The sequence below is a fragment of the Ornithodoros turicata genome, chromosome 5, assembly GCF_037126465.1.
Source record: "Ornithodoros turicata isolate Travis chromosome 5, ASM3712646v1, whole genome shotgun sequence".
Taxonomy (NCBI): domain Eukaryota; kingdom Metazoa; phylum Arthropoda; class Arachnida; order Ixodida; family Argasidae; genus Ornithodoros; species Ornithodoros turicata.
In genome coordinates this window covers 42,732,957-42,805,045 of record NC_088205.1, presented here as the reverse complement: position 1 = coordinate 42,805,045, position 72,089 = coordinate 42,732,957, and the positions used below count along the sequence as shown (strand labels likewise).

Sequence of the window (72,089 nt, the reverse complement as noted above, 5' to 3'; positions counted from 1 at the left end):
TACAGTCCAGACCTCGCCCCCAGCGATTTCCATCCCTTCGGGCCACTGAAGGCGTTCCTTGGGGGCCGTCACTTCAGCTGCGACGACGAGGTCAAGAATGCGGTCGGATCATGGCTGCTATACGCGTCGGTAAGGATTTCTATGCTGCTGACATCTAAGCCCTCGTGAAACGCTGGGACAAGTGCATTAGTGCAGCTGGAGATTACGCTGAAAAATAAAACTAGTTTCTCGCCTGTGGGTTCATTTTACTTTTGCGGAAAATGAAAAGTCCCGGTTTGACTTGAACACCCCTCGTATATAGCGATGGCAATATTACCTGTGTTGTACTGCCAGACCATCTGCTATTGGAGTTCCATGTCCTAGTTATTATATGTAATAGCTGTTTGAGGCTATTACATATTTATTATGCAAGTTTTGTGCCTGTGAGTTCCTGCAAATGTGCTCTGCGGTGATCATACTGGACAGAAAGCTATGCCTGTATAATAACAGTAACTAATGTTCTCCTGCCCATAAACCTATTCCTAGGGTACATCCGCACCCTTGGAAGTCACTGGAGAGGCGTGTTAGCTTAGCTGAATTGGTAAGAGCCCTGGATCGGTAATACAGAAGATGTGGGTTCAAGCCCTACTACTTGCTAACCTTTCCAGTGACTGCCTTCTTTCATCATTCATTTCTTAGGCACTTGATGCTTTGTATGTATTTGTCCTTTCTATGTGTTCGTCTCAGACCAACTGCCATGTTCAAAAGAACTAGAATATGCCTCTGCAATCTGGAACCCATCCCAACATCTCTTAATCGACAAAGTAGAATTTGTACAGAACACGGTTTGTTGCTCGTGATTATCATCCTTTTTCCAGTGTCTCAGCCATTAAAGCCCAACTCTTTCTTACTCCTTTGATTACCAGATGAAAGGTATCAAGCCCGGCATTCTTTCATAAGTTATATTACGGTCACCCTCCTCCCCACCCCGCTTACTGTCAATACCCTCACAAGTTACTTCCAAGACTTGATGACCCGTACAAAGTACTTGCTCCACCTACACAAACCAAACAATTCCTCTACTCTCCGCACCAGCTGATGGTGTCAAACTGGAATGACCTTCCTGCCCACATAGCATCAGAACAAAATATATCGTCATTTATTTCCAAGTGCTATGATCATTTTCAGATCGAATGAACTTCTTTGAGGTGAGTGAACAAATTTTGTGTATTTTTGTGTACATCATTTTGGTATTTCTTTTTTGGATACAAACCTCCCTTTTATGTAAATTCCTTCACAAAGGTTTTTAAAGTAAACAAATGAAGTGAAGAACTTCGTGATACTTTCATAGGAGCATTTTTAATGTATATTTTAAAACAATGGCTGCTAAAAATGTGTCGGACACCATTACAAAGGCTGCCGTCTGTATCAGGTGGATCGTATTTTTCCCAGAAGCCCAATAATGAGTGACGCTGCATCACATATGCTATTTGCTATTTTGGAACAATCTCTGCAGACATATTATGAAAATATTATCTGAGTGCCACAATAAACTATATGAACCACATTTCATGTTACATCATCTTTGACTACAACATGCCTATTTGAGCAGCCCAAGATACAAAGCTTGGTTCCTCAAGGTCTACATCCTACTCGAACTGGGTGCGCACTTTGAACACAAAAGGAAAATTGAGGTTTTCTATAGTCAACTTGTGTAATGAGCACTTCTGGAGGACTGAGAGCAGGAACCGGAGGTCACACATAGGGTAACCTGCGTAACAGTCTGATTTACTTCCACATAACGATCATTAAAATACTTGAAGGGAGTAGCCTCAAGACAGGAGCTGCCGATATTTTGAACAGAGACTGTTCTTCTTCTGGGCACCGTCCTCATCATTGGCATGATATTTAAAGGGTTAGGTGTGACGTGTTAAAGTTTCATGCGAATTGTGGGTCAACAGCCCGGGTCCGTATGGGCTTCTACGGCCTGAGTGAATAACCGCTTTGTTAGAGTGTGGAGGGGATTATGTGAAAGAAGTGAAATAGGCTCCAGATCGGTTACAGAAATGGGAGGTTCACGTACACGGGGACGAAACTGGACAACAGGCAGGAATTGGCAAGCATTCCGAAAGGTATGGAGGTTAGTGGTTACGTGTGGAAAAATTCCAGAGCGAGCAAAGCATTTTTTTTAAAGATATATATTCTAAAATACAAAGTTGTGGCATGCAATAAAGGAAGCAAAAAGCAGTGGCCATGCAGAACATAACAGATCATAAAGGAGATAGAAGGGAAAGGTCTGAGCATATTTTATTTGTGAAGTGTTTCTAGGGTGCCTTGTGATTTGTTGATACCGAACGGGTGAAGAGCGTTGAACTAAGACTCCCTATCACGTCTGCCACGTGTGAATCTGAACCCAGTTTCTAGAATATACAGTTTAATGCTGTCCAAGTTGTGACCAGGAACGTTAAAGTGTTCGGCGACTGCTTTGAGGAGTTTGTTGGACGTGTCGGTTCTGTGTCCGGTGAGGCGGTTGTTCATTTGTTGGCCGGTTTCACCAATGTATTGCATAGAGCAGTTGCCGCATTCAATGCAGTATATGACATTGGAGCTTGTGCATGTGAATGCGTGGTTAACGGGGTGGGTGTAATTACTCGCAGTGCTTTTGATGGAGTTAGCGTGTTGAACGTGCTTGCATGTTTTGCAGCGCGGGAGGTTGCAGGGGTGTGTTCCAGTGTACTGGGTGTTCGTTTTGCTGATTTTGGCATTGACCAAGGAGTCTGCTAGGTTGTTTGCGCGTCAGTATGTCGCCTGTATTGGACGAGTGAATATATTGCTAAGTATATATAGGTCACTGCTTTGGAGGAGGGGCTCGTGCTTCCGTAGAATGGCTTTGACGTTTGGAAGTGCGTTGGAATATCTTGTGATGAAGCTTATTTGGCACGCTCAGGATCTTTTTGGTGTTCCAGAGCCTCGTTTCGATCGAGTGTGAGTGCCTTGCGACGAAATTCGGTTAAAAGGGAGTCTGTATAGTTCCTTTGGGCAAGTGTGCTGCGGAGTTCGTCAAGCTTCTCGGCATAATCTGTGTCGTATGAACAAATTCTGCACCGTCTTACACTCCGCCCATTAGGAATTACAACCTTACAATGACGCAGGTGGTGGCCTTTGAAGTTAAGGTATTGTTGTTTGCCAGTTGGCTTTTTGTACAGGGTTGTGGTGAGGTTGCCGCTGTCTAGTGATATTGTGGTGTCGAGAAAGTTGATTGAGTGAGTTGAGTGTTGTTTTATAGTGCTATGTGCGGTGTTCAGTAGATCTACAAATTTTTCAAATTCATGTTCCCCGTGTTCCCATATTATAAGTATATCATCAATGTATCGAAGGTACATAGTGGGTTTTAATGCGAGGGCACTAAGAAGTTTGTTCTCTAGGAACCCCATGAAGATATTTGCGTACGTGGGTGCAACAGGTGTGTCCATACTTGTACCGTGTACTTGTAGGTAGTATTCCTCATTGAAGTAGTTTAGTTTAAGGACCAAGTCCATTAGATCGAGGATGGTTTCCGTATCTTTTCTGGTGTCTGTTGTAGAAAGGGTATTGGCAGAGGGCTGTGATTCCGTCGTTGTGTAGGATATTAGTATACAGTGATGTCACATCTAGCGTGGCGAGTATTGTGTCCCTACCACGCGTACGCGTGTTGTTTATATCTGATTATTCTGAGGAGGTGTGGTGTGTCTTGTGGTATTTCTACCCGTCTACATTAAAATACTTGAGGTGCTTAAACAATACTACAGTCGACCCCCGTTTATCCGGACTTCATTTATCCGGATCCCGCGGTATCCGGACAAAAGGCGCGGGAATGGATTTTCCTCCATGTCTTTTGTTCTCGTTTATCCGGACTTCAGCTTCCGGACTCGGACAAGAATTCCAGGGAACGAAAGTCGAAAATTCTTGTAATCCAGCTTCAGATATCCGGACTACCGTGAGTAAAAGGAGACGCTGACCCCGCTTCGTCACCCTTTTCGCCGTGTTGGGGTTATTCCCGCCACACGTCAGGGACCTACATTCCTCCGTAGGGGAGACAACCGTGCACGATGACCCCCTTTTCTATTTGTGTGCGTTGGGTCACGTTGACCAGTCGAGTCATTTGGAAGTATATCTCGACCACTGTGCGGTTCTAGAGGGGAAAACTCCAACCCGAGGGCCTGCTGCTTACGGCCCGTTGGCCGATGAAGACATTCCCTAGCTGAGCTGCGATCCCTGATGCTGAGGCTCACTGCGACTGCCGTAGATGAAGCTGCGGTTTCTGACTACGTTGACGATGATAAGGATGATGACGCGTGTGCAGCTATGACCGATGACGCCAGTGAGAAACAAGGCTCCGACATTGACACTTTGCGTCCGCGCTGATATTCTTCGAGCAGCGCAACAGCGTGGCTCAACTCTATGCAATTAGTAAAAGTTTGCAGGAATCGAGTGCCTACACTACTATGTAACAGCTGTCATTGACGAGATCTCTGTGTTTTAATTAAACCTTGCTCTGTAGGACGTTTCTATTCGGTCGTTTCATTTATCCGGATGCCCCGGTATCCGGACGATTTCGCCGGGAACGGCACCGTCCGGATAAACGGGGGTCGACTGTATTTGGGTGCTATCAGACAGAGTTCGAACAACACTTACGACATACTGACTGAATGGGTGGACAAAAGGATGCGTCAGAGCAGGATTGGACTTGTGTCAGCGGTGGAATTGAGAGCCCAATGTAATTCTTACCAGGCGGAGCAGGCTGATGAGATGGTGCTTTGTGCCACGGATGAGCACAGTGGTTTATCCAGAATCCCAAGCATGGAGGGGTGTTGAAAAAAGTTGGGGGGAGGGGTGTCATTATTATAACCATTACCGACATGTGTCTACAGCTGAAATTGCAAGAGCACCCCCTGTATGGGGTACTTACACCTAGTATCTTGGGTATTTAAAGCATGTAGTAGTTACTATGTGAAAGGCTTTGCGTATCCTGTTCACCGCGCAGACTGGTACCAGTGAACCCTCGTTAATATGACTCTCGATAATCTGACATACGCGCTTTACGACCATACTCCTGGGGAACAATGCACTCAAACATCTGCAAATCTCCTCCGGTAATATGACAATTCCGCATTATGACCAAAATTTTCGGGAACGACCATGGTCATAATAACGAGGGTTCACTGTATAACGATTCTCTTGTTTTTTTTTTTTTTCAAGTTTGTGCAACACCTATCTCACGAACTCTTGGTCTGTAGTGTATCTATTTCCTGTATGAGACACGCAAGCTTTGAACAAAGCTAAAGCTAGTAGGACGCAGAGTATTAATTCAGCTGCACTCTTTCTGAATAAGTGACGAACAATAGCGAAAAGTTCAGAATAATTATTCTGTATTGAAACCAACCAGCATGATTGTGCATGAGACACGCTTCTTACTTGTGAATATGAGCGCTAGGTTCGTGCTGCCCTCGAAGTTCTAAATATACTACTTTAACAGCAGCTCCTTGCAACATAAGCACTCGACTTCTTTCGGCATTATTATGCATGTACCACACTCCGGCCCCTTTACATGGCGCCGTCAAATACGATATTCACACAAACTGTTCATGTGCTCCATCATGATGGATGCTGATCTAACAGTCTGTCGTTGGAACTTCCCGTTCATGCTGAAGCCGATTCGCGGCCCAACATTTCGAAAAGCAAGGCGTCGAAACACTGCTGCATGCAGTAAGTCCCTCTCAGCTGAAAAGCTGACTTGTTGACTCCGCTGTGCTCCACGTCCATATTGAAAAAGCACCCATCAATACGGAAGTTGCGGAAACCGCCCGAACTTCCGGTGTGGACTTTCCAGCAATAAACGTCGCGGGCGTTTGACGTCATACACATGGGAAAACCACCCCTAGTAAAAATGCCAGCTGGAAATGCAGTGGGAATTCCAGCTGGATTATTTATTGGACTGGTTCCAGCCTGGAATATGATTGGATCTAGCCTGGAAACAGGCTGGTTCCGGCCTGGGATTTAACTGGATCTAGCCGGTAAACGGGCTTGTACCAGGCTAGAAACAGGCTGCATCCAGCCGGAGAAAGACTGGTATAGGTGGCATGCATATGACGTCACACCATAGCTTTACCCGTGCTTTTTCCCTCTTTCTGAACCGGCGCACCTCGACCATACGCATGCTTCTGTAGCGGCACCGCTACCGTCATCAGCTCATCGTCACCTGCCCAGAGCATCTCATGCCGCGACCGTTCCGCTGGCCAAACAATAAAGCAGTCCAGACGTAGCCTCTGGCTGGAACGGACCTAGCTTGCTGTCTCGTCATATTGGTGACCCGAACACTTTTGGAACACTGCCGTCTCGCGCCGGTTTCCTCAAACCATGTCCCACGGCGATCCACAGGCCCCGGCTCAGCCCCAACCACCATCTCTGGCAAGCGTCACCGTCAAACTTCCGCCTTACTTCGACCGTAACCCGGCAGTCTGGTTTCTTCAAGCGGAGGCCCAGTTCAACCTTGCCGGCGTGAGCTCACAGCAAACCAGATACTACCATGTCATATCAGCCCTTACACCTGCTGCTGCAGAAGAGGTGTATGACATTCTTGCGGCCCCTTCACCCACAACTCCTTACGATCAGCTGAAGAAAGCGCTGTTCCAGCGAACCACGGCTTCCGACCGATCTCGCATCCAGCAACTTCTATCTGCTGAGGAGCTGGGGATCGTCGTCCAACACAGCTTTTAAGGCGCATGCGTCAGCTGTTGGGTTCCCAGCCGACAGCGACCGAAGACACCTTCTTCCGTGAACTATTCTTGCAGCGCTTGCCGCAGAATGTGCAGATGGTTTTAGCCACTGCCTCTGACATGTCCCTCGACAAACTTGCTACCCTGGCTGACGCTGTGTTTGCCAACCCCGCGGTTTCTCAAGTCATCCCCGCCACCTCTGCACAGCCGTCGCCATCACCACCGACGCAGCCGCCGCGTTCCTCTGACGTTGCGGAGCTTTGCCGCGAGGTCAAGAACTTAACGGCACTTATTGGCGCCTCCCATGTCTCGCCGCACGTCCGCGATTTCTCTCGCCGCCGTACAAGTCGCAGTCCTCGTCGTTTCCGGCACCGTTCACCGACTCCACGCGATTCCAGCCCAGCTCATACAGTCTGCTGGTACCACCGGAAATTCGGGGCCGATGCACGGCATTGCTTCCTCCCATGTTCGTGGCAGCCGGGAAACCCTGCCGTGGACCATTGATGGCGACCGATGGCCCACATCCTTCGTCCAGTCGCCTTTTCTACATACGGGACATCACTTCGGCACGACGTTTCCTGATCGACACAGGTGCCGAGGTGAGCGTTATTCCCGCTACCAAAGGAGACCAACGGAGCCCTGTCATGTGCCATCTCACAGCGGTTAATGGCTCACAAATACCTGTTTTTGCACAACGTTCTCTAACGCTAAGCCTTGGCTTGCGCCGCACATTTCGCTGGGTGTTCCTGGTGGCCAGTGTCTCCCATCCAATCTTGGGCGCCGATTTTCTGAACCACCATCACCTCTTAGTGGATATGCGTTATCGCCGCCTCATCGATTCCAGTACCAATCTTGCTGTGCCCGGAATATCGTCTTCACTTTCTTCTTCGGGAATATCATTCTTCCATGACGAGACTAATCCCTTCCATGCAATCTTGAAGGAGTACCCGGAGCTAACTCGCCCACCCGATTGGACCAGCCCGGTGAAGCACTCGGTCGTCCACCACATTGGCACCAAGGGGCCGCCAGTTTTCGTTCGCCCACGTCGTCTCGCACCGGAAAAACTGAAGATAGCCCGTGACGAGTTCAGCCACGTGCTGGACATGGGTGTCATACTGCCTTCGTCTAGCAGTTGGGCTTCCGCTCTTCATATGGTGCCCAAGAAGACAGGCGACTGGCGCCCCTGCGGCGATTGTCGTGCCCTGAATCGTGCCACAATCCCAGACCGTTACCCTATCCCGCATGTGCACGATTTTACGGCTTTTCTGCACGGAACCACCATCTACTCGAAGCTTGACTTGGTACGAGCCTACCATCAGATTCCGGTTGCCGAAGAGGACATTCCGAAGACAGCCATTACTACACCTTTTGGCTTATTCGAGTTTCTTCGTATGCCCTTCGGCCTCCGCAACGCCGCCCAGTCGTTTCAACGCTTTATTGACGCCGTCACACGTGGCCTCTCATTTAGATTCGCGTATGTCGACGACATTCTTGTTGCGAGTTCCTCCTACGAAGAACACCTCGACCATCTCCGGCAGCTTTTCGCCCGCCTTTCCGACCACGGCATTATTATCAACGCCCTCAAGAGCGAATTCGGGGTCAGCTCTCTGGAGTTTCTGGGGCATAAGATCTCTCCAGAAGGCATAGCTCCCCTCCCGAGCAAAGTCCACGCCATCTCCGACTACCCGCGTCCAACATCTGTCAACGCACTCCGACGGTTTTTAGGACTCACGAACTTCTACCGCCGATTCGTCCCTCATTGTGCAGAGATCCTCCGCCCTCTTGAAGCACTTCTTACCTCTCCTGCAAAGTCCTCCCGTCCCTTGGTCTGGCCCCCAGACGCCGAGGCGGCCTTTGGTCGAATCAAGCAAGCTCTTGCGTCTGTCACGCTCCTATTCCATCCGCGACCCGATGCGGCTACATCTCTCATGGTGGATGCCTCCGATACAGCGGTCGGTGCAGTTCTACAGCAAGAGCCGGCGAATACCTCAAGCCCTTGCCAGCCCATCGGTTTCTTTTCTCACAAATTACGTCATCCCGAAACCCGATACAGCAACTTTGGCAGAGAGCTGTTGGCGATTTACCTAAGTGTGAGGCACTTCCGCCACTTTCTGGAGGGCCGCCAATTCGTCATCTACACAGACCACAAGCCACTTGTCTACGCCTTCCAATCTGCCGGTCAACGTTACTCGACTAGGGAACAACGGCGTCTTGCCTGCGTCTCCGAATTTTCGACTGATGTCCGTCACGTCCCTGGCCGTCAGAACCCAGTGGCGGACGCTCTGAGCCGTGCCGCGATCGCTGCTCTCTCGACATCAACTACCCCCCTCTCGCTCGAAACCATAGCAGACCTGCAGTCCGGCGATGACGAGCTCCTGTCCCAGCGCGACTCGAACCCCACCAGCTTGACGCTGCAAGATATTACGTTTCCCGGCATCCCGTGCGCCGTTTGCTGCGACGTCTCGTCCGGCCAGCCCCGTCCCTTCCTGCCAGTTGCCGCTAGGCGTCACGTTTTTGACCACCTCCACGGTATGGCGCATCCTGGCATACGAGCGCCCCAGAAGTTGCTGTCGTCCCGCTACGTATGGCCACGAATGCGTTCCGACATTAAGCGCTGGGTACGGTCATGCATCTCCTGCCAGAAGTCGAAAATTCTGCGTGACACCCGCACTCCATCGTCGCGATTCCCGCTGCCGGACTCTCGCTTCAGCCACATTCACCTAGACTTGGTCGGACCTCTCCCTCCCGTACAAGGCTTCCGGTATCTCTTGACGGTCGTTGACCGCTTTACCCGTTGACCACTCCCACACCTGACATTACCGCTGCAACCGTGGCCTCTGCCTTCCTCAATTCATGGGTGGCCCACTTCGGGGTTCCGGCAACCATCACAACTGACCAGGGACGCCAGTTTGAGTCCCGCCTATTCGCCAACCTCACTCGCCTCTTTGGCTCGCATCGGACCCGAACTACCGTCTACCACCCGCAGGCCAATGGTATGGTTGAGCGGCTCCATCGTGACCTCAAGGCGGCGCTCAAGGCCGTTTCTCCCACGCCTTGGGTAGAAGCACTTCCTATCGTCCTCCTTTCTCTGCGGGCTACTGTAGGGCAAGACATCGAATGCGCACCGGCAGAGCTGGTGTATGGGACGACACTCCGCCTTCCGGGTGACCTCTTCTCATCGTCCTCTACTGCCGCGACACCCGATTTCGCATCCCACGCCGATCGCCTGCGTGCCACCATGCAAGACCTGCGTCCGACGCCACCCCGACCTCCGTCTGCTCGGCATGCCTACCGACATCCAGACCTAGAAATCAGCCCCCATGTGTTTGTCCGCCACGACGGCTCTCGTACGTGCCTGCAGCACCCTTACGACGGCCCATACCGAGTCATCAGCCGCTCGTCCAAACACTTCACCGTGGACGTCGCCGGCCGCCACCAGGTGGTCTCCGCGGACCACGTCAAGCCCGCGTTCATCGAAGATGTTTCTACTGTTTCCGCCGCCCAACCTCTTCACCACTCCCGCCTGGGCGCACGCGTCCACTGGGCCTCTCCTCTCCGCACCCTTCACTTCTACAACCGTTCAACCGGGGCCTGTGGTGTTTAACTACAAACGCTACGCTAGGAGGGGGGGGAACCCTGTAGCGGCACCGCTACCGTCATCAGCTCATCGTCACCTGCCCAGATCATCTCGTGCCGCGACCGTTCCGCTGGCCAAACTATAAAGCAGTCCAGACGTAGCCTCTGGCTGGAACGGATCGAGCTTGCTGTCTCGTCATACTTCTTTTCCCTCTTTCTGGTGAACAAACGCACGTCAATGCACCCCACCTATAGAACTTGTTCCACAGTGGACGCAGGCTGGAACAAGGCTGGATATGCAGCATGTCTCCAGCCGGACTATCGGATCCCGATGTAGGAGTGCTTCCGCTTCAGACTACCTTCTGCTGGAACCCATGTTCCAAGGCAGGAGGTTCCGCTCAAGTAAAAGCAACTTATACAAGATAAATTGCTGCACGAAGCAGAAACAGAAACAGAAACAGAAACACGCTAACAAATGTATAAAGTGACAATCGGCAATAAATTCGAATATTTATTTTAACAAGAATAACTAACACCCTATAACAGGTATGATAACAGATATACTACAAATAGTGTAGATGCAGCAACAGTGGCAACACTATGAGACGATAATGTGATATCACCAGTGGCGTAGCCACGGGGGGGGCTCAAGCCCCCCCTACCTGCCACGGACCGACCCACGGAAATCGTGCAAATCCGAGGAGAAAATAATATATGGGGGGGGGGGGGGGTGACAGTGTGACGATCGCGGAAGTTCTTACAGTTCATGGCGTCTTAGCAGCACTCTTGAATGGTTTTCAAAGTATGAGCTTTTCAAAATCCTTCCAATCTCGTGACACCCCCTCAATTGGACATGACAGCCTATACATGTAATCGTATTGTGCACGTCCAAATCAATTAATTTCGTTCTGTTTTTGTGAACTGCATTTACGGCGTGCACGAGTATGTGTATGTTGTCGCGCCCAGGATCAGCGGGGGAGGGGGAGTGGGTGAGTTTTCGTATCGAGCCCCCCCTACCTTGGAGGTCTGGCTGCGTCATGGATATCACACAATTTGATGCAAAGTTTGGTACATGCATGTGCGAAATCACAAAGGTCAGTTCTCTCAGTCGCTCGTTCTCATTTAACTGTCCGACAAAGTAAGCCCGTCCCATGCAAGCGGGACAATGACACATCATGAAGGCAGTTCAGATAACTATAGATAAGTATCTGATCACTACTGCACCTCTTGGTTCAGATTTAGGACTTGAGGATCAACCGTACTACACATGCCGCTTACCCATATTATATTTGCAATCTACTCATGTACGTGGAGTTCTGTGCATAACCTTGCACGTTTTTGGGTATTTATTTATTTATTTGTTTCTTTTATTTTATTTTTTATTTTATTATACTTGGGCATAAATTATTTGCACACAATTATGAAATTAATTTCGCCTTTTTTTTTTTTGCCGTATATAAGACAAGATTATCTTCACAGCGTTCACAGCGAAGAATCTCGCACAATCCAGCGTCCTCGCTGGAACATCCCATTTCCAGCTCGGCTCCAGGTGGGAACCATCCTGATTTCCGAATGGAAGTTGGATGGTTTCAGAATGGAAATTCAAACAGCACTGGACCCAGCATGGAAACAGCCTTGGCCAGCCCATCTGCAGCCTGGGATTGCTTTTCCAGGCTGGTTCCACAGTGGATACAGGCTGTTTTTTTACTAAGGACTGCATAATAGCTAGAGTTTTGCGCTGATCGCACGAGTTGAGGGTAGAAATTGAAACCGCTTTTCGCATCCTTTTTTGGAATAGTTGGCGGCTCCGCAGAGACGAAACGTTTCAGTTGTAACTTGAGGGCACCATGTAGGTTCGTTATCCATACAAACAAAGACATTCACCAGGTTCTGGTCAGAGACCCTTTAAAGTGATACCGAGATAAAATTACATAAAACGGCACAGTAACTTCACTGCGAACATGACATGTAGAAATTAAACATTAATATTTAAACGCATGACTTCTACGGCCATGTGTCATCGTCATTGATTGTTGAGTACCATGATTCTTGAGAGTTTCTCTTGTAGTCGTGGTCTGTCATTCATGTTCTCTATGTGCTCCTTTGCGGAATGGTGAAGTCGAATCTTGCCATAGGATTTATCTATAACCTTCATGAGGTGAATGACGTGGTTTACATCAGGAGGGCACTCGAACATGTGCTCGTGGATGTCATGATGGAGGCCAGTAGGCACTGCAGTAAAAACCTAGAAGTTATTATTTTTCATTCATTATTATTACTTTTTTGCAGAGCATGATAAACACCTAACGAGGTCGTATGCATTGGTTCCTAGAAGTCTGAATATTACGCCACAGGACCCTGACCTTAGACTTCGACTATCTTGAATAATCAAATCATGGACCTGACTTTGAAGGTCTAGGTAGTGAATGTAAAATTACATTGCGAGGAACCATAAAAGCAAAAAGCAGTGGTGTGTCAGTTCAGTGTAGCAAGTGCAATGTGATCGAAAAAAAAAAAAAAGGTGTTGTATAATTCTCTGTGACTTTGCGTCCAGCCTATTCAAACCTCATTTTCCGAGATGCACAACTTCAGAGCTGTTGTAATCTCCACCAACTAAAATTGAGAAATTGTAGAACCTCAATATAACAAAATTTTGTTAGGAAGCTGTTTCTTTCATTGTCATGAGCCTTACAAAAGCTGACACGTAGTCTGGCAGGGAATGTAAATTATTTTGTTGCATGTTCTCTCATATGTATGTTGACTACTGTTATACATTTGAAGACTTGTACTGAGCTCGTTGGATCAACTTCCACATTTGGAACTACGACACATCTCCACAGGTACCCCACCAAATTCTAATGTGTTACTATTGTGTTACTTTTAGGAAGTGCTGCGGAAAGTCAAACTTTGTAGGTACAGCATAACTCTAAGGTCGTACAGTTTGCCCTCTACGATCGAAACAGGTCTCCTCAACGTATCTGCTGCAAAGCACCGAAGATTTAGATGGGGCCCTAATTTTTGCGACGCAGGTTCTGCATCCGCTTCTTCGGCACGGCTGGGCGACGGTAAGGGAACCTGTATAGCACAAGCGCATTGTTTATAGAAAATACATGGTTTTGAGATTTATAAGAGCAGCCACACATAATTTCTTAGTACTTAATGGCACCAGCGAAGTAGCAATGCAAGCAAGTCCGAGTTGTCAGATGCATGCGATACGAATAAACACGATTTTTCCTCAACGTGGAAAGCTTACCTGTGAAAAATTATCCCCCTTTCTGTGTCCGTGCGTGAAGTTTACTCAAAACTGCAACAAATGCCGTTTAATCTAAGGGAAATTATAAAAAAGCGGGCAGCCCCGCTTGAACTAAATGCAGACGACAGGATGCGTTGAGCCCCCCAATATGGCGGCCGGTGACCATGCTGTGGCGCACCCTATGCGCGATCCAGCCTATATCCTGTAGAGATCAGTGGGCCAAACTCGTACCAATCCCTAAAATATATCTGATGGAGATAAAGCACCTGGTCAGCAGTTATTAAGATTCACTTGAAAGCATTTGGTGTTTCCAACGTTCACGTGCTGCTGTCTGTGCAAAGTATATTTACGTGTAACACTTTTCAAGCAACAGAGTAAACCAACTGGTTTTACAGGTCCCGCTCAGGTAATTAGAGAGGACACTCTGAATTACAAACACAGTGTTTCGCATGAAAGCATGTCAAGAAAGTTGTTGGCTATACTTGACTCTTTGCAGATGCACAGGTTAATTGCAAAGACATATCCTCGTCACCGTTACAAACGTTTTACGCCCCACTATACACTTGATGAACGTGCCCCCTCCCCCCCCCCCCCAGTTTGTATTTCAGTATATGTTCCTTCCAGTTCGCTTAGAGTGAGGACGCGATAGGTCAAGTGTTATCCATCCTGGATGCCTACGGTAGAGCCTCGAACGCGCGGATAAACAGGGATAAAAGCGCAGTGCTCTTTATCAATTCTGTTCCCTCCTGTCCGTCTCCATTTGGGATACCTGTTAAAACTGAATTACGCATACTGGGCTACTATTTCAATAGTCGGAGAATCGCAGTATCATCGTGGATGCGCATTCACCAGCGTAGCATTACTCACGGTTCTTCGTGAACTGAAGGGTCTGGTTCTTCCACTTACTTGTAAGGCCCGTCTAGCAGCGACGTGGTTCTTAAGCAAGTACTGGTACCATATCACTTCCGCCACGTCAGATCTTTCTTACTGTGACCCGTGTAGCTTTTCAGTTCATATGGGGTAACAGTGTGGAATGGGTGTCACGCGCGCGTCTGTATCAGTCGCGGGAGGTTGGTGGCTTGCGAGTGCCACATGTAAAAGTGAAGTGCCTTGCTTTAGGTATAAAGGCCATTTTTGGTGCCCTGAGTGAGCCTAACCATCCTGCACACGACCTTTTGCACTATCTTCTTGACCCGGAGATTCGTTTCTTTTGTTTCTTTCAGCAGAATAGGCCGCGCTCAGAGTTTACAGCTCCCCACTTAAAAGAGCACGTGTCATCAGTCCGAGCGAGAGTTACGTGGACGCTGATCTTTCTACGTGGTCAGTGAGGCGGTTCTATGTGTCCCTGCTGGGCTTACTTCCGGCACCCACGGGTGCATCGGAGCTATCTGTTCCGCGTTAGATCGCGTGGCGCTACGCTACTGCAGGATGGTTGGACTCTCGTCGTGCAAGTTTGCAGTGGAGGCTTGCGCACGATGTCCTGCCACTCAGGGATCGTTTGCATCGTTATGGTCTCACCTCGCCTCGCTGCCCTTTCTGCTCTAGCCATATGGAACTGCGCAGCACGCTTTTCGCGGGTGTCTCGTTCCCGACGTTTTGTGGTACTGAGTTGAGGAGCTGTATGGTGTTCCATAGATTCGCTGGAGCACCATTCAAACGCTCCTTCAACCACCCGTTCCAATCCGGGATAGACGGCAGTTCATTCTTTCAGCCGTAGAGATGAACTACCAAGTGTGGATAGCTCGCGGCATAGCGGTACACGGCGGTCGCGCTCGGGGGCCGTCACACGTTCTAAGCCTCGTTCGAGCGGGTGTTCGCAGAGTTCTACACGGGGAGAAAGCAGTTCTTGGTGCTGTGGAGTTCGGAAGACGCTGGCTAACTTCGTCTGTGCTATTCGAAGAAACGCATGGAAGGTACGTTGTCCACTACTAAGCATTACTTTCCTTCGTGCCGTTATCCCGTACGCAACTCTCCACAGTCTTGGTCTGTTGCATGGCGACGACAAGCACGAACAGCAATCCTTAACGTAACGTGATTTCAGAGGCAGGAGTTGGTATTGCACTAGTTCTAGTTTTAGTCCTAGCTTGTTGAGATAGTTATATGGGAGCCAGTCCTTGTGACTGGACTTCCGCCTCGATGCCAATACATGCATTGTGGCCACGTGGGATGCTGACCCTGGACGTGACCTGGGCGTTGGCGCCTACCCCTCACCCCCGGTGCCTATGTGATGCAGATGGGGTATACGGCACTCACGCAGGCCACACGGCTAAAGACGGGTGCCAGTGGCGCGTAAGTGCTTGTAGTCAGCCATTCACCTGGCTTCCCACGTCAAGGAAAGTAAATGGCGCACAAATAACAACAAAAAACAAAACAAAAAGAAAACCGTATTTTGCATGCGAATCGAAACCTGGGGAACATATTTGTGTAGTTGTTGGTCAACCCAATACATGCCAAGTGTTTGGCGCTTTTGGCACAAGGAACAAATCCCATTACCAAACTCTCTGGCCTAGATTAGGCAATTTATGGCAACTTTGGCTAGCCAAACTCAGCACAATATTGGCCCACATCTGGTGTGCTCCTTGAGCAGAGCTGTATTTGGGCACACATTGGCCAGCCAAACCTTTGTCCAAGGAACCAATGCCACACTGGTCCCATACTCTTTAGCCAAACTTGGAAAATGTTTGGCCAGTTTGGCTAGCCAACTTTTTACTAATGTTGGGCCATATTTGGCATGTTGCTTGGGCATTCGCTTCATTCTAGCACAACTGTAGAACTTTCAGCTGACAGAGGCCACATGCTGAGGGTCGCAGGGCCACGAACAGCTGTCGTTGTCTGAATGGAAAAAAAAAAAGACCCTGTTAACGATATGGTAAAGCACAGCATGAGCAACGTTAATTGGCTGAATACGCTATGTAAGACATGCTATCGTTACGCACCGACGTGTCGACTAATGACAAAATTCGGGGAGCCAACAACAACAATAAATGAAGGAGAAGTGATGATGACATGGGATGTTTCTCCGTGGTAGCCACAGGACCCTACCCCACTTCACAGCGGTTAATATAAGAGGATGAATTATGATGAGGATTATTACGGGGAGCCAGGCGTACGCGATACGTGCTGTTTTCCTTTTCATGCACACCAGTGTATTACACATCACACACATTCAAATAGCTGCATAAAACGCAGCTAGTAATGCGATACAGAATAGCACATCAACCAGCTCATGAGTGATATGACCGGCAGAAAGTGATGTAATACGGGACAAGGAGTACTTCAGTTATGCACACTGTTAGGCGGCAGTATTAAACGTCTGATCACTGATATGCATCATACGTTTGTCTGCTTACCTTTCATTCCGGCGTTCGTCTATGGCTCGAACATTTTCGACATCCACGAAACGAAATCACCGTCTGCCCACATGGACGCCAGCTGCACAACGGACCGGTGTGCGCCGTCGGCGCCTCGGAGGGAAACGAACGTGAGCGGTGGTGGTGGCATCGGTAACATCTCATTACGGCCAAAGTCTCATTACGGCCGAAAATCCTTTAATCCCTAAGTGTCTCATTACGGCCGAAGTCTCAATACGGCCGAAGGTAGTCTCATTTCGGCCGAAGATGTTTCATCACGGCCAAAAAGAAAAAAGAAGCGTCCACCATATTACCAATCGCTGTGTTGTATGCTTCCCAAAGTGTCTCCGAGGCGGGTGTGCCCTTACGGCTTGTGTCACACACAATGGTTCATGCACACAATACTGCGACAGCGTTTCATGCATCCCTCATGAAAAATGTTTTTATTCCCATACTGTGTCATACGATATATGTGTCTGTTATGCCATTTTCTCTCGGTATTCGAGCAACATATCCTACTCATTGGTTCTGTGAGCAAACTGTATGTGTGTGTTCTGAAAAGGTTACTCCAACGGGGCATGTACCAGGAGCCACATGACCTATGAGCATGATCTTTTCTCCCAGTAGCTGCCTTCTACAATTTACGTCCACCTGAAATTTAAAAAAAGTACATAAGGTGCTGTACAAAACAACATATGCTCTTGTTTGATGATGCCTATAAGACATATGTTGTCAATCACACATTTTTTTATACATTCAAGACATATTCAAGAAATTATGAACAACAATGACAATTACGTCATAATGATGCAGTTGCATAGCCAGAAAAACATTTCGGGAGGTGTTTTATGACGCCCTTACATGAGGTGGAGGAGTTCCCCTCTGGCCCCTGGCACTACATTAGTGGTTATGCCGCTGCACTGATGTCACAATGTTGTAAGCATGTGTCATTCTGGGCATTCGGAATTACTCAGCTACAATATGTAAATTCAGAATCAGTATTCAGAAGTTACCTGCAGGCTTCCATGCTGAAACGTGTGTGCGCAAAACACTTCCGCTGTGGGCGTCTGTGGGTGGGCGTCGTCGTTGGTTTAATCATACCCGCAAGACAATAGACCTCTACCTGTTTGTAAACAAATGACGTCATAATGTTCGACAGCGCCACGAGTTTGGTAGAGTTGAACTACGTTCAAAGCCAGTGGCCAACAAGGTCGCGCCCGAAAGCCATGGTCATGAGGGTCTTACGATGGTTTCTGAGAGGGACGCGACCTTCGCTCCGACTTTTCTATCAATAGGAGGCAGCGAACAATGGACCATTTCCGACAACGCGTATGCGCATGTCCAGCCCTTGAGTCCACCATTTTTGAGCGGAAAACATCGCCATGGACCCACCTGCGGGCGACTGTCATGTTCATTGTGGGGAGATAATCGGTTTCAAGGTTACGCGGACGTTTGAGGTCTGCTAATGAATACAATGCGCTTTCACTCTTTCCGCATTCTTCTTCCAATCTTCTCTTGCTACTTTCCCACGCAACGTACGTGCAGGTTCGTAAAACGTCACCATTACTGGGGGGAAAGACACGACGTTCGACGTTCCGCCGCCAGGGGCGACGCGAAGATGGAAAAGGTCCATTGCCCATTCGCGGAACCCAGCTCTCCCCTCCAGATCTGTTTTGGTTGCGGTCATGATGACGTTTGTCGGGTAGAGGTTTATTGCTGGCACATGGAACGTGGAGCAGTGGCAGCAACCTGAAAACGATATATTTTCTCGTTACATATGAGTAATCAAAAACAGACCGCTATACCTTCGCACATGTTTGGTTTTGTCGTTTGTAGGAAGCGCTAGTAGAGGCACAACACTTGGTTGGTCACATGTAAGTCACAACGCGAGAGGTGCCGATATCCCGATTACGCGATAAAAAAAAAGTCTAGAACCATGCACACTTCCCCAAGCAAATACATCAGCATCTCCAGACAACATACCCATATGTATCCATGTACAGTGTAATGTGAAATTATGTGTAGGAATGAAAACAGATGCCAACATACCTGTAATCCGGTGTCTCATAAGTTTATTTCGGTTTTCTTCTAGCTGTCATGGAGTGCAACACACCAGTTGCGTTTCGCCATTCACATTTCGCACGCCTCATGCAATCCCACATGACTTCCATTTGATCAGTGAAAATCACACCCGTCATGGACATATATGTTCATCTCAGCGCTAATCACGTTTTGCATGCTATAGAAGCACGCTTCATTTCGTGTTTCGATATCTTGTTGTTTTGCTACTCTCACTTCGGATGGTGTCTGGCAACGTTGGGTGGTGGTAACTCGTTTATTGTGCGAGTGAGCAGTTGCGTGCGATTTACGATGTGTTTTGCTATTTTTGGAGCTATAATCTGCAAATTAGCGGACTTTAGCGTGTTCTTTATTTTCCGCCGTTGTCGTTCGAGCAGCGCCTGTTGTTCCCGCAGAAATTTAGTTGAATGAGTCATCACAGTCCCAACGTATATCGCGCATTGTTCACCAAGGCAAAGTCAACCAAGCATTCTGGTGAGTTATGCTTTCGTAGAGTGTCTGGCTTAGCAGTGTGTTATCCACACATAGTTGCATTCTCATACAAGTAATTTGACTGAATCAAAATAGCCGAAGTACCTGTAATAGATGTGGCTCGGTTTGTGTTAGTAGATTTGCGTCGTCTGTTGTTCGTTGCGCGTTTAGGAACAACAAATTTATTCGAAGTTCAGACGTTAAGATACGGATAGTGCATCACCGTACAGCAGCATTTATCATTGTGAGCTATATTTAATTTGTTAAAATTTGTCGTCATTTTTTTTTTTCAAAAATAAAAGCACAAGTCGGCGTACTTGAATTGATCTCCTTGAATTGCTTACGGCGAACATCTTCAAATACTGTGCTTATGTGCCTTCGCGCACCATACTAGGCGCAAAAACTTATCTGATTAGAATAAATATTTCAAGAGGAAGTCATTTAAGGACATTGTTATTTATAGCTATTTTCCATTTCAGTCATGTTATGTGGCTACGCGAAGGATTCCGAAAAAGAAAAACAACAACAACATGGCTAATAGGATGTTGCTGCCCAGGGAGTCCTGACCGAAGAGGTGAGCTGTTAAGATTACAGATGTATCATACGGTTGTTGTGAAGTGAGAAATTCTGTAGTAGTGCACGAATGTTAATTCGTGCACTACTTTTGTAAAAAAGAAACGAGAAAAGGAATGTCATGCATGCATAATTTCATGAATTGTAATGTATCACTATTTCATATTCACATGTTTCCATTGAGTGAATGAACTAATGAAACTAAATTCATCTCATCGTCATGCTCTATGTTTGCCTGGAAGTCACATTTTTAAGGCTTGTCATTTTTTTGTCTAGATGAAGATTTATGTTAGCCTTGAAATAACGGGACACATATCAACACGTATGTAGCTTGTGTACATTAAAATCAGCCATGTAGAGTCAAATGCCTGTTTTTTTAATGTTCTAGCCTATTCACGGTTGGAAATAGGCGAATGGAAATAAACTGACGTTGACTGAGATAGGTGTTCCTTCTCAGCTCTCCACAAGTAGCTAACTCCACATAGTAGACTGCTTCACAGCAACATCAACACTACCCTTGTGGGTGTACACATTACACAATATGCTGCATTGTGCAGTAGTATGAAAACATGCTGTTTCTTTCTCTCTCTCTCTCTATATATATATATATATATGATAAGGGCTCTCTCTCTCTCTATATATATACATATATATATATATATATATGATAAGGGCCCTAAGAGCACACTGCATGGCTTATACCCTGCTGAATGTATATCCATACCTGGCTGCAACATTGCATATCAATGAAGGTTACAATACACACGTTGACTTTTGGCCGTTATGAGACATCTTCGGCCGTAATGAGACTGCCTTCGGCCGTATTGAGACTTCGGCCGTAATGAGACACTTGGGGATTAAAGGATTATCGGTCGCATTGAGACTTTCGGCGTAATGAGACATCGGCCGTAATGAGATACAATCGACTAGATTCCTTTTCGTGAAACAATATCATCTTCATGTTATGATTAAATACCCGCTCACGTCGTACTGTCTAAAGGTATGACGCTACTGTAAGTCTGATTCTCGGTGATTTCGAAGACACGACTCGTGTCTATACGTTGACTTTAGTAGCTGTTCTGTACGTAGCTCCAAAGCCAAGTTTGTCATGCTATTCGACCTGAATATGTCATTGTGAAGTAGCGCAATAAAATATATTTTTTGTACTAAGCTCGCTGATCACACCCCAATGGCTGCGAGCTTCTCACAACCCTAACATAATCGTTCTTATTTTTCGCATTCAATAGCACCTTTATTCTTTCTGTTTACATTGCAGCTTTCACATGCATAGCTGTATATCTGATACTAATTTTCATGTTGCAGCCACCGAGCTCCAGTCCCCAGTAGCAGTCCTTGCCAGAGGAAGTCCGACATCGTCAGGGTTCTTCAAGCAAATTCCGGAGCAATATTGATGTCATGTTGTTTTCGTTACCGCAGATATGGTGGCTAAAAGGGGAGGTGACGCCAACGAGGAATGAAAAGCGCGCCGTCAATTCATGCTCGGCAGCAGTGGCGCTGGCGCCGCGACTTCGATCGGCTCGGCCTCCGGCATGCGAAGGAACCTACGCTCCTTCATCCCCAACGGGAGAGGGAGAAGGAGCACAGTGCCGCCTTATGCGTCGAAGATGAGCTTTGACTTGCGGAAACAAAACAAAAACAAATGTATCGGGTGACTCTATCGGAACTGGCCTTATCTTGGGTTGCATTTTCTGTTTCCTTTTAATCTTTTTCCAGGACGCGAGAGGCGGTAGTGTGCTCTTTCTCCCTCTCACATTGTGGGTGAAAGAAAGACGCGCCTTCTAAGAAGCGCAATGAACAAAATAAAGAAAAAAATGGCGTTCCTTCACGAATTTTTTGCAGGCGATCTATCGAATGCATTTTTGTTCTGAAAACAGCTACGATATCAGGTGACCGAAAGGCACAGATGTTCTCATTGGGACAACTTTGTAGCTTTTATAATTAAAAAGTTAATTAAGACATTGCCTTTGGACTTTGCTAATGCCCTGCTAGGGAGTGCCCTTTAGCATATGCTATATTGCAATTGATTCCATCTTGGAAAAAGTGTTATATATATTTTTTAAAAAATATGTTCACACTTAGCGTGGACACCCTGTATATCTGAACGTCTTATCACAAGTTATTTATTTTGGGGGTAAATGCAGGAATGTGCAATTCGCGCAGCAGGGAAGAAGAGTGATCGTCATATAGAAGTGGGAAATGTGGTATATTGAGCAAGCCAGGCAAACACGCTTACAATATGAACAGCGAAAGGAAAGGCACAGCTTATTACAGAGCACGTCTCATCTTAAGCAGCCTCAGTCTATCACGTTTCCCTGTGCGTTAATTGCGAGTTCTTTGAGTTTACTAGAAAATGAAGCCTATAGTAAGGCATACAATTTGATTATTTTGTTCCTCAAAGAAACCTTCCGAATTCAGTTTTGCTCCTGCAAACTACCAATAGTTTGTTCACTCCAAATTTAATGAGCAGGTTTCTTCTTAAAGCTAAACTTTCTGAATTTGCGTTTTACTCCTGCAAACTCTCACTATAGCTTGTTCACAACGAATTAAAAAAATATATTCGTATTTATTCCAAAAATGAAACCCTTGAATTTGAAATTGCCTTTTGCTCATGCAAACTATGTCGTTTAGTCACTCGCAATTTAAAAGTTGAACTTATTTCCATCGGAAATAAAATCTTCCGAATTCTCTTTTTTCGCATACAGTTCGACGATCGCGTTTCGCTCGTTATTGATAGTTACCTCTCGGGGAAACAACAAAAAAGAAATATGAGCATGTAAACTAATATACATGAAGTTCATGAAGTAGGAAATATCGGACTATGCATACACTGCTATGAAGATGGCATTCTGTTTTTTTTTTGTTTTTGATTGGGTGTTAGCGCCGCGAAGCAACTGTGGCTATGAGCGACGTACAGATGTGGAAAGACGGAGAGAGGATAGCAGGAAGGAGTGGGGGACAGGGGGGTTAGTATGCGTCCTGGGCCGACTTCAGGGGGAACTGTGCCGACATTCGTCTGGAAAGTCTTCGGAAAACCCAGGGAAAACCTCAGACAGCACAGCCGGCGGTAGGATTCGAACCCACCACCTCCCAGTCTTCAGCACGACCTTGGTTACCACCAACGAGCGGACGCCTTAGCCCACTCGGCCATGCCGCTGGTAATGATGGCATTCTGTGCAGGAATTATATAGTGGCCCGCAACTGTCACAAGCCCGTATTACTGTGGCAGTAACATAAGTTACTTATAGTTTCACAGCGTATGCAGCTGCCCTGAATAGTATTAATAACACGCATAGAGCACAACAATCCACGATGTCTCTTGTTCTGCTTTGTTGTTTCAAGCAAAACAGAAGTTCCCGTCTGTTTTTCGGACCGCGGCAGCTCCTCTTTTTATGTCATCGTTTATTATTATTATTTTTTTCATGTTAACGGTGTGAAGCTATTTCAAAGATATCTACCGTGCAAGTATAAATAAAGGCATTTGATTAGATTGATACAACAACAGCTTTACGAGATGATGGTAATACAACGGGGAGCAGTGACTTCTACATTTTTGCAAATGGGTATTAATCTCAAGCGTCGATAGTACTATCGATAGTATTCGATGGTTATCGCCCATCACTAGAAGGAACGTCCCGTATCAACAATACATGCAGCGCCCAGCAGCAAACAACGAGAAGACAATCGAAGAGCCGACAGCAGCGCCACTGCGGCCACAGGCGCCGTGGCATGATTCAAAGGAATGCTCCCCCTCTCCAGACGGGACGGGCGTTCGCGTCATCTCCCCTTTTAGCCACCATACCGCAGACATGCTGTGTACGTCTTGCTTGCATAACCGTATGTCGCACAATAAAATACTTAATGTGACAAAAACAGCCAGGACTCCGTCGTTTTTCTGTAACTCCCACTGCATTCGGACAAACGCAAACCAAAAAACAGTGAAAGGAAGAAAAATGGAACAACAAAAAAAGACGGGAAGTAGAGCAGTGAGGAGGAAAGTAGTGAGAGAAACGGGCGACACGTCATTTACGTCATTGGCGATATAATCAAAAAAGACAAAAAAAAATAGGGTGGCTAGTCCTCAGTCATTGGTCCAGCTCCGGAGGTCACGTGAGTTTTCCGCTACAATAGATTTCTACTACAGCTTCACGCCCCTTGTATCTCATTACGGCCGAAGATGTCTCATAACGGTCAAAAGTCAACGTGTGTATTGTAACCTTCATTGATATGCAATGTTGCAGCCAGGTATGGATATACATTCAGCAGGGTATACGCCATGCAGTGTGCCCTTATCATATATATATATATATATATATATAATACTTTACGGGCTTCGCACTGGGCTTTCAGAGGTGAGTTACTCACCCTGACGGGAGGACATCACGTTCCACGTGACCTTCCGACGCCACTCGCTCAAACGTCGCCCACCTACGCATTGCTGATGAAGGCCCAATAAGGCCGAAACAGCTGTCCAATGCTGGTGTGGCGACGTTTGGGACTTATAAACATATATATATATATATATATATATATATATATATAATGAGGGAAAAAAGCCATTGAAGAAACAAGTAAATGACACGAGACGTGTTTGAAATTCAAACTTACAGATTACAGATTAAGATGGCTTCTCTGGCTGCACATAGAGAAACAGATACTCATGGAACGATGCGACGTCACCAGAGGACACGTGTTTCGCCGTGTTTGCGGCTCGTCAGCTCTGGGTAGCTGCGGATCGTTCGGAATTGGCAAACCAGGGGTCGCTCAGCGAGCGGTATACACCTGGGAGGGTGACTGAGCACTCCTCAATGCCGCAGTGCAAGCCAGTGAATTATAATGAGGGAAAAAGCCATTAAAGAAAGCAAGTGTCGTCTATGTGTGTTCTTGTCCGTGTTTTGTGCTCCGGTTTTATTCAGTCATGTACCAACAGGCTCATTCTGCCATTTTGATGAACATTAAAGAAACAAGTAAATGACACTAGACGTGTTTGAAATTCAAACTTACAGATTAAAATGGCTTCTCTGGCTGCACGTAGAGAAACAGATACTCATGGAACGATGCGACAGCACCAGAGAACACGTGTTTCGCCATGTGTGCGGCTCATCAGCTCTGGGTAGCAGCTACCCAGAGCTGACTCTGGGTACGCAGATACTGGTACGCAGATACGCAGATACTCTGGGTACCCAGAGAATTTCAAACACGACTAGTGGCATTTACTTGTTTCTTTAATGGATTTTTTCCCTCATTATAATTTACTGCCTTGCACTGTGGCATTGAGGAGTGCTAAGTCACCCTCCCAGGTGTATACCGCTCGCTGAGCGACCCCTGGTTTGCCAATTCAGAACGATGCGCTGCTACCCAGAGCTGACGACCCGCAAACACGGCGAAACACGTGTCCTCTGGTGCTGTCGCATCGTCCCATGAGTATCTGTTTCTGTACGTGCAGCCAGAGAAGCCATCTTAATCTGAAAGTTTGAATTTCAAACACATCTAGTGTCATTTACTTGTTTCTTTAATGGCTGTTTTCCCTGATTATAATTCACTGGCTCGCACTGTTACATTGAAGAGTGCTCAGTCACCCTCCCAGGTGTACACCGCTCACTGAGCGACCCCTGGTTTGCCAATTCCGAACGATGCGCTGCTACCCAGAGCTGACGACGCGCAAACACGGCGAAACACGTGTCATCTGGTGCTGTCGCATCGTTCCATGAGTATCTGTTTCTCTACGTGCAGCCAGAGAAGCCATCTTAATCTGAAAGTTTGAATTTCAAACACGTCTAGTGTTATTTACTTGTTTCTTTAATGGCTTTTTTCCCTGATTATAATTCACTGGCTGGCACTGTGGCATTGAGGAGTGCTAAGTCACCCTCCCAGGTGTATACCGCTCACTGAGCGACCTCTGGTTTGCCAATTCCGAACGATGCGCTGCTACCCAGAGCTGACGAGCCGCAAACACGGCGAAACACGTGTCCTCTGGTGCTGTCGCATCGTTCCATGAGCATCTGTTTCTCTACGTGCAGCCAGAGAAGCCATCTTAATCTGTAAGTTTGAATTTCAAACACGTCTAGTGGCATTTACTTGTTTCTTTAATGTCTTTCTTCCCTCATTATAATTCACTGGCTTGCACTGTGGCTTTGAGGAGTGCTAAGTCACCCTCCCAGGTTGTATACCGCTCGCTGAGCGACCCCTGGTTTGCCAAATCCGAACGATGCGCTGCTACCCAGAGCTGACGACGCGCAAACGCGGCGAAACACGTGTCATCTGGTGCTGTCGCATCGTTCCATGAGTATCTGTTTCTCTACGTGCAGCCAGAGAAGCCATCTTAATCTGAAAGTTTGAATTTCAAACACGTCGAGTGTCATTTACTTGTTTCTTTAATGGCTTTTTTCCCTCATTATAATTCACTGGCTGGCACTGTGGCATTGAGGAGTGCTCAGTCACCGTCCCAGGTGTATACCGCTCGCTGAGCGACCCCTGGTTTGCCGATTCCGAACGATGCGCAGCTACCCAGAGCTGACGAGCCGCTACGACGGCGAAACACGTGTCCTCTGGTGCTGTCGCATCGTCCCATGAGTATCTGTTTCTGTACGTGCAGCCAGAGAAACCATCTTAATATGTAAGTTTGAATTTCAAACACGTCTAGTGTCATTTACTTGTTTCTTTAATGGCTTTTTTCTCCGGTTATAATTCACTGGCTGGCACTGTGGCATTGAGGATTGCTCAGTCACCGTCCCAGGTGTATACCGCTCACTGAGCGACCCCTGGTTTGCCAATTCCGAACGATGCGCTGCTACCCAGAGCTGACGAGCCGCAAACACGGCGAAACACGTGTCCTCTGGTGCTGTCGCATCGTTCCATGAGCACCTGTTTCTCTACGTGCAGCCAGAGAAGCCATCTTAATCTGTAAGTTTGAATTTCAAACACGTCTAGTGGCATTTACTTGTTTCTTTAATGTCTTTCTTCCCTCATTATAATTCACTGGCTTGCACTGTGGCATTGAGGAGTGCTAAGTCACCCTCCCAGGTTGTATACCGCTCGCTGAGCGACCCCTGGTTTGCCAATTCCGACCGATGCGCTGCTACCCAGAGCTGACGAGCCGCAAACACGGCGAAATACGTGTCCTCTGGTGCTGTCGCATCGTTCCATGAGCATCTGTTTCTCTATGTGCAGCCAGAGAAGCCATCTTAATCTGTAAGTTTGAATTTCAAACACGTCTAGTGGCATTTACTTGTTTCTTTAATGTCTTTCTTCCCTCATTATAATTCACTGGCTTGCACTGTGGCATTGAGGAGTGCTAAGTCACCCTCCCAGGTTGTATACCGCTCGCTGAGCGACCCCTGGTTTGCCAATTCCGAACGATGCGCTGCTACCCAGAGCTGACGAGCCGCAAACACGGCGAAACACGTGTCCTCTGGTGCTGTCGCATCGTTCCATGAGCATCTGTTTCTCTATGTGCAGCCAGAGAAGCCATCTTAATCTGTAAGTTTGAATTTCAAACACGTCTAGTGTCATTTACTTGTTTCTTTAATGGCTTTTTTCCCTCATTATAATTCACTGGCTGGCACTGTGGCATTGAGGAGTGCTCAGTCATCCGTCCCAGGTGTATACCGCTCGCTGAGCGACCCCTGGTTTGCCGATTCCGAACGATGCGCAGCTACCCAGAGCTGACGAGCCGCTACGACGGCGAAACACGTGTCCTCTGGTGCTGTCGCATCGTCCCATGAGTATCTGTTTCTGTACGTGCAGCCAGAGAAACCATCTTAATATGTAAGTTTGAATTTCAAACACGTCTAGTGTCATTTACTTGTTTCTTTAATGGCTTTTTTCTCTGGTTATAATTCACTGGCTGGCACTGTGGCATTGAGGAGTGCTCAGTCACCGTCCCAGGTGTATACCGCTCACTGAGCGACCCCTGGTTTGCCAATTCCGAACGATGCGCTGCTACCTAGAGCTGACGAGCCGCAAACACGGCGAAGCACGTGTCCTCTGGTGCTGTCGCATCGTTCCATGAGCACCTGTTTCTCTACGTGCAGCCAGAGAAGCCATCTTAATCTGTAAGTTTGAATTTCAAACACGTCTAGTGGCATTTACTTGTTTCTTTAATGTCTTTCTTCCCTCATTATAATTCACTGGCTTGCACTGTGGCATTGAGGAGTGCTAAGTCACCCTCCCAGGTTGTATACCGCTCGCTGAGCGACCCCTGGTTTGCCAATTCCGAACGATGCGCTGCTACCCAGAGCTGACGAGCCGCAAACACGGCGAAACACGTGTCCTCTGGTGCTGTCGCATCGTTCCATGAGCATCTGTTTCTCTATGTGCAGCCAGAGAAGCCATCTTAATCTGTAAGTTTGAATTTCAAACACGTCTAGTGTCATTTACTTGTTTCTTTAATGGCTTTTTTCCCTCATTATAATTCACTGGCTTGCACTGCGGCATTGAGGAGTGCCCAGTCACCCTCCCAGGTGTATACCGCTCGCTGAGCGACCCCTGGTTTGCCAATTCCGAAAGATGCGCTGCTACCTAGAGCTGACGACCCGCACACACGGCGCAACACGTGTCCTCTGGTGCTGTCGCATCGTTCCATGAGTCTCTCTCTATATATATATATATATATACAGGGTGTCCCAGTTAAGTGTATACAGATTTTTTAAAAATATATATAACACTTTTTCCAATATGAAATCAATTGCAATATAGCATATGCTGAAGGGCACTCCCAAGGAGGGCATTAACAAAGTCCAAAGGCAATGTCTTAATTAATTTTCATTAACTAACTTGTTAATTATAAAAGCTACAAAGTTGTCCCAATGAGAACATCTGTTCCTTTCGGTCACATGATATCGTAGCCGTTTTCAGAACAAAAATCCGTACCATAGATCGCCCGCAAAAAATTAGTGAAGGAACGCCATTTTTTTCTTTATTTTGTTCATTGCGCATCTTTGCAGACGCGTATTTCCTTCATCCCCAACGTGAGAGGGGGAAGGAGCACAGTGCCGCCTCATGCGTCGAAGATGAGCTTTAACTTGCGGAAACAAAACAAAAACAAATGTATCGGGTGACTCTATCGGAACTGGGCTTATCTTGGGTTGCATGTTCTGTTTCTTTTTAATCTTTTTCCAGGACGCGAGAGGCGATAGTGTGCTCTTTCTCCCTCTCACATTGGCCTTGGTGAACACTGCGCGATATACGTTGGGACTGTGACGATGCATTCAACTAAATTTCTGCCGGAACAACAGGCGCTGCTCGAACGACAACGACGGAAAATAAAGAACACGCGAAAGTCCCCTAATTTGCAGATTATAGCTCCAAAAATAGCAAAACACATCTTAGACCGCACGCTCGCACAAGAAACGAGTTACCACTTACTACCACCCAACGTTGCCAGACACCATCCGAGGTGAGAGTAGCAAAACAACAAGATATCAAAACACAAAATGAAGCGTATTGATCCCCTCTCCTTCTATAGCATGCAAAACGTGATTAGCGCAGAGATATGTCCATGACGGGTGTGATTTTTACTGATCAAAAGGAAGTCACGTGGGATTGCATGACGCTTGCGAAATGTGAATGGCGAAATGCAACTGGTGTGTTGCACTCCATGGCAGCTACCAGAAAACCGAAGTAAACTTATGAGACACCGGATCGCAGGTATGTTGGCATCTGTTTTCATTCCTACACATAATTTCACATTACACTGTACATGAATACATATGGGTATGTTGTCTGGCGATGCTGATGTATTTGCTTGGAGAAGTGTGCATGGTTCTAGACTTTTTTTTTATCGCTTAATCGGGATATCGGCACCTCTCGCGTTGTGGCTTACATGTGACCAACCAAGTGCTGTGCCCCTACTAGCGCTTCCTACAAACGACAAAACCAAATATGTGGGAAGGTATAGCGGTCCGTTTTTGATTACTCATATGTAACGAGAAAATGTATGGTTTTCAGGTTGCTGCCACTGCTCCGCGTTCCATGTGCCCGCAATTGTCTTGCGTGTATGATTAAACCGGCTGTACTTTAGTAACGATGCCGCGGCAGACGCATAGGTGTGGAATTAGCGTTTGGCGATTTTGGCACGTTGTCATTGTTGCCAGACGATACGAGTGCATACGGGCGAGTGGTCGGCGATCGGCTATGTGTCGCATAGTCGTCTGCTATCCGATATAGTCGCATGAGACGCGTATTGAGTACGGAGAGGTTAATAATCGTCCCCTATCGGATGTAGTCGTACGATAAGCGTTTTAGGTAAGGTAGGGTTGCGTCGTTTTTGTTTAATGGAACTTTTTATGTTGGAAGATTGCAATAAATGCTACAAATTCAAGCAAAAAGCAACACCTGGGTGTGGCGAGAGTGCATCTTTTCCCAGGTTAGGTACTGATGTCGAAGAGTGGGTCCATGTAGAATAAGCATCCGGCATGACTGAGGTTAGGTTAAGTGATTATGTATTGCACATGTCGAAGAGTGGGTCCATGTAGAATGAGCATTCGGCGTGACTGAGGTTAGGTTAGGTTAGATGATTACGTATTGCACATGTCGAAGAGTGGGTCCATGTAGAATGAGCATCTGGCATGACTGAGGTTAGGTTAGGTGATTATGTATTGCACATGTCGAAAAGTGGGTCCATGTAGAATGAGCATCCGGCGTGACTGAGGTTAGGTTAGGTTAGGTGATTACGTATTGCACATGTCGAAGAGTGGGTCCATGTAGAATGAGCATCCGGCGTGACTGAGGCAGACTTGTACACGTTATTAAAAAAAAGTAATTGATTACCGTTACCGTTACCTTGTACGAAAAAGTAATTTTTTACCGTTACAAATTACTTGCCGGAAAAGTAATGAAGTAACGCCTTGAAAAGTAACGCGTTACTTTGCCAATTACTTTCGATATCTGAGAAAACGATATAAAAAAATATAGAAAAAAGATATCCACAAAAAAAAAGGGTTATCGGGGTCGAGAGTTCTGTGAAAAATGTGTCGAGAGGTTGAGAGTTTTGAGAGTTCTGTGAAAAGAGTCCCAACTGGAACTCCCACAAATGACTCATCAGGTTCACGGTACAACCTACAGTCCAACTTACTGCATACAGGCCGGGTTACGGATAGATAGTACACATGAATGAGGAGAGGACAGTGGACTCAAAAATACACTACACGTGCGGAACACTGTGGCAATTGACCTCGGGGTACTCGGGTAAGTAATTGTTGCGGGAAAAGCCCTAGAGATAAGACAGCTACCTTGCACCGAACTTGCAGAGGGCAGTTGGTTTTGTCTTCTCGCGGCGGTGAATCATCCTATATATGTGTGTGTGCGTCGTCCCGAACAATGTGGATTCTTCAGTTTCCAAGTAATCGATTACTTGGTAATTGATTACTGAAAGTTGTAATTGAATTACTCAAAAAATTACTGGGCCCCAAAAGTAATCGATTACGTTACAAATTACTCAAAAAAGTAATTGATTACTAGTAACGCAATTACCCGTTACCCGTTACGTACAAGTCTGGACTGAGGTTAGGTTAGGTTAGGTTAGGTGATTACGTATTGCACATGTCGAAGAGTGGGTCCATGTAGAATGAGCATCCGGCGTGGCTGAGGTTAGGTTAGGTTAGGTGATTACGTATTGCACATGTCGAAGAGTGGGTCCATGTAGAATGAGCATCCGGCGTGACTGAGGTTAGGTTAGGCCAAGTGAATACGTATTCCATGTCTCGAGGAGCTGACGTAGGCTGTGCATCCGACGTGACTGAGGTTAGGTTAGGCCCGGTGAATACGTACTCCATGTGTCCAGGGGCTGACGTAGACTGTGCATCCGACGTGACTGAGGTTAGGTTAGGCCAAGTGAATACGTATTCCACGTGTCGAGGGGGCTGACGTAGACTGTGCATCCGACGTGACTGAGGTTAGGTTAGGCCAGGTGAATACGTATTCCATGTGTCGAGGGGCTGACGTCGACTGTGCATCCGACGTGACTGAGGTTAGGTTAGGCCAAGTGAATACGTATTCCATGTGTCGAGGAGGCTGATGTAGACTGTGCATCCGACGTGACTGAGGTTAGGTTAGGCCAGGTGAATACGTATCCCATGTGTCGAGGGGCTGACGTAGACTGTGCATCCGACGTGACTGAGGTTAGGTTAGGCCAGGTGAATACGTATTCCATGTGTCGAGGGGCTGACGTAGACTGTGCATGCGACGTGACTGAGGTTAGGTTAGGCCAAGTGAATACGTATTCCATGTGTCGAGGGGGCTAACGTAGACTGTGCATCTGGAGTCGCTGAGGTTAGGTTAGGCCAGGATAATGCGTGCTATTCCACATGCAGCGGAATGGTCAATGTAGAGTAGGTATACAGTTAGAGTATGCATTAAATAGGAATGAGTATATGTGTTGCCGAAGAGGGTCGTTGTAGTTGAAACATATTTATAAATATATACATGCAGGTCCATGGAAAGCCCTGTTGAGGACTGTAGAGACTCTTGATGTCGTTTAGCAGCCTTCCGAAAGGCTGCTCATTTTTGTTGCTACAGTCAGTCCTCTAAAGGCACTCACTGAGGTGGTGTGCCATGTTTTCACTTGTCACACCACCTCTGGCCAACCTATGCCGTAGTGGTCTCCACTGAGATTCAATGTGGTCGGTAGTCACGCCGGTGTCTGGGTCAACAAAGTTGTAGGTGTGGTTGACCGTCATGTGCTGGAAACCTTCTGCTGACAGACCGGCGTACCCCTTCCAGCAGTCAGTGTAAAGGGTTGTGCCCCTTTCGACGTGCTTGTCAATGAGGGCAAGGAGTGTCTCCTTGTCTCTCTTGTTTTGCGGGCATATTTCCAGGCACAGTTGTTTAGTGTCGACGTCAATCAGCCCCAATATGCATGTCCCTTCGACGATACGGCCACGTTGGTATTTGCGGCGACCAATTTTACATTCGTCGATTTCCACAACGTGGCCAGGGCCGCCGATTTTTTGAGTTTGCGCATTGGCCAGCGAGTCCATGCAGACTTCTCGCCAGTACGAGTACCAGTCTGCAACGGTAGCTGATGATACACTTACCTCCGGAAATATGGAGGCCTCGTTGAGGGCCTGTTGAAAAGTCTTTTTTTTTTCAGAGAAGAAGAATCAGGACTTGTTCTGGTGCGAGTCTCACGTTCACGAACCATGTTCCCACAGTTACAGACTGCGGAACTTGGTATGGCCGTGCCGACATTGGAATTGTCCGAATGTGCGCTGCGACGGTTTCGCGCTTAGTTCACGTCCGCAGCGGGGGCAGTTCATGTTGTTGGGTAGGAGATCTTTGGAGTGGATCCACGATACAGTTGTGTCGGTGTCCGTGAGCACACGGCCTAGCATGAAGAGGTTCATTTTTCCACTCGTTTCGCAAGTTCGCGTTTCAAAACGGCCGCTTATGTGTCGTCTGCTATGTTGTTTCGTATACTTTTAGCTTTTTTGTCTGCCAAATGTTTGTGTTGTTTGCCGTACGTTTATTAATTGCGTTCGTAATACACAAAAAAAGCCTGTAAAGTATCAGGATTTCGTTTCGCATTTCTATCAATTTTCGTGTTCGTTGTTGGTGCGGCTGAAGTAGTTGGATGGTGGTAGAATATAGATAGCCGTAGTGCTCAGTTTTGAAAAAGTCATTTTCGTAAAACATATTTTAAAATGTGCATATTTTTAAATAATTTTGGTTCGTAAATTCGGAGACTGTCTTAAAGTTGCTAGGAAGGTAGCGCATTTTTGGCTTTTCTTGTTTTTTCAGTTCGAAAAGGCCGCGGCATCGTTGCTAAAGCATATCCATTAAACCAACGACGACGCCCACCACAGCGGAAGTGTTTTGCGCACACACGTTTCACCATGAAGCCTGCAGGTAACTTCTGAATACTGATTCTGAATTTACATATTGTAGCTGAGTAATTCCGAATGCCCAGGATGACACATGCTTACAACATTGTGACATCAGTGCAGCGGCATAACCACTAATGTAGTGCCCCCCAAAAATGAACGAGGGGGACTCCTCCACCTGATGTAGGGGCCTCATAAAACACCTCCTGAAATGTTTTTCTGGATTTGCAACTGCATCATTATGACGTATTTGTCATTGTTGTCCATAATTTCTTGAATATGTCTTGAATATATGAAAAAGATGTCTGGTTGACAACATATGTCTTATAGGCATAATCAAACAAGAGCATATGTTGTTTTGTACAGCACCTTATGTACTTTTTTTTTTAAATTTCAGGTGAACGTAAATTGTAGAAGGCAGCTAATGGGGGAAAAGATCATGCTCATAGGTCATGTGGCTCCTGGTACGTGCCCCGTTTCAGAACACACACATACAGTTTGCTCACAGAACCAATGAGTAGGATATGTTGCTCGAATACCGAGAGAAAATGGCATAACAGACACAAATATCGTATGACACAGTATGGGACTAAAAACATTTTTCATGAGGGATGCATGAAACGCTGTCGCAGTATTGTGTGCATGAACCATTGTGTGTGACACAAGCCGTAAGGGCACACCCGCCTCGGAGACACTTTGGGAAGCATACAACACAGCGATTGGTAATATGGTGGACGCTTGTTTTTTTCTTTTTGGCCATGATGAAACATCTTCGGCCGAAATGAGACTACCTTCGGCCGTATTGAGACTTCGGCCGTAATGAGACACTTAGGGATTAAAGGATTTTCGACCGTAATGAGATGTTACCGTGTTTTATGCTTCCCAAAGTGTGTCCGAGGCGGTGTGCCCCCACGGCTTGCGTCACATACAATGGATCATGCACACAATATTGCGACAGTGTTTCATGCATCCCTCGTGCAAAATGTTTTTATTGTCATACTGTGTCACACGATATTTGTATGTGTTACGCCATTTTCTCTCAGTATTCGAGCAACATCCTACTCGTTGGTTCTGTGAGCAAACTGTGTGTGTGTGTGTTCTGAAAAGTTACTCCACAAGGGAGCCCACTGGGAGCTCCAGGAGCCACATGACCTATGACCATGATCTTTTCCCCCACTAGCTGCCTTCTACAATTTACGTCCACCTGAAATTTAAAAAAAAAGTACATAAGGGGCTGAACAAAACGACATATGCTCTTGTTTGATGATGACCATAAGACATATGCTGTCAAGCAGACTTTTTTTTCATATATTCAAAACATATTCAAGAATTATGAACAACAATGACAATTACGTCATAATGATGCAGCTGCATAGCCAGGAAGATATTTCAGGAGGTGTTTTATGAGGCTTTACATGGGGTGGAGGAGTCTCCCTCGTCTTTGCTTTATCCAGACCCCCCTACACCCACCAAATGTTCAGTGACACCCCCTAACTTTTTTGCCTGTGCACCCCCTGCCCTTGCGATTTCAGCTTCAGACACGTCTCTAATGATAGGTTAAGCTGTAATGACGTAACTATAATGATGCCCCCCCCCCCCCAATTTGTTCCAACACCCCTCTCGTGCTTGGGATTCTGGATAAACCACTGCCCCTCGTTCATTTTCGTGGGCACTACATTAGTGCTTATGCCACTGCACTGATGTCACAATGTTATAAGCGTGTGTCACTCGGGCATTCGGAATTCCTCTAAGCTACAATATGTAAATTCAGAATATCCGAAGGGTAAGCATCAGATGTTACCTGCCGGCTTCATGCTGAAACGCGTGTGCGCAAAACACTTCCGCCATGGTGGGTGACGTCGTTAGTGTAATCATACACGCAGGACAATTGCGGGCACATGGAGTAGTGGCAGCAACCTGAAAACGATTCATTTTCTCGATATATATGAGTAATCAAAAATATACCTTCCCACATGCTTCGTTTTGTCGTTTGTAAGAAGCGCTAGTAAGGAGACAGCACTTGGTTGGTCACATGCAAGCCACAACGCGAGAGGTGTCGATATTCCGATTACGCGATCAAAAACCTAGTCTAGAAGTCAAAAGTCTAGTCAAAAAAAGTCTAGAACCATGCACACTTCCCCATGCAACTACTTCCCCGGCATCGTGAGACACGACACCCATGTATTCACGTACATTGTAATATGAAATGATACGCAGGAATCAAAAAGATGCCAATATACCTGTAATCCAGTGTCTCATAAGTTTGATTCGTTTCTGTCAGCTACCATCAAGTGCAATGCACGATTTAAAAGTTTCGTTTCGCCATGATGCTCATTGCTGCAGCGTCACGCAATCCCACATGACCTCTTTTTGATGAGTGAAAATAACTCGCGTCATGGACATGTATGTTCATCTCAGCGCTAATCACGTTTTGCATGCTATAGAAGGAGGGGGGATCAGTACTCTTCCTTTCGTGTTTTGATATCTTATTATTTTGCTACTCTCACGCTCTAAACTTCGGATGGTGTCAGCAACGTTGGGTTGGGTACCTCGTTTCTTGTGTTAGCGAGCAGTTGTAGTTTACGACGTGTTTATATCTATCGATTTCTAGTGCTGTAACGTGCAAATTAGCGGACTTAAGCGGCTCTTTATTTTCCGTCGTTGTCTTTCGAGCAGCGCGTGTTGTTCCGGTGAAAATTGAGTTGAATGAATCGTCACAGTTCCAACGTATATCGCGCAGTGTTGACCAAGGCCGAGAACCAAGAATTCTGGTGAGTTATGCTTTCGTAGACTGTCTGGCTTAGCAGTGCGTTATCCACACATAGTTGCATTCTCATACGAGTAATTTCACTGAATCAAAACAGCCGAAGTGCCTGTAATAGATGTAGCGCGGTATGTGTTAGTAGATTTGCACCGTTTATAGTTCGTTGCGCGTTTAGGAAGAACAGACTCATTCGAAGTTAAGACATCGATAATGCCGCACCGTACAGCAGCATTTATTATTGTGAGCCATATTTCATTTGTGAAAAATTGTCGTCATATTTGTTCAAAAATAAAATCACAAGTCGGCGTACTTGAATTGATATCCTTGAATTGCTTACGGCGAACATCTGCAAATGCTGTGCTTATGTGCCTTCGCGCACCATACTAGGCGCAAAAACATATCTGATTAGAATAAATATTTCAAGAGGAAGTCATTTAAGCACGTTGTTATTTATAGCTATTTTCCATTCCAGTCATGTTATGTGGCTACGCGAAGAATTCCGAAAAAGGAAAACAACAACAACATGGCTAATAGGATGTTGCTGCCCAGGGAGTCCTGACCGAAGAGGTGAGCTGTTAAGATTACAGATGCATCATACGGTTTCGTTGTGAAGTGAGAAATTGTGTAGCAGTGGACGAATGTTAATTCGTGCACTACTTTTGTAAAAAAGAAACGAGGAAAGGAAAGACATGCATGCATCATTCCATGAATTGTAATGTATCACTACTTCATATTTACATGTTTCCATTAAGTAAATGAACTAATGAAACTAAATTCATCTCATCGTCATGCTCTATGTAGTGGAACAATATCTTGCGATATCCCACTCGTTACACAATATATGGATGACACCGTGAAGCTGTCGTTGGCCCGGTAAAAAGGGACCGATAAGAAGACACGTAGCACAAAGACGTCTTTGCTCAGCGAGGTTTATTTTGCGACTAAAAAACTAATGCCTTTGCCTGGGGTCCAGAGACCTCCAAGTTCGAACAAGTAAAAAACAAGAAACGCAGTTAAGATACAGGAAAAAAAGGGAGACAGTTTCCCCTCTACTTCCAGGGAAACTGGAGTTCCGTGCCCCCCTTCTCCTGGGTGCGTCATGACAGCCACTTGTCACTCCGTGTCGCAGCCGTCCAGCTGCAGACCCGTTTTCTGGCCGAACACAGTTTTACAACATCTTCCCCCCCGAAATGAGCATGCAAAGATTGCTAATTTAAGAGGGTGTGGGCGACTCTGAGGCCTCCAGGGGATACAGTAGCTGCGCGGGCCGCCTGGTGATGGTCCCTGTCGGCATCTTCACAGTGTAAGCCCGTATGTGCCCGTCCCCTCCAGGGTGGCTGGCAACAATGCGCACCGTTCTCCACATGTGTCGTGGCACATTATCCTCTCGAAGGATAGCGAGGTCCCCTTCTTTCAGTGATTTTGACCTCCGGTCCGGCGTTAAATGGGCTGACCGCAGCTCTAGGAGGTATTCCTTTTGCCAGCGCTGCCAGAAGTTGTTCATTAAGCGTTGTCTGTATTTCCACCGACGTGTGATGCTGTGGTGACTGGAAACTGCTGGCGTTGTTTCAACTTCTGACAAAGCTGTCATCCTTTTCCCGATAAGGAAGTGCGCTGGTGTTAGCGCCACAGGCTCGCTGGCATCCGAGTGGATATAGGTTAAAGGACGGGAGTTGATTGATGCCTCGATGTCCACCAATACAGTCATAAGCTCTTCGAAGGTGAGGCTCAGCCTGCCGAGAACTTTCCGAAGTGAACTCTTTACTGTACGCACCATCCGCTCCCCCCCCCCCCCCCCACCAGGGTGCGTCCTCCACAATGAACCGCCACGTTATGCGATGTTTGCTACAAAAGTCCTGCGTTTCGCTTGTGCGGAGAATATTCCACATTACTTGAATGTCCTTTGCAGCTCTTTTAAAGGTGAGGGCGTTGTCACTGTAGAACGTGCTCGGTAGGCCTCTTCGCGCAACGAAGCGGCGCAATGCTAGGAGAAAAGATTCGGTCGACAGATTTGTCACTAGTTCGAGATGAACTGCGCGAGTTGTTGCGCACGTATATAGCAGAATGTAGGATTTTTCGTGTTATCCGGTTGTCTTTACCAACAGCGGACCGGCATAGTCAAGCCCTACAACGTCAAAGGGATGACTCTGGTCGACTCGCTCTTTCGGGAGGGGCGCAGTGGGAGCACTGGCAGGTTCCAGTCGGCACCTTCGACAAATGAGACACTTGAAAATTGTCCGTTTCACCACCTGCCGGGCGCTAGGAATCCAGTATTTCTCCCGAATATCAGACAGCGTAGACTGTAGTCCACCATGCAAAGTTCGTAGGTGAGCAGCGTTTACAATCAGCGTGGTCACATCACTGTCTTTGGGACGAAGAATTGGGTGTTTCGTTTCTTCCGAAATGTTGGCGTAGTGCAGACGTCCCTTCACTCTTAGACATCCATCGTCGTCTATGTACGGTTGAAGGTCGGCGATCGATGAGCCACGTTGCACCTGACCCTCGTGTTCTAGATGACGGATTTCATTCGCGTAGCAGTAGATCTGAGCCTGCTTGATCCACAGGATTTCCGCTCTGTTGATTTCAGCTGTGGTCAAAAACGTTTCAGACGCGAGAAGTTATTTCCGACACTTGTTAACAAACCGTAGTAACCACGCGGTGACTCGAAGTAACTTTGTGTAGGAGCTGAAGCCTGACACTGTCATCAACGGTGGTGGTGCAGCCACGGTGGTCATAACGATGACCTCTTGTCGTCGTTTTTCTACTTCAACAGACTGTAGGTTTTCCGTGCTGTGGGCTTCCTGGCGAGGCCAATGTTCTTCTTGTTCTGAAAGCCAGCTCGGCCCGCGCCACCACAGTTGACTGTCATGTAGTTTTTCGACTGTTTGTCCGCGTGTCAGTGCGTCCGCCGGATTTTGAGAGCCAGGGCAATGATTCCACGCGTCCGGGTCACTCAGCGACTGTACCTCGGACACTCTATTTGCGACGAATGGCTTCCAGGCATTGGCAGTCCCGCGAATCCAACAGAGCGTGATTGTGGAATCTGTCCAGAAGTACACGGGAAGTACGCCAGAAGTACGCTTTTCAGCAAGGAAGGATGTCCGCAAGAATGACGCCGTTCGTGCTCCAATCACTGCTCCCTTGAGTTCAAGTCGAGGTAACGTTAGTTTCTTCAGCGGTGCAACACGAGATTTCGCAAACACTAGGTTGACACTGACCTGCCTATGGTTGTCTTCTGCTCGGAGGTAGGCGCATGCGCCATAGGCTAGCGGACTTGCGTCGGTGAATACGTGAAGTTGGAGATTTTCCGCCCGACCTATTCCCGTCATTAGGTATCGCGGAGCAGTTATGGTTGGTAGGTTTCTCAGCTCTGAACTCCATGATCTCCAGTCAGCCAGTGTGCCGTCTGGTAAAGGACCGTCCCAATCCAAACCGATCTCCCAAAGACGCTGAAATAAGATCTTCACGCGGATGAAGTACGGTGCGAGAAATCAAAGAGGGTCGAATACCCGTGCCGACATCTGAAGTACGGAACGTTTCGTATTCCGTAGGATGGTGAGGACCTCCAGTAAGTGTTCACCCGAGAACCTGAAGCAGTCGTTCTTGTGGTCCCAAACTATTCCAAGTACTTTGGAAACTTCTCCCGCTTTTATATGCTTCTCGGGTTCCGTTATTGATGGAGCCGCAGTGGAGCTCGGGCCGTTGATATACTGCTGTAGCTCCGTCGAATTCGAACTCCATTTCGTTAGGTTCATGCCGGCTTCCGCCATCAAGGCTTGAGCTGTGTCCTTTATTGTCTTTGCCTCCTCCACTGTAGAGGCGCCCGCGAGAAGGTCGTCTACGTAGAACGAGCGCTCCAAAATCGCCGCGACGTGCGCTTGGTCATCCCGCGCATTCCTGAGATGGTATTGTAAGGTGGCTCCTAGAAGAAATGGGCTAGATGTTGTCCTGAATGGCACCCGTGTCATGCGCCATTCCTCTACCGCCGGCAACGGATGGTTGACTGTCGGCACGTCAGCAAACCACAGGAATCGCAGAGCGTTGCGATCTGCTTCGTTAATGGCGATCTGAAGGAAGGCCTTCTCGATATCGGCTGTCAGGGCAATTGCGTTCATCCTGAACCGGAGCAACACTGGAACTAGGTCGGAGTTGATCTTGGGACCCTTCTCCAGATGGTTGTTGAGGGAACTTGATTTACTGGCATGCGAGGACGCGTCGAAGACCACTCGGAGCCGGGTTGATGATGAGTCAGGCTTTATAACCGCTCGATGTGGCATGTAGTACACACGCCCGTGGGTTTCAGTGGCGTCCGGAGCCTTTTCAGCATGACCTTGTCTCATGTACCCCCTGATAGCTTCGTCATATTCGCTGGGGCAGCCATCTGAGGTCAGCCGGTTGACTAACCTGTGCAATCTCTTCTCGGCTACGCCATAGTTATCGTCCAAAGTGTTTGGCATTGCCTTCCAAGGGAGAGAGACCCCATAGTGGCCGTCAATTTTAACGACGCTTTTTTCGAATTCTCTGTGGACCTCTTCGTTTTGTAGTTTGTTAGATTTTGGATCATCTGTTATTCCGATACTGTCCAGTTCCCATAGCTGGCGTAGGGAGGTGTGATGGTCATCGTTTTGTATCCCTGCTCGCAGCACACATACCATCACATTAGCGGCGTCGGTAAAGGCGCTTCTGGTACAGGGCTGTCCCTGAAATGTCCATCCGAGCACGGTGGAGATGGCAACGAGGTCTGGATGGCTCTCACAGCGACTGACGTCCCCGCACAAAAGCTTCCACATCTGGTCAGCACCAACAAGCAGGCTGATTCCCTCGACGCCAGCGATAGATGGGAAAAGGAGACGATCCGCAATCTCCATACCTTGTTGACGCAAGCTCCTTACGAAAGAGTCGTCGATGGGCGTTTGCACCACGTCTCCGCAGATGAACGGTATGGCGATTGCCTCGAGGATGTGTTCTGTGGTCTTGTACTGGCTCCTTAGACGCAACTGAACAACCCTCAAGCTTCTGCTCCGATGGTCTGCGCACGAAGTTGCGAAGGTATTGAGGCATATATTGGTTGTTCCAATTACTGGTAATCCCAGCTTGTCCACGAGGTCCTCACGGACGAACGTTCGTTGGCTACCGCCATCAATTATGCCTCGCACGTATGCACAGTTGAGATCCGTAACAGCCCAAGCGCGGAAAGTTTGAAGTAGCACCTCCGTGTGCGGTAAAGTCGGAGAGGCACTCGCGGAGAACAAGTTGGTGGTGGTCATCTGCTGGGCGGCATCCTGCGGTAACTTCGGTTTCCAGGATGGATCACATAGCGATACACAATGCCTTCCACCACATTTTGCGCATCTTCCCCCATTCCGACAGTTCTTAAACATGTGCCCCTGCTTTGTACACCGGAAGCATCTTTTCGATGATCCAAGTTTCCTTTTCTTCTCCTCCAATGTAAGGTCTCCCGTGCAAGTATCTGCATTATGGCCTTTTGATCCGCAGAAGAAGCAACCGGAGCTCACCTTGCCGGTGCTGTGGAGCACGAGCGCCGATGGAGGGTTCCCTCCGTGTTTACGTTTGGGTGCTGGTGTGTTGACCCATTTACTGTCCAACACACCCGCGCGTTCGCGGCTCTCGATCTCCACGCGCAGGAAATTTAGGAGCCTCACCATTTCTGTAGAGGCCTGGGAGGCATCCGACGCCGCATCCGACGATCCTCGAGATGAAGCAGAGGGCGCGTCATCTTCCAGTCGGCAGGAGGACTCCATTGTGCTTAACTTTCAGTGATATTCAACCACGATGTCGGACGGAAGCACCGATAAAAGAATGTCCACCATCATGGAGGAATATGTAGTGCTGGAGACCCCAAGTGATTGCAGGCCGCGTGTGTTCGTTTGGACCCGGTCGTACAGCTTTCGGAGCGCCGGAACATCTTCTGACGACTTCACGCGAGGAAGGTGTCTCAGATTGTGGAGATGCTCACGTTCGATACGGCGTTTGTCTCCGAAACGTTGGGTGAGAATGTCCAGCGCGTCCTTGTAGCACGCTGCTGTGCACTGTAATCCTGATATTGCAGTGGCTGCTGGGCCAACCAGAAGCGAACGCAGGTACTGCAGTTTCTCTACATCCGACAGTTGATCGTTGTTGTGGACTGTCGCCTCAAATTGTTCCCAGAACTGTTGCCACTGTGATAATTCTCCCTTGAACTGAACCAACTGAAGTTTAGGAAGTTTTACACCCGTGTTGCGGGGCTTTTCGGGGCCGGTCGCCGAGCTGTTGACAGGAGCAGACGCGCTTGATGACATTTGTAAAGCAGCCAACTTACTCTTGATGTCACTCAGGGCTTTCACGAACTCATCCTCGTAGTATCCGACGGTAGAGTACTCGGCCTCCAGATCTTCATCCGCAACGAGGGGGTCAATCTGCACGTTAAGTTGCTTCAGTTCGTCGTTGCTTGCGATGAGACGATCACGAAGGCCGTTGAGGGCAGTCACGGTCACGTCGGGCTCTTGAAGCAAGGAACACACCTCGTTGATCAGCTTGGTGTTCTTCGTCCGTCGAACCGAACGCTTTGTCTTCAATCGATCCATGGCGATAGAACTTCACGAGTGTAATCCCAGGTTTCGGCACCAGAAAATGTAGTGGAATAATATCTTGCGATATCCCACTCGTTACAGAATATATGGATGACACCGTGAAGCTGTCATTGGCCCGGTAAAAAGGGACCGATAAGAAGACACGTAGCACAAAGACGTCTTTGCTCAGCGAGGTTTATTTTGCGACTAAAAAACTAATGCCTTTGCCTGGGGTCCAGAGACCTCCAAGTTCGAACAAGTAAAAAACAAGAAACGCAGTTAAGATACAGGAAAAAAAGGGAGACAGTTTCCCCTCTACTTCCAGGGAAACTGGAGTTCCGTGCCCCCCTTCTCCTGGGTGCGTCATGACAGCCACTTGTCACTCCGTGTCGCAGCCGTCCAGCTGCAGACCCGTTTTCTGGCCGAACACAGTTTTACAACACTCTATGTTTGCCTGGAAGTCACATTTTTAAGGCTTGTCATTTTTTTTGTCTAGACGAAGATTTATGTTAGCCTTGTATGAAATAGCGGACACATATCAACATGTATGCACCTTGTGCACATTAAAACCAGCCCTGTAGAGTCAAATGCCTGTTTTTTTAATATTCTAGCCTATTCACGGTTGCTCTTTGCTTCTTGCAGGTCTACTCATTCCAGAAGCAAGAATTGTACCATTGTAAAGCGAATGGAAATAAACTGACGTCGACTGAGATAGGTGTTCCTTCTTGGCCAGTGACTGTAGGACGACTCCAAAAACGTCACAACAAAGCCGATGTTCATCTAGCTCTCCACAAGTAGCTAACTCCACAGTAGCCTGCTGCTTCACAGCAACATCAACACTACCTTTGGGTTGTACACATTACACAATATGCTGCATTGTGCTGTGGTATGATAACACACTGATTGTCTCACAATATGTGTATATATATGATACGGGCCCTAAGGGCACACTGCATGGCTTATACCCGCTGGAATGTATATCCATACCTGGCTGCAACATTGCATGTTAATGCACGTTACAATACACATTTTGACTTTTGGCCGTTATGAGACATCTTCGGCCGTAATGAGACTACCTTCGGCCGTATTGAGACTTTGGCCGCAATGAGACACTTGGAGATTAAAGGATTATCGGCCGTATTGAGACATCGGCCGTAATGAGACTTCGGCAGTAATGAGATACAATCTAAAACACAGCGATTGCTAATATGGTGGATGCTTCTTTTTTCTTTTTGGCCGTGATGAAACATCTTCGCCCGAAATGAGGCTACCTTCGGCCGTAATGAGATTTGGCCGTAACGAGACACTTGAGGATTAAAGGATTTTCGGCCGTAATGAGATGTTACCTCTGGCTAGACTATGCTGAAGCTTAGCAAATGGGATTTTGGGGAAGACAGGGAGAGCCCAGGTGCAGATGGACAAGTGTTTTCAATTAAGAGATTGTTTTCTTTTTGTTGTTTATTTTGTCTGTCGAAATGTTGTTTAATCCATGCGTAATCCATGCGTATTTTAGGCGAATCACTATTCTTGTAGGTCAACAAAGACACAGATGGAATTACAAAATGGGTGTTTCCGAATATGAATCTGAGCGCTAGTTGCCAACTGAAGGAATGATCACGGAGAAGACATTTCATATAATCAAAGCTCGCCCAAGGGGCCGGATTTTCGTCTCCGGAAAAAATGTCCCCAGGAAGAACCGTGCCCAAGGAAAAATTTCCCCAGGAGAAATCGTCTCCGCAAGAAGAGTATCACGAAAGGTAGTTTTCGTCAAACGGGGCTATAGGGCTGTTGTGCTAAAGTTTGAGGAGAGCGACTGGAGCGCCACTCCGAGCCCTACCGTCGGAATGCTACGACACGCGGCCGCTCCCGCCTCGTATGCACAACTGATAGCAACTGGTAGGACGTGTATAAGAGCTCGCCGTTTCTCCGAAACGGAACGCGAAAAACGAAAGCGTAAGCCTGAGGCGCAGCTTACTGTTGTGCCGGAGTACAGCGGGAACGTGGCTAAAGCAATAACTCCTTCGTCGAATTTTGAGAATCATGAACAGCGTTCGCCAGTATGCTTCTATCATTTTCCCGGAAGAAGCTACGAAAAGAGTAGGCGCGAAGGGTGTAACAAAGGATGTCCCAAGAAAATATGCCAAAAGAAATGTCCCCGACTAGCGCTATTCGGACTGGCGGCGGTCTGCAGGCGGTGGAACTTTTGCTGTACTCCAGAGCTAGATAATTCCTAAGATGCGAAGCCCTGAAGGAACACTTCGTGAGTATCGCCGCCGTTTACTATTTTAAGTCACAGACTTGCATTGCGGCTATGTAATATCCAAGTATAATTATTGCAGTAGACAAATATCGGCATCCGTTCTAATGAAATAGAACAGAACACAAAAGCTTTTACCCGATATACTTTTCGTTTTCTTGTATTAGCTTTGCACTTTTCTGCTTTTTATACTAAAAGCCGACTGTGCAGCCGATGCCTTGGAGAATCGTCGCTGTGTGACAGTAAGGTCCCGAGACTAGGGACAACTAAAGCAGACACACACAGACAAGAGTTTGGAGACCTTTTCTGTGTCCATCTGTTCTCGTCGTCCCTAGTCTCCGGTTTTACTGTCACGAATTACACTCACCAGCTCACTTGTTTTATTTTTTTAGCAGTTCTTTCACTGGTTTTTCATGGCCACCAGAAACTCCATATACATATTATAGCCTTGTGCGTATATGCAGTCTTTGGTTCCGTACGCATACTCAAAAAAAGAAAAAGAAAGAAAGTTATAGACGTCTGTTTGGACGAGGCGGATATATCATAGCTGATTCCAAACCTAAATAATCAAGAAGGTCGCTCAGGCTGCATGGCTGTGCCCGAAAGCGCTACGGAATCATGAGTAGTGCGTTGCCTGTTCTGTTTATAGTAACGTCGTGAACATTCCGCACGCGGAGAACATAATCAGAACTCCCAGGAAAGAGCAACTGTTCGGGTGTTGAGCCATAAAACAGTTTGTCGTTTCTTATAAATGTTCCGTTATTATTGTTCACCTATCTTAAAGTATAACGGCAAACGTTTTCGTTGTGTCCCCATTGAATTCGCTAAGCCCCATGCGAATGGATCTTTGCCTCGTTCTTGTTAGGCCTGACTTTTCTCAGAATTAAATTTGTACTTTGAAACCCCAGTGCACCAGAGGGGCGCACCAAACACTCTAACAAACAGCGTCATTCGCGACATACGCGCGTGCTGCATACATATATCGTGCTGCACATTGTACACGTGTTTCAGCAACTTTTTTCGAATGAATTTTCCGATCCTTTCGACTTTTTGCATCCGTAAAACAGACTATAAGCGATAACGCCACACCAACCTAGCCAACGCAGAATGAGTGTCGTGTGCTAGGGAGCGGCCGTGTGTTGCAAAGGTCGCCACTAGTGGCGCTGACACACAAGGTTTCCCACGCCACCTGGCCCAGGCCTATAGCGTAGCGTAGAGGGCGCACCAACTGTGGGTAGGGCTGTACGCCGAAATAAATCTTTTAAAATAAAACATTAAAAAATCTACGACAAAAAGTCACAGAAGCTAGCAACAACTGTGCAACAGGAACTTTCATTTCGTAGTGAGGGAAGGCAGCCGGGGACATTTTGTCCGGGGACACTTTCGGGGACATTTTGTCTGCGGACCTTTCGTCCGGGCACGTTTTATTCGGGAACATTTTGTCCGGATCCCCTGTAAAACCTGTGTCTGACCAACAGTAGAGAAATACTAGCATCCATCGAACGATATCGTTAGCGAACTAATGTAGCGAATGATATCTGTTTTATGTTGCTCGTTGAATGGAATGTAAATTTCATTAATCATTAACACATGAAGAAGAACCCCATGTCTCCCAATTTCAACAAATCCGCAAAGCGAGTGATAACACGCGGTCGGCTGTGATGTGCTTCTTCGGTTATCTAGATTTCAGTTCATAGTTGCATCTATATCATCGTCATCATGTATCTCTCTCTCTCTCTCTGCATCTATATTTCAAGGGCTTTGAGTGCACAATTATCCGCACTTTACCCACCACACACTTTCTTTTCGTAGTAAACAGGATGCAGATTATTGTTTTTTTTTTCATCTTCTCTGGCTAGTTTATTTCCGAGCACCAAATGCTATGCATTCCAGTTATTTGATTTGTAATACAAGAGCCACAACTTTTTTCATAATCTGCACCATCCCATTCAGTGGTCATTCACTGGGGTGTCCACCCTCTGTCTCTTTGGCTTTCCATTTTCAGCCTTCTGACAGTTCGGAACCGGAACAGTTCGGAACCGGTATCGAAAAATTGGGCGTACCTCAAAATAAAGTGATCGAAGTCCCTGTTGAAAAATAAACTACTGTAAATAAATGTTATGTGGCTATAAAATGTACAGTTGTGCGCGGGAAACTGTCAAAGCGCACTTAGACTAACATAAACATGAAAATGCAAACACTGAACTTTTACTAACCTAATAATAAACTAACTAATAAACTAAGCCGCGAAAAATATGGCTCTCGTTCGCTAAAATGACTTGGACAGACATCGAAATTTCGTGAGTTTGTGTGGTAAATAGTGATGTCGGACTTTTATCCACGGCATATCATCGTACGAAGCAATCGAGCATTGTCGTTGGTTTTCCTCGTTTCGAGAACGCGAATTTGGGTTCTGGAAAAGATGGTTCCTCTTTGCGTGAGCAGAAATAATGGTGCAGCGGTCGCTTGATCGATTTTTCTTATTGGTTCACCTGCAGTGTTGATGAAAAAAAAGCGATAAAAATAAAAATCAATAAAAGAAAGAAAGAGAAGAACAAAGAAAGCTGCAGTTGTAAATGCCGTTATCCTAATCGCGTCCTCGATAAACTTGCTCCGGAATTGCCCCGAAACCACAGTGGTGCGTGGCGCTCTACACTGGCGGTGCCCTGGGCGGAGGCATTATCGAACATGAAACTGCACTGCATTGGTGGATCTGATGGATACTAGCATGCGCTACCTAGAGATCTGTGCTCGTTGTGGCTCGTAGGCTGCGCGACCCGTAGCGAGAGGCACCTGGCGAGCGGCACCGATCGAATGCCATGCTGACGATGACTGTCTGCTGCTATACTTGCCCGGCTACACCTGGCTACTTGCCGCTTCTGCCTTCCTCCGTGCTCCCGCAATCGCGATGTTTCTTGGGATTGCACTCTGGCGCTCGGCCGATTTTCTCGGTGTGGGTTCGGGGCAACTCAGTGCTGCACTGAAAGGGTGCACTCCTTTAATCGAAGACGTTCAGTGCGCACCAGTGCAGTTTATCGAGGATGGCAAGCCGCACCAGGTCGCACCGGGGCGCACCGGTGCAGTTTATCGAGGACGCTATAAGGAACATTTATCTCTGTGTAATCCGCTTGCTTGTAAACACATTCCTCATACTAACCCACTTTTTCGCATCCAGGAAGCGGTTCACGGGCCGCTTTATTCACCCTAGCCCGTTCGGCAACTTGATAGGTTTTTCCCCTCTGACACATAGTGACTAAGCATGCCATTACATGTCTTTCATCCCTAGTCCCCAACCCTTTTTCAAGTAATAATTGATGTCAAATAATAAACATTTTTGACAAATAAATCAGTCAAATCAATAAATGACATCTTTGGATGATTTGGAGTATGGTATTTTCCTATTGTAGGTCAGACACAGACTTTGCAGTTGTTCTCTCAGGGGCGCGGACAACTGCTCACTGGACAATTGCTCACCGGACAGTTGCTCACCGGACAACTGCTCACCAAAAAACTGCTGAGGCCGGACAATTGCTCACCACAGAACCGTTGAAGCCGGACAATTACTCACCGCCTCTCTCACCACACTTATATTGTGATTTTATTTCGCGTTTATGGCGCTTGACTTTTTATGTTAGCTGAACTTCTTTTTTAGCTGTCTAAGTTGCTTCAAATAGATCTAGGAAATCCACCAGTGAAGAGGCTATGGCGAGAGGTCGTCCACTTGCAGGTACGCCTGAAGTGTCTTTGTCAGGACCTGCGTCCATGGGGCGTTCCTATAGGATTTTTTCCAAGGGGTGGACAGCAAAGTGCTTCCAGGGGGCAAAGCGTGCATCCACCTCACTTCCTTCCCTGGGGCGGACGCTGCGGACTGTGCGGGTGTTCACAGGTTCATATTATTAGAAAAAAAATCATGACCTATGAATAAAGGGTGCAAAATTTTCACAAGTGACCTTGCTCCCCTCTCGGTACGCCCATGCCTGCGTCACCAGGATCTTCCAAGACACAAACCGGGAAAGATTTAAGAACACATCTCCATTTAACCACTCAAATTCACGAATTTTCTATGTCTGTCGAAGTCGGTTTAGCGAACGCAAGCTACATTTTAGCGCCCGATTGGCTTAGCAGGGCGGACACGACTGAACAGCACGTATTAGGTTAGTCCAAGTTCAGTGTTTGCATTGCCATGTCCAGGTTAGTCTAAGTTCGCTGTTGACAGTTTCCCGCGCGCGACTGTGCAATTTATAGTCAGATAACATTTATTTACAGTAGTTTATTTTGCAATGGGGATTTCGATCACTTTAATTCGAGGTAACCCAAGTTCAGCTAACATAAGAAAGTCAAGTATATGAGCGCCATAAACAAGAAATAAAATCACATCACATAAAAGCGCGAAATAAAATTGCATATAAGTGCGATGAAAGAGCGGTGAGCAATTATCCGGCTTCAGCGGTTCTGTGGTGAGCAATTGTCCGGCCTCAGCAGTTTTTTGGTGAGCAATTGTCCGGTGAGCAATTGTCCGGTGAGCAACTGTCCGGTGAGCAATTATCCGGTGAGCAATTGTCCTGGACCCGTTCTCTCATACTTTCGATGTCAATAAACCGTATCTTCAGTAGAAGCGGAGTTGTACGGGCCATGAAACAATGAATAAATGGGTGTACAGCTTTCATTGTACATAAACATCGACACAGGAAAGATGCAGGGGACAACTGCAAAACCCGTGCCTGGCCAACTGTAGAAAAATACTAGCATCCAGAGGACGATATCACTAGCGAACTAGTGCAGCGAATTATATCGATTTTATGTTGCTCATTGAATTGAATTTCAAATCAAGAGAGCGAATGGTAACACTTGGTCGGCTGTTTAGGAGTTCAATTCAAGAAATTAACTTTACGTCAATTGAAATGAAATAAAAATGTTACCAATATGTGGCAAAAGTTATTGGCAGAAAAAAATCCCATGACCGCATTTCTCTCCGGGGCCTACGTTTTTTACAATGAATTTCTATCATGGTTGGCGGACCACCCTGTATATAAGGGGACCTCTCGAGCACGCAGAGCACGCCGTACCAGCGTAGCTCATGCTGACTCAAAGCACTCTCGCTGAATGCAGAAAAACGATTTGCCGTCGGGCCCATAGGAGGCGGAGCGGCGGGACAACGAATTCACAAAGTCCCATTACCGGAGGTTGGCCGAGGGCTCACACAGCACTGGCTGTGGATGGAAGGAAACGATTTGCCGTCGGGCCCAGACGAAGCGGAGCGGCGAGGCACCCAGCGCTATCTCTGGGTGCGGAAAAACGGATTTGCAAAGTCCCGTTACCCGCAAGTGGCAGAGCGCTCATCTAGGACGAGTTCTCGGTAAAAAAGCAATTTTACGGTAAAATCCCGTACGACGATGCTCGAGTGCCTATACAGCTCTAATACGAGGGGCTTTCAAGTCAAACCGGGACTTTCTGTCTCCTGAGTGTACTAATGGCTCGCGCTACTTCTTTTTCGTCATTTTCACACGGGACAGGCCTCCGCGTTCACCACGTGGTGGTCCAAAGCTTGTGCAAACCAGAAGACACGTGCTGGACAAGATGGCCGACAACGAGGTGAGCGCGCACATCGAACAGTGAATTGTCATGAAGTTTCTCGTGAATGAAGGCGTAAAGTCATCTGATATTCACAGAAGACTTCAGGCTCAGTATGGCCACGATAGACTTAGCCGCAGCAAAACGTTTGAGTTGTGCAAACGGTTTCGAGACGGGCGTACATCAGTGCAGGACGATCCCGGCCGGGGCGGCTCAGAGCCCAGTGTCAGAGTTCCTGAGAAAATCCAACTTGTGGAGCGCCTGATCCTCAAGGACCGACGGATAACATGTCTCGAACTGGCTCGAAAGACGGGCCTTTGTGTGGGAACGTTGAACACTATCATTCATGAACACCTCCAGTTTCGGAAAGCCGGACCTCATCACCAAAGGAGTCCTCCTCGTACAGGACAATGCACGCCCGCATACCGCGCATTTCACGACACGCACCTTACAAGAACTTGGCTGGGAGTTGCTGCCACATCCCCCTTACAGTCCGGACCTCGCCCCCAGCGATTTTCATCTCTTCGGGCGACTGGAGGCGTTCCTTGGGGGCCGCCACTTCAGCTGCGACGACGAGGTCAAGAATGCGGTCCGATCATGACTGCTACGCGCCAGTAAGGATTTCTACGCTGCTGGCATCGAAGCCCTCGTGAAACGCTGGAAAAAAGGGGGGGTCCCTGAAATCCACCATTAAGAATAAACGCTTAAGAATAAAACATTCAAGAATAATCCGCTTAAAAAATACGCGGTTAAAAATATATCTCCTAAAATAAACCGCTTACTATCCCCGCTTAGAGATCACCGTTTAAGAATTCACCATTAAAAATAAACTGTTTCAAAATCCCCTCACCATCTAGCACGGAGGCGGACTGATTGCAATTTGCGCCGGGTTAGATCAGGTTATGATAGGTTAGTTTAGTTTGGTTTCGGTTAGTTTGGCATAGTTTAGGCTAGTTTGGCCCTGTGAGGTTAGTTTAAGCCCATTGCTTGCAGTTTACCTTGATTTGGGCCATACCACATGACTCTAGCAACTGTAGGGTGGATTTGGGGGGATTCTGAAACGATTTATTTTTAACGACATATTCTTAACCGTGGATTCCTTAGCGTTTTTATTTAAACAGGGATATTTCGTCGATTATTTTTGTGCGTTGATTTTTAAGCGTACATTCTGGGAGATATATTTTTAACAGTGGGTACTTACGCGTTTATTTTTGAAAGGTTATTTTTAATGGTTGCAAACGGGATACACCCGAAAAAAGTGCATTAGTGCAGCTGGAGATTACGTTGAAAAATAAAGCTAATTTCTCGCCTGTAAGTTCATTTTACTTTCGCGAAAAATGAAAAGTCCCGGTTTGACTTGAACACCCCTCGTAATTTTAGTTTACTATATATAAGGGGACCACTCGAGAACGCAGAGCACGCCGTACAAGCGTAGCTCATGCTGACTCAAAGCACCCTCGCTGGATGCAGAAAAACGATTTGCCGTCGGCCCCATAGGAGGCGGAGCGGCTGGACAACGAAGTCCCATTACCGGAGGTTGACTGAAGGCTCACCCAGAACTGGCTGTGGATGGAAAGAAACGATTTGTGGCCGGGCCCAGACGAGATGGAGTGGCGAGGCATCCAGTGCCATCTCTGGGTGCGGAAAAACGAATTTGCAAAGTCCCGTTACCGGCAAGTGGCAGAGCGCTCATCCAGGACGAGTTCTTGGTAAAAAGCAGTTTTATGGTAAAATCCCGTACGATGACGCTCGAGTGCTTCTACAGCTCTAATCATCTTATTTTACTATATATAAGGGGACCTCTCGAGCACGCAGAGCACGCCGTACGAGCGTAGCTCATGCTGACTCAAAGTAACCTCGCGCTGGATGCAGAAAAACGATTTGCCGTCCGGTCCATAGGAGGCGGAGCGGCGGTACGACGAATTCGCAAAGTCCCATTACCAGAGATTGGCCGAGGGCTCATCCAGCACTGGCTGTGGATGAATAGACACGATTTGCCGTCGGGCCCAGACGAGGCGGAGCGGCGAGGCATCCAGTGCTATATCTGAGTGCGGAAAAACGGATTTGCAAAGTCCCATTACCGGCGATTGGCCGAGGGCTCATCCTGCACTGGCTGTGGATGGAAAGAAACGGTTTGCCGCCGGGCCCAGACGAGACGGAGTGGCGAGGCAACCAGCGCTATCTCTGGGTGCCGAAAAACGAATTTGCAAAGTCCCGTTACCCCCAAGTGGCAGAGCGCTCATCAAGGACGAGTTCTGGGTAAAATAGCAATTTTACGATAAAATCCCGTACGGTGACGCTCGAGTGCTTATACAGCTCTAATAATTTTAGTTTACTATATATAAGGGGACCTCTCGAGCACGCAGAGCACCCCGTACAAGCGTAGCCCATGCTGAGTCAAAGCACCCTCGCTGGATGCAGAAAAACGATTTGCGTCCTGCCCATATAGGAGGCGGAGCGGCGGGACAACGAATTCACAAATTCCCATTACCGGAGGATGGCCGAGGGCTCACCCAGCACTGGCTGTGGATGGAAAGAAACGATTTGCCGTCGGGCCCAGACGAGGCGGAGCGGCGAGGCATCAAGCGCTCTCTCTGGGTGCGGAAAAACTAATTTGCAAAGTCCCATTACCGGCAAGTGGCAGAGCGCTCATCCAGGACGAGTTCTCGGTAAAAAAGCAGTTTTAGAGTAAAATCGCGTACGATGACGCTCGAGTGCTTATACAGCTATAATCATCTTAGTTTACTAAATATAAGGGGACCTCTCGAGCACGCAGAGCACGCCGTACAAGCGTAGCCCATGCTGACTCAAAGCACCCTCGCTGGATGCAGGGATGCAGGAAAACGATTTGCCGTCCGGCCCATATATAGGAGGCTGAGCGGCGGGACAACGAATTCACAAATTCCCATTACCGGAGGATGGCCGAGGGCTCACCCAGCACTGGCTGTGGATGGAAAGAAACGATTTGCCGTCGGGCTCAGACGAGGTGGAGCGGCGAGGCATCAAGCACTATCTCTGGGTGCGGAAAAACTAATTTGCAAAGCCCCGTTACAGGCAAGTGGCAGAGCGCTCATCCAGGACGAGTTCTCGGTAAACAAGCAATTTTGCGGTAATATCCCGTACGGTGACGCTCGAGTGCTTATACAGCTCAAATAATCTTATTTTACTATATATATGGGGACCACTCGAGCACGCAGAGCACGCCGTACCAACGTAGCTCATGCTGACTTAAAGTGACCTCGCTGGATGCAGAAAACGATTTGCCGTCCGGTCCATAGGAGGCGGAGCGGCGGTACAACGAATTCGCAAAGTCCCATTACCAGAGATTGGCCGAGGGCTCATCCAGCACTGGCTGTGGATGGAAAGACACGATTTGCCGTCGGGCCCAGACGAAGCGGAGCGGCGAGGCATCCAGCGCTATATCTGGGTGAAGAAAAACTAATTTGCAAAGTCCCGTTACCGGCGATTGGCCGAGGACTCATCCTGCACTGGTTGTGGATGGAAAGAAACGATTTGCCGTCGGGCCCAGACGAGGCGGAGCGGCGAGGCATCCAGCGCTATATCTTGGTGCGGAAAAACGGATTTGCAAAGTCCCGTTATCGGCGATTGATCGAGGGATCATCGTGCACCGGCTGTGGATGGAAAGAAACGATTTGCCGTCGGGCCCAGACGAGGCGGAGCGGCGAGGCATTCTGCGCAATCTCTTGGTGCGCAAAAACTAATTTGCAAAGTCCCGTTACCGGCGATTGGCCGAGAGCTCATCCTGCACTGGCTGTGGATGGAAAGAAACGGTTTGCCACCGGGCCCAGACGAGACAGAGCGGCGAGGCATCCAGCGCTATCTCTGGGTGCGGAAAAACGAATTTCCAAAGTCCCGTTACCGGCAAGTATAGCAGAGCGCTCATCCAGGACGAGTTCTCGGTAAAAAAGCAGTTTTACTGTAAAACCTCGTACGATGACGCTCGACTGCTTATGCAGCTCTAATAATCTTATTTTACTACATATAAGGGGACCTCTCGAGCACGCAGAGCACGCCGTACCAGCGTAGCTCATGCTGACTCACAGCAACCTCGCTGGATTCAGGAAAACATTTTGCCGTCGGGCCCATAGTAGGCGGACCGGCGCGACAACGAATTCAAAAAGTCCTGTTACCGGAGATTGGTCGAGGGCTCATCCAGTACTGGCAGTGGATGAAAGAAACGATTTGGCGTCGGGCCCAGACGAGGCGGAGCGGTGAGGCATTCAGCGCTATCTCTGGGTGCGAAAAAGAAATTTGCAAGGCCCCGTTACCGGCGATTGGCCGAGGGCTCATCCAGAACAGGCTGTGGATGGAAAGAAGCGATGTGCGATATGGTTATCGACTTGCATTACATTACATTGCTTACGTTATATTTACGGTTCCATGTATAATGCAATTTAGTTACCCAGGCATCTGCATGAAGTCGAGAATTGTCACGCCTCCCATTAATAGTAGTAATTGTGGCGGCAAGGTGTAGTAATGGTGGCGCCAGCTGCACTCCCTTTGCCGCACCGTTTAAATTCGCTCCCAAGAATACTCCTGGCATATGACAAAGGTAAAATTTTGGTTCTAGACACAGAAGAATGTTTTCTTTCTGATGAAAACGGGAAAATAATCATTTCATATTTCCTATAATTCCTTAGGCACTTGAGGCTTTGTATGCATTTGTCCTTTCTATGTGTTCCTGCCTCAGAACTTCAGATTCCTAGCGGACAGCACCTCGCTGTAAAATACGTAGCGCTCTATGCAAATGACACTGACTGTTGCTCATGCTGCTGACATGTTGCTGTTGCTTGATCATGTATCGTAGCAGTTGCCAGGAATGTCGCGCCCTAAATATCCCGTTCGAGTCACTAACTGGGCGACCCAAGTCGGAGCTGTGCATAGTGGCGCGCTGCAGAAGTAGAGGGTTGCATTGATGCAGCTGCTACCCCCTGCTCTCCACTCCTCAATAGATGGGACACAAAGGAACACAAAGTTAGGGTGCCCAATCGTTGCCAGAAATGTTTTGTAGGAACCAATGCGTGGCCGCAGCGCAGTGTCACACCTGGCGTGACATATGCTGTCACAAATGGCATCTTTCATTCTGCAAGGAGAAAATTCTGCACTCTGGTGTCTTCTTAAAATTAAATGAGCAGTGCACCTGTTTTCTGTTGTTTATGAAATATTTTTTTTGCGGGTTAGCATAGAGCATCTGAATTACAAAACAGGCAGTCGATACTCCACCCTCAAAGCATCTTTGCCCTTTTTCATTCAGCTTGCATGCACAGGTCATGTGTACGTGATAAGAAATCTGAAGAAAGGCATGTACATACAAACCCTGTAATAGCTGGATATTGCAAATCACTTTACGGTTCATTTGATCGACACTCATCGTGGAAGGGAGCAAAGTGTGGCCTCCCAAATTATTTGCCAAGTGATTGCATTTGGACATATTTGCCAACCTGTGGACATCTGACAGCTTTTATGGAGCATGTCACTAAAGGCTTGCAATGTTACGATGCGATGCAATATACGATTTTTATTTTCATTTTATTGTCCTAATTGAAACACATACTACACTCCATATTTTGAAGCTGTGTGGAAACCTCCAATATATTTGGGGCAGCATATTTTGAATGTGCAAAACATTTCAAATGTATCTGGTCAACATTCAACATTCATCTTTGTTGCTATATTCCCAGTGACATAAGTGAAGATAAAAATATTCATTTTTGTAACTGGTGAAGTTCCCCAGTGGACTTCTTCTAAAGAAGACAGTTGTTCTAGGTAGATTGCATCACATGTGTTGCATTCCATTGAAATATTGAGAGGTTGCTGGAAAGCAGTTGACACGCTACTATTCTCTTCTCCAGCCTGAGCTTAAATGTTGCTCTTGCGGAATGGCAATCTTTTACACGGGTGACACCTCAGAGGCTTTGGTCCAACTGGCTGAGCCAATACTATTCTCAATTTCAATTAATGCATCCAAACTGTCCCATAATGACTTCCAAGTCATAGAAAGCAGTTGAATCAAAAATTTTGTTTCCAAGGGATCGACTCGCAAGACAGCATCAGTCACAGCCGGCATAATTGGGTTCCACACCAAACAAACCACTGAACCAAACAAAGTTGGGGGGGGGGGGGGGGGATATGTTTATTAAGAAAAAGAAAGGAAAGGTCAGCCAGACGAAGGTCGGCTTGCTATTCCAAACAAAAAAGGCAAAAGAAGGGGAAGGGGAAGGAAAGAAAAGGGGACGAAAAGAAAAATAAGAAAAGAAAAGGGAAAAAAGGGAACAAAATTGGGTTAAGTGTTGCTCCTATGAACTACTGAAAAATAAATAAATAAGAAAGGTGGTGTTATAAAAAAGTGGGTCATGTATTCTCCATCGTAGCACACTACAATCGTACGACCAACTACTGCAATTCACATGGATAAAATTTTTTCGTTTCGGAGCACCAAGTCTCACTCAACTCTCCCCTCGCTCGTCTTCACCTCGGAAGAGCATTTTGTCTGAAGTAGTAAGACGGTGGAGAGAAACAGATATCTAGAGAGCAGTGCGTCAGGGTTTCTTGATGCTTCACACTAAGTGTAAAGCTTTAAAACGGGATTCAGAAAAACAAAGAGGTTATCAGGAACTTGGATGTGTCACTGTAGATTCACAGCTAAAACATTTCTGTACCTAACAGAAAGAGCACTCATTCTTGTTTTACAGATAACTGACTGCAAGAACATACGGCTCTATTCTGCCAAAAATATACAGGCATGCACATGGAAAGGAAACAAGTGGTACTATAATATGCAGTCAGGTCAGCTCTTCAGCATTATAACTGAACACTCAACAGGACAGAACTGAACATCCAGAATTTCACAGAAAAAGAATTACAACATATTTCTACTAAGCTGAATGAAGGTACATAATAGTAATCTGCATGTTCAATAAAGTTATTAAGGTGCTTGAACATGTGCACAGCTACAACCAAAAATACATAGGTAGGCAACACATGAGGAAGTGGCGTCAGAAGGCCATGTGCCGATGCCACTTCTTCAAACATCGCTGCACACTGCTGATAAGGTCCCAGTAAGGCTAAAACAGCTGTCTAGTGCTGGCAGAGCGACATTTAAGTTTTGGGCCAGTTTGAAAGTACATACTTTGAAGCTGTAAAAAGATAATTAGGCACCATTTAATTAAAATACCTATCATGTGGCATAACATGCAAGCACTGCTGCTTTAGAAAAATCTATTATTTACAAATTGAAAAGAAGCATACGGGTGGCTTAGCGAAATTAAGTACTGTGCTGCTAGTGTCACAACGCGCTTTCTGGAAGATTAAGAATGCGAACACAAGCTTCCGTCATTTTTGCCCCATAGCGGCCAGCCCAAAACTGTGTGCCTCTCCCACTGTGATAGAATTTCACGAACCGTACACCTTCAGGATAGTTGCTGAACACATGTTGCACCTGCAAAGTAAGGTCACTGCTCAGGATAACCACGAATACTCCTCTAAAAAACAGTACTTAGGTACAGTATTCATGGTGAAACAGGCGATGCTCACTGTGCACATTGTTCAAGAGTAAGCACTCTTCGTAAATAGCGCACATTTTTGCACTTTGTAATAGGTTGTGACATTTGTGGCATATGCTCATTTTAGTCATTAATGCATTAAATCCTAGGTGCTGCACATTTTAAAATTAACCAACTAGAGAGCAGCATTAGTTGTTGATTTGTTCTCTTTTCATGCAAACTGTTTACTATGGTGTACTGGATTGAATTGTTATCTTTCGAATACTATAAACGAAATTGGTGGCGCAACAGTGGTGAAAGAAAGGAAATAGAAAGGCAATGAATGTGCCTGTTGCTTCCCTAGCTACTATGCAGCTATGCTTCAGGACTAGCTGATGACACATACATGTAGCTCTCCTGTTCCACATCTATTACACAAGCTACAGAAGAAAGTTAATTTAGAATATTATTATGACACCTGGAGCGCTCCTTGCCTGCCATAAGGATTCGTATCTGTGACAGATGGCCTCATTCATGTACTGACAGTATCGATTGCTACTGGCTGTGGCACAAACGTGTTACACCCTCATCTAATACAGTTGAACTCCTTTGGAATGAACACCTTTTTAACGAGAAATAAAACAGCTATGACACATTTTTTTTAGTCTTGTCAGACCCCCATAGGAATAACGCAATTTTTGAACATTTACAACAAAGTCCTTTACAACGGATATCAGTCGCCGTCCAAGTTTTCGGACTCTGCGGGGATCGCGCAAAAGTCCGAATAATCGAGCAGTCCGAAAAAACGAATTTCGCTTCAAAAGTCAACTTTATTAAGCACTAGTAGGCCGGATAACGTTGTTGATGCTGTCGTGACAGGCAGTCTTGCATCTGTGCCTCATAACATCGGCCTCTATTTCCTCAAGTGATATTTCGTCACCGTATACGGACGAAAGCACCGCAATCGCCTTCATTAGTTTCGAGTTTGACGGCTGCGCTGGGGGACGGCAAGTCGTCGATATCCCGAACACGTGGAGAAAACATACTTCGGGCAACATTAGACGTCACCATTCCGCAAGTCGGCTTCACCTAATGCCTGCATGCTTTAGGTGAAGCCCGCTTTAAGCACTTTCGCGCGTCTCGCGGCTGGACAGCACGTGCTGGGCTTTCGTTAATTTCGGCAGTCTTGGCCAAAACGAAGACGCAAAAGCGCTACGACAGGCCTTCAATCAGAGTAATGGAAAATGAATAGTCATTGCCTATTTTCTTGCCTCCATTTTATATTTGGTTTAATTCTGTTCATACGAATTTCGGATGATACGAATATTTTCCGGCGTCCCGAGAGATTCGATCGAGATTCTACTGATGACGCTATTGGTGCAGCGGTTGCACGTTACCTGATGTGGGAAGGGAGACCTGGTCCCCTTTCGACCTGTTTCACTCCTTACTAGATTCATTTAAAGTCAGTTACAACGAGGAAATGACTAATGCGCAGTTCCTTTACCTTAGTATTATTGCGTCATACACACGCGGTGAGCTTGCTACCGTTCGTGACGCTCGCTGGCTGAGCAAACAGAGTCCGAAATATCGAGCGACGGGGCTGTACGGCGTCCTGAAATTGTGGCCGTTCCGCGAACGCGCCCGAATAGTCGAGCATGTCCGAAAAATTGGGGCCTGAAAAATCGGTGTGCGACTGTACTGGAATAGCAAAGTAATTTTCCAGCCTGCTCCACGAAGTTCCAACTCATCCAACAAAGTTCTGTAGCAGAACGGCGAACCATACGCTACGTCCTGACCTCTCGCTGTTTCCCCACTGGAGCTCCCCACTGTATTGCACCTCTGGTCACTATGCAAGAGATAAGAAGGTCAATATCACCATGTCACTCATCCCATTACAAAGGGCGAACGGTAGAACCACATTTTTTACCACTGACTTTGATAGTGACGTCATGCAACCTGCTAGAAGAAAAACATTTCTATGCTCAAACATGATGGTTTAGTGGGAAAATATGGGACCTTGTAAAGGATTTTGGTTTGTGAGTATCATACTATGACAGCGAAATATCAAAATATGCCCTGTTTCCTGGTGGTTTTGCACAGACTATGTAGTTGAAGTGTACCAAACCACAAACTAGGCAGCGCGATGCTGGAGTGCGGCTCATCATATTCATCAAGCGACGTTCTAAACAAATTGTTATTATACGTGACTGCATGTCAGCACGACTGCCTTGCCTCACGTTTGTATGCAACTTTAGTTTAATTTATTGAGGACTAATTGATTACTGTACATAACATGTATAGATATATGAGATACAATTGCAGATAGGCTACGTGCGAGTTCCTCATTGGCGGCCGTCCCTGGTGTGCACTTTGCCCGGCGGCTCCTCTTCCTTCTCATGCTTGGGGCCCAGTGAATGTGATCCAACATTCGGACTATACGCCTTGTGCAGAGCGCTTCTCGCGCCGCTTTGCGTCAAGCACGGAAAGTTTTTTCCGGGGCTCCGTAGCGTGCAGCCAGCCTGTTGTTGTTGTGTGTTTGCTGCACGTCGTATGGCGCCGAAGAAGTCGAAGAACAATTGTTGCGTGGTGGAATCTGCATTCACTTATAGAAGTGCACCGCTTGGAACAAAATTTTATTCGTTTCCTGGAAAGCCTCATGAAAAGGAGAGAAGATTGAAGTGGATCGCTGCAGTGAAACGTGTTCGCTTTGAGAGATGTTAACCACTGTCGGGAAGCTAAGCGAACTTCGTTCGTTGTTTCTTTTAGTAAAGATAGCTCGCCGTGGATGCCCACCATCATATGTAATCGCCATATTGAAGAAGGCGCTATGTCAATTGATCCAAGAAGTACTTCGTATGTTCCGCGTATTTTTCCTTCCCCTTTACTAGGGAAGTCTGCTCCTTCAAGCTCAATCTCCTTGCAAAAGCAAATAATTAAGAACAACCATTCTCACTCTACACTTACTCACTAAGAACAAAATGCCGCGTGGCTGAGGTGTCAGAAATTGACGCAACCTGTCTTACATTCCCAACATAAGCATGCTGTTCTTCATTTGATGTACCATCAGGGTTGCGGGATTTATAGCATCTTGATTTTAATCGCGATTTTAATCACTGGTGCTAATCGTGATTTAAGGCGTCTTATAGTTTTTTACCAAATAATTTTCCTTTGAAAGGAAATTGCTTCGTGAAATTCAAGAAGGCTCCACGATGTATAGCGTAAAATCTCAGCTTGTATTCCTCAACATCATTCCAAAAACGCTCAGGCCAATAATTGCATCGGCCAAGCTCTCTTGTCTAACTGATGACACTATACATCATCAAGGAAACCTACGTGTCATTGGGCGTAAATTTAATGCCATGTACGAATTACTACGAATTATTACCACGTCGTCATACTTCACAATTATGAGGAAAATGGTCAGTTAGGAGGGAGCATTTTTTTTACAGATTTTTAAAGATTTTGTTATCGCGGTTATTTGCAACCCTGTGTATCATGCAGTCATGTTACACTCTTGAATAAAATTAGGAACCCTGCATCAGATTTTTTATTTCCTACAATATAAAAGAATACTAAAAACGTAATTATTAATTACAAAACATTTGCAGTAGCTTCCATGGTCTTCAGATCATTGCATTGTATCATAAAGCAAAATTGCACGGTGTATATAAAATGTAACAAGCACTTTTAAAAGCACAGCAGTAGTCTTAGTTACATAGCGGCTTTGCTAAGGATGTGCACAAAGTGCGAATTTCCCCATTCATTGTCATTAATTTATCTGTTGACTCACCTGCCACGTTTTCAAGTTGAACCCCAGGCGCGTTCAACTCCACCTTGGACCCTCACTCTGCCATCTGCTTCACGATCCGTTCCCGGGCTGCAGAGAAAGGATGATGTCGCTGCAGGTGTGTCCAAGGCGCTCACACTGGATATGATGAGCGAGCTGTATGCAGGCTTTACTCCTGTTTTTACGGATGGCTCGTCCACAAAATCCAGCTCTGCATGCGCCTATATTATTCCGTCCGAAGACATAACTGGTATCTTCCGTCTCTCGCATCTGACGTCGTCAACATGTGCTGAGCTACATGCTTTGCTCTTTGCCATGCGCAAGATCCTGCAGTGTTCAGTTCGGCCATGGGTCTTCTACACAGACTCGAAAGCTGCTATCCAATGCCTCGCAACAATGGGCATTCGAGGTCCTCTCATGTCCATTGTTGCTGACGTGCTTGAAACTTACAAGGCGCTGCTGGACCTGGGCCACTGCATAGTATTACAGTGGGTACCTGGTCATGTCGGCGTACCCGGCAATGAAGAGGCCGACCGGGCGGCCCTGCGGGGTCATCATATAGCTTCAGCCCACTCTATCATCTTGCCCAAAGGTGATCGTCAGGCCCTCGTTCGTGCTCTCTCTGCAGAAAAGACAAGATCACAGTGGCTGCATGACATTACACCCTACTCTCTGCTCCACGCAGTGGATCCTTCTCTTTCACTGTCGCTTCCTCATCGCCTTCCGCGACACTACGCATCCCTGCTTCACCGCATGCGGCTGAATGTTGCATTTACACCAGTTATGAGGCAGCGTCTTGGCCGTGCGCCCTCGGACCTTTGTGCAGCATGCAGTGTGCGTGCAGACCTGCACCACCTACTTATGGATTGCCCGGACTACCAGCGGGACCGTGCGATCTTGCAGCACGAACTGCATGCGATCCATTATCGCCCATTTACCATAGGCAAGGTGCTGGGCCCATGGTCCAGTCCAGCTCGTACACGCCAAGGTCTGCGTCACCTTTGGGACTTCTTGTCATCAACAGGCCTCTCCACCCTGCTTTGATTACCGGACCCCTTATCATATCCATCATCATCTCTCATCACGTACAAGGGGCACTGGGGCAGCGCCCAGCCTGCTGGCCGGCATCAGCCCCATCTCATCATCGTATCTCTATTTGTGTGTGTGTGTGTGTGTTATCTGTTGTTGCATGAAATAAAACTCTTCTGCCCGTATTCACCAACTTACTTAAACCATTGGTTTAGTGACGTCGGGTTTAAATTGATCACGTGAGACTTTCATTCGCCAATCCTGGATCACCATCCCATGCTCTACAACCTGCTGCTGTGAAGCCAATGGCACCGCACATAGCGAGCTTCCTGCACGGCGCATGCGCATTTCGCCAGAGTCTGCCAGAAGCGATGGAGGCCGGTAGGCCTAATCCCCGGTTCACGAGTAATTTTTCATCAAGTCTTGGGTAAGTTTTGATTGATATAGTTACTAGAAGCGCCCAGGAGGTGGATTTTATCGCAATGGGACGAATATTCGATTCAAATATACCATTCCGATCATCCACCCAAGCTACTTAAACCGGTGGTTTAAGACCCATGTATTTGAATGGGACGTATTTTAAACTAGGGGAGAGACTAGTTTAACGTCGGCCTAACTACGTTGCAACTGTGAACGTGTGCTGAAAAAACTATTGTAGAGTGGTTGTGGTAGGTGATGTTTCACTAATTCGAAATCTAACTGGTAAAAATTAAGCAGAATCGTTTTAAATGCACGGTTAGTAAACGAAAACGGCGTAACGCTGGACCGGGGGTACGAAATGCGGCTGTTGTTTTTAGAAGGCGCTATCGCGAACTTTTGCATGACAAACGTAAAAAGCACCGTCAAAGTGTGGTCAAAGAGAGTGACATCGACATGTGCCACTGGACAATATCCAGATACCAATCCAATGGGCCGATAGAGCGTGCGGATGGCCGAACGTCAATGTGCATCATCAAATACAAAGCATAGTGCTGGCTCTTATTATGATGCCATCTCCTGTGATACACATTGTAAGCACCCCGTCACTGTATAGTAAGAGCAATAACGTGCTAGATGGTTGTTGCGAGCCCCGATGGAGAGATTGAGGGGCGTTATCCACTCGCATGTTTATTAACCGTCCCAGTATCTATCATCTCTTTGCAGCGTGTCTTATCTCTAGAGACATTTAACCGTGCAATAGGACTGATCATAAAGTGCATTAGCGTCTTGCGGCTGTTGTGTGGATACTATCTAGGCATGGAAATATGCATGTTGTTGCACTACACTGAACACGGAATTTGAGCAGATTTTGCTTTCCCAGGTTATGAAAAAATACCAGAGCAAAACCGAACGAGGTCCCCATTTTCCCTGGATTCACATGTAATAGATTTGTAATTCACATAGATGAAACTGAAATGTGTGTTTTACTTATTTCAGCATGCCACAGCAGAGGAGACCAATGAAAAACAGTTCTTCGGGTATTGTGTTACTACTGCTACATTGGAAAACATTCAAAAAGACAGCTGCTTACTCCTATTTTGATTTATCTTATGATAACAGTATAGATCTGCTTTTGTAGGGCTGTTTCTGCAAAAGACACTACACAGCAGTGTGCTAAAGGAGGCTGGAGACCTTTTGGATGCATCATTACTTTTTTTTAGGTTAGCTATTGCAGGTGCATAACCACAACCAATCAATGACAGTTTTTGTGCATTGTATAAGCACAGATATTCTGGAGATCATTTCTTTAAAAATCTCTGTTGTGGACTCATTCGTCACAACAACTTTGTATTCGTGAGATTTTTGTTTATATTCAGACAATAAAGGCTATTACGTAGTTCCACAAGGATGACTTTTTTCATAGAGGCATGCACTCTCGATACCCTGCTCAATTAGATGGCGAGGTCATGTGAAAACATAAGTAAGCAAGGCCGCACAAGGAAATCACTCCTTGCTACATTCCACATGCTGGCTCCAGTAATATGTCTGCAAAAGAGCTTGAATAGCTTCAAAAATAGTGAACCAAACCAATATCCACTTCTAATATGCATATGTGTAGTACCTCACTGTACATTCAGTTATGTTACAACTTGTTCCCTTTACACCAGCTCGGGTGCATGCTAAGTGTCCACGGTTTTTCCCGTATGACATGTCCTGTACAATATCTACGCAGAATGGGTACTCCCATTTCACACCAGCTCTCCTCTGCCTTGACTCGCACTCCACCCCTAGAGCAGTGAGTGGAGGGTATACACAATATGGGAATACTACGGTAACAAAATTCGGATGTAACTAAGAGTGTGTCATCAGCGTCATGACGTCACTGTGCCTGAATGCTGTTGCAATACACGACACCATGACATACATTTATCGCTGGAAAGCTTCCTTCCCCCTCATCGTCACCAGGAGAATATGTGGCATCTCATGCAAACTACTTTCACTGAATGACTGGCACCAAATGCCTGTGACATTAGATTGTATATGTGTCACACCTGGTTATTTATTTTGTTTCAAGTAAGCAGTTCTTCAAAGCCACATGTGAAGAAAATTTACTGCTATACAAATATGTGGCTGGCATTAGCTTAGGCTTATCACATACCATGCCATCCCCAACACAAATGACCTTCATGTAACACACAAAAAACATGTCTGTGTAAGAACTTGCTTCACCATAGGTTCATAAATCTTGTGGTTATGTGTGTGGAATTTTTCATTTCTTTTTAATGGGAAATTCACACTACTTCTGTTTCTTTTCAGAACCCCCATCTCCTCCCACATTTTCATTTTCTTAGGGGTGCATAAAGTTCAGTAAAGTGGAACGAAATAATTACATGCTTATCTTGCGCGCCAACATAATGCATTTGGCCGGAACTTGTGAAACTGTTGCTTTGGGTGCTGGTAAATCTTCTGAACCATTTCCCCATACATCATGTATTAATTTTATGAAGTTGCCTGAAGACTGCATGTTCATCACTCGTTACTGAAGTTAGGTGGTTAGTTATGCAGAGGCATCTGTATTATTTTACTACATATTCAGTGTTATGTCCCATACATCTGCTCCCAAACTTTGTCCTTCATGATGCAGTACACCATGCTCACTACATTAAACTGTTCAGTTGCATAGATTTGTGTTGACACAACTGGATGAATATGTCCGCCTCTACAAAGTGACAACTACCAAAGTGGTTCAAAAAACAAGTGAAATTGTGGAAGGAAGATATACAAACATGTAAATTTTAATAAAAGTAATACAGCACATTGTAGCTAAGATGCACGTGATTTCAAGTTGCATTCCTTTCTTTGTGTGAGCTTATTTGCATTGCGCATATTTGTCCATTGCAAACTTAATCTCACTGTCTGCTATAGATCAATACAGAAAGCAAGCAGACAATGATCATTGCTACTACAGAGATTTCATTCTAGAATGAGCACCTATAGGTGTGCCTTGCTTTGATATTCCACTGTGTTGTTTCTCAAGAAATAGCACAATCTCTCAATACAAAGCTGTACAGTCAAACTGCATAACCACACAGTGCAGAAATGCAGCCTGCGCAATAATTTTTTAGAGCTCTATCATCGGTGTAAAGAATGAGAATTAGTCGAGGCAGGTCACAAACATGTAATCCTAGAATGCCCAGTTGCTTGAAGTACAGTGTGTAGCTCAGGATGTCTGCAATCCAGTAAAGCATGGAAAGCTCGGAAAATAGTCCGAGAACTATTCCATGAATGGAAAACTAAAAAAATGCCAAGCAAGAGGTGAAGAGCTGCTGAAATAAAAATTAACAAACTAAGTTTAGACAATTATACAGTGGCAGTTATCATTCTCATGGCATCACACAGGCCTCTTATGTCATTTCACAGTCAAAGTTGAGTGATCTGTGTTGGTGGAGTGATAACTAACTGCATCACTAATGCAAATTCTTTCTCAACAAGAATCCTAAATTAAAAGCTTAAATAAGGAGTGATTTCACAGAGTGTAATGCATGATGCAGTCGTCCGTGTCATTGTTCTTCTGTCTGCGTCTTTTGGCTGTCTACACACCCTAATTCGTACGACCTACCCTACCTTGCTACACTTGTTTAGTACATGATGTGCTGTTGGCAGCCGTATTTTAGCATGGCATGGCATGAGCTGTGGGGAGTTTATAAGTATTGGTGGTCGTGATGGTTTGGCATGTAATGGTGCAATGATAATGCTAGTGAAATTTACAATGACAGTATGAAGTTGAGAGAGAAGCTTGTAAAGAATAAGCATGAAAAATGTGTAAGTCCCGAACCAGTCGCATAAAAGTGTTCCCTCAATAATATATGAAGTTTGTAGGATTCTACCCCCTTGAATCCCACGCGGGGTTTAATCCAACCCGTCTTTTGCCCAACCGCTGCACCAAGAGACACAGACACAAGTGAACAAACACACTCTTTACTCAGTGACAAGGGCACCGCTTACATATCCTGTGTCGCGGTTCCTCCGTTCCGCTCCAAGCCCCGCTGCCTACCTTGACAGCTGTCGGCAGAAACATTGCCCTCTCCCCCCATCGGCCCAACGTGGGGCCAGACATGTGAACTCTATCCTTTGAACACCACTCGTGAAACTGGTATAACACCTCCTTCTTTATGAGATATTTGGTTCATTTTGACATCTGTATTTTGTGTACATGGTCTCATTAAACTACAAATCCTGAATTGTTCAGACGTAGTGTGCTGGCACTACAGTGTGGCCATTTATTTTAACAATGTCGAATGCATCATATCAAATGACAAATATGCTCAGTAACTGTAATGACAAATATATACATTAGGTATGTTCCTATTTCGTGAAATTTCATCAGAGCAAGAGACAGTCACAACGTAACGATGAATCTTTGTGGGCTGAACAGAACAATCAATTTAGTGCTTAGTGATTTCTACAATAATCTGATATGCTGAAATGCAGAAATAAAAGAGGTCAGAGTTAAGCACAGCAACGCACCGCATTGACAGGGGGTCACAACGCTTCCACGCTCACAAGCAAGGACGCCCTGGGTAACATGACGAAAACAGAGCTAAACAAGCAAACGAAATACATGACGAAACACACATGACGAAACGAACATGACGAACATGGTAACATGACGAAATACACACACACGCACAGGACGACGACGCAAACAAGGCAGCACCCTGAGTACGTCTTCCATATCAGTCGCGCTCCAAAGAAACACAGCCAGCAAAGAGATACTCTAACGCGTTGCAGGTTTGTGACACGTTGAAAGTATCACGTCGATTTCTTAAAACGATAACACCATAAAAGTTGTGCGTGTGGGAGTCCCATGTAGCATAAGGCCACCCTTGCGTCAACTTTCTTTCTGTTTACATAGCCCACGGTGATCAAACACTTGCACACACGTTGCGCTCATGACACCAGGCTCGAAAGCGTATAAAGGACGCTGCTGGAATGCCCCAGCAATCGAGAGGCAATCTTGATCGTTGCAGTTCACCACACATATCGCACAACAGACGATAAATAAGCGATGGTCGATGCGGATGAAATTATCCACAATCGACGACCAAACACTGACAATAGCACAACGATCACCTCCGCGAGGATACCTACTCCTGTTTTTCAAATAACATTGCAAACGCTCACTATGTACACCTTTTTAGCGACCATAACAACCATATCTCGCGGAGCTTGTCATTAACAGATACAGAGGTAGATCTAACCACCGATTACCGATACCCGATACCCTGATCCGCAACCACCTGCAGCAGCGCCATCTCAACGTTTCTTCCGTACCAACCTCATAATAATAATAATAATAATAAACAGGAGCCTTCCCTCCTTCGCAGTCCTGTCGTCTGCTACTTTCTCCCTCCCCTCAACCGTCACGTGACAATGTGAATAATGCGCATGCGTTGTGGTCAACCCTTTGGCTGGCGCTTCATAGCCGGAGAGATCACGTGATCGATTTAAACCGGACGTCACTAAACCAATGGTTTAAGTCGACTGGTGAATACGGGTATTCAAGTCTGGGAACAGCTTCACGAAGAAACCTGTCATGTCGCAAGACTTGAATTTTTGTTTTGTCGAATACACATAAAAAGAGCATTTCTTGAGTTCAAGCACGTATAGTGAAAGCTGCACCTGCACCTTTAGCCTTGCATTTTGACCTCGTCGAAAGCGAGGTGGGAAATATATAATGTCCCTCTATTGTGGTCCACTATGTCCATGTTTGCACGTGAGAATGGACACGCCAGCACTGTATGTAGAAGTACAACAACAACAACAATAATAAATGAAGGAGAATCAATGAATGAATATCTCATTGTGGTGGTGGTGGTATCTCATTGTCTTTCACGATAACACCATCGGGCGTGCAACACAGGCATGGCTGATGCAGTAGTATTATACATACAGTAATATTATATCTCTGCGCTCTGCAGTCGTAGTATTTCTCAAACTGGATGAGTTTTCACACTGCACCATGTACCGTCCATACCTTACAGCTTTTGTGTTCGGAATATCAAGCTGCTTACGGTAAACATGATGCAGCAGGCCGCATACAGGCATGTGCTACGAGCCCCGGAAAGAGTACGGGCTCCTCCCGCTAGGGGATTCGCTTGTGGCGCCCCTATAGGCGCTACACGGGGCGTATTTGAAGCCCCGAAGCAAGTGACAGACTTCATTCTGACACATTTTGAAGACAATCACAGTGATGTGACTGGCCCAAGCCATTTTGGAGCACCTTCTGGAGCAAGAAAAAATTCGTTTTGGAGCAACAAAACGGTGCTTTGGAGCAGATATGCTACATCATCATGCGCAGTCTTACACACTTTATTTTTAATATACTTTTTTAATATACTTTAAAAGAGCGACGTAGATGTGGCAACCGAAGCCGTGGAGGAACTCCTTGTAACGGTTGTCATGTGCTGCAATATGTTGAAGTGGCTTACGTGTAATGGCAAAATTTAGACCAGGAATTTCAACAATAATCGCGAACAGCGACAGAGCAGTGTGAAAATTCGAATATTTCAGGTGTTCTATGATACAAAAATGAATATAGATTACTGCAAAGAATTTCTCATTGGTCAAGTTTTGCCCTGATATTTTGCAGTTGCAGTGCCAAATATAAACAAAACAGCAAAGGAATCTGCCAAAGCTAGTTTACTGGGAAGTTATTATGTGTGTTCTTAACACTACGACGACTTCTTCCGTATTTCTTTTGTCCATTATGCTTTCACATAGTGCTGGAAACACATAGGTTGAATATGTGCAATATTTATTTTAGGTTTCTCATTCCACAACACCAACTAATTGATGGTCGATGACGCGTTAGTGAAGTCATGTAACACCTGCGACCACATTCGGCAACACAGCACAGAAACGCGGCAATGGTTTAAAAAGTGAAAGAAGAAACAGTGATAGTGCTCGGACCTGCGTCTTCCATCCTGTCATATTCCTAATCCTTCCGGTGGCGGAGATCTTATTTGTGCGGCTTTATTATTGCCTGGCCGCAACGTTACGCCCCATTTCGTCCAAACGTTTATTTCGTCCAAGTGCTCACAACGTCCAAATATTTAATTCGTCCGAAAAAAATCGGACGTACTGAACACTTGGACGAAATGAACAGGTGAGGAGAAACTTGCCCAGCGCGTCCAATACCCGTACCGTCCAATAGCCCGTTTCGTCCAAATGGGGGAATTCCCAAAGGCTCTGCTCCTTTCGGCAGGCGACTGCCTGGCTGCATTCATGAAAGCACAGGCCATTTTGACACTGGGTGAATGGCAGGTGACTGTATTCATGAAAGCAAATGGATTATCGATCAAACGGGGAATCACAGAAAACACAAACCCGTTCCCAGGACCGCTGACCTACAGTGACCGTCCAGTTAACGATGTGTTGTTTTCTATAACTGTCTTCTGGCTACGTACCGCGTTTCCCAATGTCAGTGATCTTTCTTGAAAACATCTAGGGATCTGAAAGGAAACTTGCGGCCCTTTGCCTTTACGTAGACTACTTCGAGCGGCAGTGGCTTACCAACGTTCATCTCTGGAATTAGTTTGCGGATGAGGACGATCTCCGCACAAACAATCACGCCGAAGGGTGGCATAATTCCCTGCGCATGAAATTCAAGAGCCAACCCCACATGACTTTTTCGAAGTTCCTCTTCGAATTTGAGTCAACCATACACAATGTAAGCACAACCAGGTAAGCAACAAATTCGCATAATCAGGGGACATCATCATGATAATAAATAGAATATAGCATATACCGGGTGTTTCAGTTAAATCCCCGGGCTAAATAATTCGCGAACGGGAGCACCAATCGAAGAACTTTCTTTTTTACAAGTATCTATCCGATACCGCCTACAAGCTGCGCACCGTGTGCATGAGTGCGAGGCGGTCGTTATTTAAATAAAAATTCAAATGAGTTTCGTAAAAAAACAAAACTTCTAAAGCAGGGCACTGTCGACATTAAAATGGGTACTACCCCTTTTGGGACCTTCAGTGGACACCTTTTAGAGAAAAATCTGCCACCGAAGCGGTCGTTTGTTGCAGGAATTAGTTGGTTTCGGTTTACATATTTTGTCGCGGTTGGTCGCGGTGAAGCTCCAAAAGGACGCTCTTTCACTCCCTTATCCACCAATGAATTACGTCGTTACACCCATGAATTACGTCCTTTTGCGCTTCGCCGCGACCAGCCGCGACAAAAATACGTAAACCGAAACCAACTAATTACTGCAACAAATGACCCGCTTCGGTGGCAGATTTTTCTCTA

At 46.5% G+C, this 72,089-nt stretch overlaps 5 protein-coding genes and 1 long non-coding RNA gene across 6 annotated transcripts; 3 read left to right on the top strand and 3 right to left on the bottom strand.

Annotated features, from left to right (window-relative positions):
* Positions 1-6,740: 6,740 nt before the first annotated feature.
* Positions 6,741-7,238, top strand: LOC135395782 (uncharacterized). The gene has a single exon (XM_064626875.1). The coding sequence runs from the start codon at positions 6,741-6,743 to the stop codon at positions 7,236-7,238; it is 498 nt and encodes a 165-aa protein (XP_064482945.1).
* Positions 7,239-9,729: 2,491 nt separating this feature from the next.
* Positions 9,730-10,338, top strand: LOC135395781 (uncharacterized). Its single transcript, XM_064626874.1, has one exon. The coding sequence runs from the start codon at positions 9,730-9,732 to the stop codon at positions 10,336-10,338; it is 609 nt and encodes a 202-aa protein (XP_064482944.1).
* Positions 10,339-19,267: 8,929 nt separating this feature from the next.
* LOC135395592 (uncharacterized) lies at positions 19,268-21,887 on the top strand. Its single transcript, XR_010423199.1, has 3 exons — positions 19,268-19,466; positions 19,943-20,037; positions 21,360-21,887. It is a non-coding gene; the product is annotated as an uncharacterized LOC135395592 (long non-coding RNA).
* A 16,832-nt stretch (positions 21,888-38,719) lies between these two features.
* Positions 38,720-39,967, bottom strand: LOC135395780 (uncharacterized). The gene is made up of 2 exons (XM_064626873.1): positions 39,282-39,967; positions 38,720-39,212 (listed from the first exon to the last, which is right to left on the bottom strand). Exons 1-2 carry the CDS (start codon positions 39,965-39,967, stop codon positions 38,720-38,722), a joined length of 1,179 nt encoding a protein of 392 aa, XP_064482943.1.
* A 162-nt stretch (positions 39,968-40,129) lies between these two features.
* Positions 40,130-42,400, bottom strand: LOC135395779 (uncharacterized). The gene has a single exon (XM_064626872.1). The coding sequence runs from the start codon at positions 42,398-42,400 to the stop codon at positions 40,130-40,132; it is 2,271 nt and encodes a 756-aa protein (XP_064482942.1).
* A 12-nt stretch (positions 42,401-42,412) lies between these two features.
* Positions 42,413-43,222, bottom strand: LOC135395778 (uncharacterized). The gene has a single exon (XM_064626871.1). The coding sequence runs from the start codon at positions 43,220-43,222 to the stop codon at positions 42,413-42,415; it is 810 nt and encodes a 269-aa protein (XP_064482941.1).
* Between the last annotated feature and the right edge of the window lie 28,867 nt (positions 43,223-72,089).

Bases quoted from the DNA above. Each gene is read 5' to 3' on its own strand.
- LOC135395781 (XM_064626874.1), top strand. From the start codon at position 9,730: ATGGTTGAGCGGCTCCATCGTGACCTCAAGGCGGCGCTCAAGGCCGTT.
- LOC135395780 (XM_064626873.1), bottom strand. From the start codon at position 39,967: ATGACGGGAATAGGTCGGGCGGAAAATCTCCAACTTCACGTATTCACC. The intron at 39,213-39,281 runs GTTTGTTAACAA...TGAAATCAACAG, and splicing joins GTCACCGCGTGGTTACTACG to AGCGGAAATCCTGTGGATCA.
- LOC135395779 (XM_064626872.1), bottom strand. From the start codon at position 42,400: ATGGAGTCCTCCTGCCGACTGGAAGATGACGCGCCCTCTGCTTCATCT.
- LOC135395782 (XM_064626875.1), top strand. From the start codon at position 6,741: ATGCGTCAGCTGTTGGGTTCCCAGCCGACAGCGACCGAAGACACCTTC.
- LOC135395778 (XM_064626871.1), bottom strand. From the start codon at position 43,222: ATGGATCGATTGAAGACAAAGCGTTCGGTTCGACGGACGAAGAACACC.